The 66,781-nt window shown below is 33.2% G+C and overlaps 2 protein-coding genes, 1 long non-coding RNA gene and 1 other non-coding gene across 5 annotated transcripts; 3 read left to right on the top strand and 1 right to left on the bottom strand.

Annotated features, from left to right (window-relative positions):
- The first annotated feature begins 6,647 nt into the window (after nt 1-6,647).
- LOC121215394 (secreted RxLR effector protein 161-like) lies at nt 6,648-7,346 on the top strand. The gene has a single exon (XM_041089858.1). The coding sequence runs from the start codon at nt 6,648-6,650 to the stop codon at nt 7,344-7,346; it is 699 nt and encodes a 232-aa protein (XP_040945792.1).
- Nucleotides 7,347-11,306: 3,960 nt separating this feature from the next.
- Nucleotides 11,307-19,556, bottom strand: LOC107950662 (protein ROOT HAIR DEFECTIVE 3). 2 transcript variants are annotated; one of them, XM_016885543.2, is made up of 23 exons: nt 19,431-19,556; nt 18,643-18,792; nt 18,166-18,232; nt 17,978-18,080; nt 17,586-17,656; nt 17,420-17,483; nt 17,271-17,336; nt 17,051-17,098; nt 16,877-16,939; nt 16,706-16,762; nt 16,183-16,341; nt 16,038-16,106; nt 15,832-15,923; nt 15,347-15,425; nt 15,100-15,265; nt 14,678-14,802; nt 13,699-13,961; nt 13,514-13,610; nt 13,263-13,427; nt 12,878-12,982; nt 12,514-12,608; nt 12,312-12,408; nt 11,307-11,824 (listed from the first exon to the last, which is right to left on the bottom strand). In XM_016885543.2, exons 1-23 carry the CDS (start codon nt 19,432-19,434, stop codon nt 11,603-11,605), a joined length of 2,427 nt encoding a protein of 808 aa, XP_016741032.1. In that variant the 5' UTR covers nt 19,435-19,556; the 3' UTR covers nt 11,307-11,602. The 2 variants fall into 2 exon arrangements, with proteins under 2 accessions (XP_016741032.1, XP_016741033.1); XM_016885544.2 differs by having other exon boundaries at nt 18,166-18,189.
- A 2,512-nt stretch (nt 19,557-22,068) lies between these two features.
- On the top strand, nt 22,069-24,160 carry LOC107950931 (uncharacterized). Its single transcript, XR_001698270.2, has 3 exons — nt 22,069-22,377; nt 22,455-22,513; nt 23,895-24,160. It is a non-coding gene; the product is annotated as an uncharacterized lncRNA (long non-coding RNA).
- Nucleotides 24,161-57,606: 33,446 nt separating this feature from the next.
- Nucleotides 57,607-57,713, top strand: LOC121215643 (small nucleolar RNA R71). The gene has a single exon (XR_005911619.1). It is a non-coding gene; the product is annotated as a small nucleolar RNA R71 (small nucleolar RNA).
- Nucleotides 57,714-66,781: the final 9,068 nt, after the last annotated feature.

The raw sequence follows: 66,781 nt of genomic DNA, 5'->3' as shown, positions 1-66,781 counted from the left end.
ATTCAAACCTTTGTGATATGATTAACTCGAAGTTGTGACATTTTTGCTTGGATTTAGTTATGAGCTCGGGTAAGGGGTGTTACATTTTTCTTCTTTATTGTTTGACTATTGGCTAAGATTTTTTGACCTATTCTTAGGATCAAGTCTAGTTCATGGTAGTCTTTGAAATCTCTTTAGCATGTAAGTAAAGTTTTGGAGAAAATTTTTAAGTTGTTCATAGCTAATGTAGAGGTTTGGTATTAAATGTTTGCAGTTATTTTCTTATTTTCTTATATCAACTTATTTCTGTGATAGAAATACTAATTGTTGTTGTTGTTGTTGTTGTTTTTAGTTGATGCTACTTTCAAAGTGCATATTTATTGCACTTGTTTTATGCTTGATTCTTTTATATTTTGATGTTTGTTTTTCTAAAAGAAAATTGAACTTCAGCAATTGGGATCCTCATTTTGGCTTTGTTGTATTCAGATAAAGAGGTTTCCCGTTTAACTTTGAAAGATCAAAAGGAAACCCGATTAACTTATTGGCATATAATTAAATCTGTAAAAAGAGTAATGTCCAGTCATCCTTTTACCTTTACATTTTGATTCACCAATATTAAGAAAAAAACGAAACCTATTTTTTCATAGGAATTGTGCCATTGGCTTTTTATTCACAAGCCTCACAATTCCCATTAAAAAAATGACAATCTTGTGAAGCTTGTGAATAAAAAAGTTAATGGTACAATTCCCATAAAAAAATGACACTCTTGTGAGGCTTTTCAATAAAAGTTAAATGGCACAATTTCCAACAATTCCCATGAAAAAATGGCACTCTTGTGAGGCTTGTGAATAAAAAGTTAATGCCATAATTCTCAATAATTCCCATGAAAAATGGCACTATTGTGAGGCTTGTCAATAAAAAGTTAAATGGCACAATTCCCAACAATTCCCATGAGAAAATGACACTTTTGTGAGGCTTGTGAATAAAAAGTTAATGGCACAATTCCTATGAAAAAATGGGTCTCATTTTCATGAATAAAAATGCTTGGAAAAACTTGAAGCTGACTTTGCTTTTATGTTGCTCTCATTAAAATCCTGCTAACACTGTTACTATAACAACCACCAACAGGGTGATTGGCTCGTGCGTTAGGTTGAAACTCAATTGCATGATAAGGTCTTTCTCAGGAGAATTAAGGTTTTTGATGATTTTGGTAATGTTGCTAACTCCAAACAATTATGTGTATTTTGGAATTGTCTTTGACAATCATGAGGAAAATAAGGGGCAAGAATGCAGTCAGGAGTGCACTTCCTGTGTTAGAATCTACAAGCAACGCAAGCTTGGGTAGTGTTGTTACTACCACTTCTTGAAACACTCATAATTTAGTGTCGTTGGTTCCTTTTTTTTTCTTATTGTTAGATGAGATATCGGATGATTTTCCGTCGAGGGTGGTGCAGTTTGTTGTTTCTTTTGTTGGAGAGATGAGATATCGGGTGCATTTCCCCTTATTTTTCTTCATGATCGTCAAAGACAATTCCAAAATGCGCATAAATTGTTTGGAGTTAGTAACATTACCAAAATCATCAAGAACTTTAATCCTCCTGAGAAAGACATTGTCATGCATACAATGGTGTTTCAATCTGACACACAAGCCAATGACTCTGTTAGTGGTTGTTATAGGATTATCCAAGAGCTTCCACACCAAATAAAGTATAGCCAGGCCGAACTTGAATTGGTTCTTCATCAGCTTGCCATATGCCAAACATAGGTTGCTCATCAATAGCAGCAACAACAGGTGATGTCTCATTTGCGAATGCAGGATTTTGGGTGAAATTCAAATTTAGGCTATGAAATGGTGAAACTGGATCTATTGAACTTAAACTACTATTATATTCAAGAACCTCAAGAAAAGCAATTTGTTGTGGATGATCATAGCAACAACAACCAACATCTATTACAGGAAACATATGACCATTGATGGGGCATATAAAAATAAATGAAAGAAATGTCTTTTTTTTTATCAATCTCATTATAGGTTCTGATCATATCTACTCTTTTTTGACACAATACTTAGAACTACCTATATCCCCTTCTCAACTCATAAATAGGAGTGATCCTATAATATGGATTTAGGTACGCTTCCGCACCTAGTTTTGTTCTTGATTTATTCTTAATAGTTTGACATGACCGATCCTGGTTTATGATTTATTAAGTTTTGCATCAAGATTTTAGCAATTCTAACAAGTGACATTCGAGCCTCCTCATGCTGAATCATTGAGAACAAATTGATTCTTTATTATTTTTGAGTTGATTCGTTTTTCTCAAATTTTATGGATTTGATATTTAGATTCAGTATTTTTTTATCATACATGTCAAATCTTTTGGATTTATGTTGATTAGGGTTTTAATTTTTAAATTAATTATTTATATATAAAAAAGTGTGCGATTAGATTCCTATTCACGATTATATATTAATCTGCGCTTGCATTGATGTTTGGTAAATTCTGTTGATTGTACTTTTTTTTTTGCTTAAATTTGCTTATTTCATCAGAATTCTTTGGTGCTTTGATGTACTGTTTATTGATTTGTGTGATTAAGGTTCAGTTATTAATGTTTTTAAAGGCACATGATAAAGTGGCATAAGTTTTTTAAGGTTTGGCTGATATGTATTGTTAACTAATTTTATGGTTTTGTTTTTTCTTCATGATTTGTGTTTTGATTCTTAAGTTTCTGTGTATGTGCAAGTCATGTGCTTATTATTATTATTATTTTAATCCTATATGGCATTTAATTAAAAAAAAGGTTAACAGCATATACGCATGGCTTAGTTGATATATATATACATTTTGATTATATATACATATATAATATATGCATGTTGTTTTGGAAAATTATATAAATACATATATATTTGATTGCAAGATGAGATTAAGAAAAATATTTTGAAACAAAATGCATTCAAAGTAACCTTTTTTTGCATAGATTAGTTTATTTAAAATATTAAGATGATTATATGTTTTTGTGATTCATGTGTTTATTGATTGACCCAAAGGTAAGTTAATTTTTGGCAGAATTTCAACGACACCTGTGGCGATAAATGTGTGACAATTATAAGGTATTTTATGTGAGCAATAAGTTAATCCAAAGATTAATTAATTGTTTGACATAATTTATTGTCAATTTTTTATTGCTACAATAAGAGTATCGCTTACTGTTAACATTGTTGTCCAAAAACCTGATATTGATTTTGTGTTTGGTATCTTGAGATATGATTAGCCATTACCTTAAATTTACTGTTTACTTATGAATATTGATGTGAGCTTATTTTTATTTGTTTTATATTCAACTAGTTCATCTTTTACTGCCATAGTATCTGCTCATATAAATTCTATAACCATGCTTAATGAGACTAATTTTAAGGAATGAAAAAAACAATTACTTATAGTGTTTGGCTGTATGGACATAGACCTTACACTAAGGGAAGAAAAATAGGTACCTTTCGCTGTAGAAAGCACCCCTGATGTTAAGAGGGATTTTAAGAGGTGGGATCGTTCAAATCGCATGAGTCTAATGGTCATGAAACACAACATTCCAAAGCCTTTAGGGGCACAAAATTTTAAGAGATTACTCAGGCCAAGGGTTTCCTTGACGAAATTGAGAAATGTTTTTCTAAAAACGATAAGGTTAAGATGACATCACTTCTGGCTTCTTTGATGTCTATGAAGTATAAGGGTCAAGGAAACGTAGAGGAGTACATTATGGAGATGTTCCATATTACTTCAAGACTTAAGGCACTTAAGATCGAGCTTTCTGAGGAATTGTTTGTTCTTATGGTTTTGGTATCACTTCCTGCACAGTTTAATCAATTTAAAATTAGTAATAACTGTCAAAAAGAGAAATGGAATATAAATGAGCTCAGTTCGCATTGTGTGCAAGAGGAAGAAAGGTTGAAACATGATACGTTTGAAAGTGCTCATTTGGCCAATGCCCCTAAAGATAAGGGCAAGGAAAGAAAATATCAGAATGAAGCTGCTAAGGGTCCAACTCAAAAGAAACAGCAGCAAGCTACAAAGTTGTTTCTTTTGTAACAAGTCTGGACACGTGAAGAAAGATTGTACCAAATATCATGCTTGGCGTGCAAAGAAAAGTATAATTATTAATTTGGTCTATTCTGAGGTTAATTTAGCTTCAGTACCTAAAAACACTTGGTGGATAGATTCTGGTGCTACTACTCACATAAGTGTTTCTATGCAGGGTTGTTTGAGTTACCGAAAGCCAAGTGATGCTGAAAGACACATCTTTGTAAGCGATGAAAAATAGATAGAAGTGGAAGCAATTGGACATTTTAGGTTGTTATTAGGAACTGGTTTTTTATTTGAATTTAAAAGACACTTTTATTGTACTGCCATTTAGACAGAATTTAGTTGTTGTTTCTTCGTTGGACAAATTTGGATATTATTGTTCATTCGAAAATAATCAATTTAGTTTGTCTTTAAATTCAAATATTGTTGGAATTGGTTATTTAAATACTTATGACAACCTTTATTTGCTAGAAACAATTGCATCCTATAATGAAACCTTATATGTGGAATCATGTGGTACTGAACGCAAATTAAATAAGGAAAATTTAGCATCATTTTGGCATAAGCGCTTAGGTCATATCTCAAAGGTTAGAGTTGAATGTCTTATGTCTGATGGTATTTTAGAGTCCTTTGACTTCAAAGACTTTGATGTCTTTGTCGATTGCATTAAGGGAAGACATACCAAAACCAAGAGATTGGGTGCCAATAGATCTTCAGACGTCTTAGAATTAATTCATACATATATTTATGGGTAATTCCCTACAGCATCCTAGAATGGTCAACAATATTTCATAACATTCATAGATGATTACTCACGTTATAGGTGCCGATATCTCATTTATGAGAAATCTCAGTATTTGGACGTGTTCAAAGCTTATACAGCTGAAGTTGAGAATCAACTTAACAAAAGGATTAAAAATGTCAAATCTGATCGTGGTGATGAGTACTACAGTAGATATGATGGCTCAGGTGAACAATGTCCAAGACCATTTGTAAAATTCCTAGAGGAATGCGATATTGTCCCACAGTGCACCATGCTAGGATCACCTAGTATGAATGGTGTAGCTGAAAGACAAAATAGGACTCTTAAGGATATGGTAAGAAGCATGATTGCTCATTCTACAGTACCTAAGTCCCTCTGGGGAGAAGTATTAAAGACAACAACTTACATTTTGAATAGAGTACCTAATAAAGTAGTTGCAAAAACACCTTATGAGCTTTGCAAAGGTCAAAAGCCTAGTCTAAAGCACTTTCACATTTTGGGATGTCCAGCTAAAGCAATGCCTTATAGGCCACATAAAAATAAATTGGACTCCAAAGCAGTGAGCGGCTACTTTATTGGTTATTCTGAGCGATCTATGGGCTATAAGTTATATGATCCCATAACAAGGAATATTTTGAGATAGAAACTGCAACATTTTTTGAGGTTGTTGAGTTTGGGGGAGAAATAAGGTTAGAGACATTAATTTTGAGGAGGAATTAGATTCTAACTCAATTCCTACTATTATTTTTGACGATGTTCAGGTTCTCATACCTATCATTGATCAAGAAGTGAATCCAGAACCTCAACAAGACAATGTTGAACAACTCCTCATTCAAGATGAGGTAATTGTTCCAGAAGAACAAACTCAACAACCTCAAGAATAAGTTCCATTAAGGAGGTCCGCAAGAAAAAGGAGAAATGCTATTCCAGATGATTATATTGTATTTCTCCAAAAACATGAGGATGATAATGGAATGATGGAAGATGATCCAATCAACTTTCATCAGGCCATGAAAAGTTCTAATTCTCAAAAATGGATTTATGCCATGAAAGATGATTATAAGTCTATGCAAGACAATAAAGTTTGAGAACTTGTCCCTTTACCTGAAGGTGCAAAACCAATTGGTTGTAATGTGGAGAGGTATAAAGCGCGTCTTATAGCTAAAGGATACACTTAGAAAGAAGGCATTAATTTTACAGACACTTTCTCTTCAGTTTCGTCGAAAGACTCTTTCAGGATAATCATAGCACTTGTTGCTCATTTTGATCTTGAGTTACATTAGATGGATGTTAAGATTGTGTTTCTTAATGGCGACATTGAAGAAACAATTCATATAGTGCAACCAAAAAACTTTGAGTCGAAAGACTCAAAGAATATGGTTTGCAAATTGACAAAATCCATCTATGGACTCAAACAAGCTTCCCGTCAATGGTACCGTAAGTTTCATCAAGTAATTGTTTCGTTTGGTTAAGAGATGAATATTGTTGATGATTGTGTGTATCACAAATTCAGTGGGAGTAAGTACATATTTCTGGTTCTATATGTTGATGACATTTTGCTTGCCGCTAATGATATAGGCTTATTGCACGAAACCAAGAGGTTTTTATCTAAATATTTTGAAATGAAAGATCTTGGGGACGCCTATTTTTTTTAGGAATTCAGATACATCGAGACCGATCTCGGGGTATTCTTGGATTGTCACAAAAAAGTTATATCGATAAAAAGGTTTGGCATGCAAAGTTGTAGACCAGGTGACACGTCTATCGTTAAAGGAGACAAATTTAGTCTTACTTAATGCCTTAAAAGTAACCTTGAAATTCAAGAAATGCAAAAGATTCCCTATGCATCACCTGCAGGGAGTTTAATGTATGCTCAAGTATGTACACATTCGGATATTGTGTACATTGTTGTAATGTTCAGCATATATTTATGCAACCCTGGTATAGACCATTTGGTAGCAGCCAAACGGGTTATGAGATATCTTCAGAGAATAAAATATTACATGCTTACTTATAAGAGATCAGATCTTTTGGAGGTCGTAGGGTATTCTAATTCTGATTTTGTTGGGTGCCAAGATAGCAAGAAATCTACATCAGGCTATATTTATCTATTAGATGGAGGAGCTATATCCTGGAAAAGTGTTAAACGGACACTTGTAACTTCGTCCATTATGGCAGCAAATTTTGTAGCATGCTATGAGGCATCAAACTATGGAATATGGTTGCGGAACTTTGTCACTAGGTTGCGCATTTTGGAGAATGTAGAAAGACCACTCAAATTCTTTTGTGACAATAAGTTAGCAGTGCTGTATTCCAATAACAACAGGAACTCATCTAAGTCAAAACATATTGACATAACGTTCCTAGTTTTAAAAGAAAGAGTGCAAAATGGTCAAATATCCATAGAGCATATTGGGACAAACTCCATAATAGTGGATTTGCTCACAAAAGGCTTACCACCTAAGGTCTTTCATAAGCAAACTACTCACATGGGTGTTACATTGTTTGAGGATACCATGATTTAGTGGGAGTTTATATTTTATTTGCTTTATGTTTGTTTTCAGACATTTATGTATTTGGTTATTTTCTTATCAGAAATGAAGTATTCAGTTTATTCACTCTGTTTTTTATTTTGATATTGACCTCACTTAAGTTTAAAGAGGACTAGATGGAAATATACATGTTTAGATCATATTGTATGTAATTTCCATGCTACACATCCATACTTGATCTATGTCATTTGGTTGTGTTAATATTCATGATCAGAGATGGATTTAGTTACGATATATGTAACGAAAGTCGTCTCGGTTCTATGTTAGCATAATTAATGGACGAGATTGTTCGGAATACCTTTTGGATATGATAGTAAAATTTTTGAGCTCATAAGGTTATATTATGACATGTAATTATAGAGTAATTAGTATATATATGTGGTTCAAGTGGGAGATTGTTGGAAAATATGGACATCACATATATAATAAGGGTAATTACATGTTATTATTTACTATTATGATAGGTTAGCCCAAATTAAAAGTGATCTAATTTGGTTAAGGTTTATTGGGATTTAATTATTAAATAAAGTATGGGTCAAATATGTGTAGATACTCTAGTAATTAATTTCTAATTAATGATGGGCTAATTAGGAATTAGGGCTAATGTGTCAAAGTTACATATATTAAGGTTATGGTCCCAAATTACATACAAGATAACTTTTCTAATACCCCATCCTTAGGTAAGAAAGAGCAAATATTCTCTGAATTTATTGTGTGTTATTTGAAATATTAAATCCCCAAGACCCGAAAAAACTTCAAGGAATTCATGGATTCAGGTATGCTTTCGCATATAGTTTTGTTTTTGATTTTTTCTTGACGATTTGACATGAAAAATCTTGGTTTATGATTTATTAAGTTTTGTATCAAGATTTTAACGTTTCTAACAAATACATTTCAGCGCACTCGAACTCACATCCTCCTACATTGGAATAATGTCCATACCAATTGAACTAAAACTCAATCGAAAAAGCAATATCTTCTTTGAATATCAAGCAGAGTTTTAACGAATATTGTGATGACCATTATCATGAAGAAGATAAGTTTGATCTTAAGATACCTTAAGAAAGGCATGAGATTAAGTTTGAAAATAAAGGAATAGTTGAAAGGAGGTTTCTTCCATCTATGCAGTTAGTTATCTTAATAATAATTTTTGTTCTTCTCTTGATGATTTATATTAATAATATATTAATGATGATTGAATTATTTCAATTCCAAGATTCACTCGTATTTTTTTTACACAATTTTATCCTAAAATTGTTGTTGTTTTCTAATAAAGAGATAGCATTTAAACCTTTAATATTGACTTGATGAGAGAAACTCACACACATACTTGCATTTTATTTTCAAGTAAGAGGAATTGTTTGGCTTTAGCACTATTAGGCCACGTGTCCATCGAATATTTACAACAATAAAAGTAAATCTTTTATACTCTTGGAATTGGACATATCGATCCATTAAGAGTTTAACTCTTTCTCTTGAACTACTCAAAACTAAATCTTGTTTATCAATATGATGTTCAAGCCATAAGGCACTAAATCTCTCTTCGCATTTTTGCCAAAAAAAGGGGAAGAAGGAGGGGCTGAGCAACATATGTGGTTGATGTTGCTATTGAGGAGCTGTTATGTTGCTGAGGTTTTTGATGTTGACGTTTTACTGTTACAACTTATTACTTTGATTTAGTGATGATTTGTTTGACTGATTGTGAACACCTTTATGTTTTCTGGATGTTGTTCTTAGATATCTGTTTTGACATACTGATGGATGCTTGAGATCTGTTTATCTTCTGTTGATATTGATTTTTGTGTTAAGGAGTTAACGATGCATCTTATTATAGTTTCCATATCTATATGCATAAAGCATGCTGCATGTTTTTGGTAAAAAATAAATAAAGGGGAAGATTGTAGGTTTAACTTGTTGAAACCCAATTGCAACTTATCGTGCAACAAGTTTTTGTTGCCATTGAGTTCATATTTGATTGGAAATTTTTAATATAATCTTGTGCAAATTTGAGTTATTTATTATTAATAATAAATAAACTAGTATATGGATAAATATGAATTATTACAAAAGACTATATTTCCATTTACTGTGAGATATGTGATCAAATTTGATATAATCTTTAGACAATCATATCTCAATCTTCACTATCCATTCTTTAATTAGAAACAATATGGGCGATATTCTGATGATTAAATATGATCTTTTTCAAAATAACTGAGACTTCATTCTCTATATATTGAAGCATTGGTTGCCCAACAAGTTATTCAATTGAACGAGAGCACAATTTTTGTTTATTGTAAGGAACATTTCATGAGTGCAACACTTTGTGATTAAATTGTTCTATCACTTTGTACATAAACCTTTTAAAAAAAAGGCTTAGTTAGAGAGAGTGTTCAATATAAATGTAGAAGAGAGGAGCTGCAACATTGGTAAGATTAGTTGAGCTCAAATATACTTGGAATTTATAGTTTATTTCTCTCAAAACAAGACCCCACAAATATAGGTTGTTGAATTCAACTTCCTAAACAACTTTCTCATGTTCTAAACCTGTTTCTTAAGTTACAATTGAATAAACAACTCAATAACTTGAACCCTTTGTACGCAATGACTGATCACCTTTTGGTCAAAAGTGATGTTTATAGTTATGGTGTGGTTCTACTTGAGCTCTTAACGAGGAAGCCAGCGAACAGTTGCAACCACCAGGTCCACAAAATCTCGTTACATGGGCTAGAACGCTCCTGACAACTGAGGAAGGTTTAGAAATAGTAATTGATCCAGCTATAAAATCTGACATCTCATTTAATAGCATTGCCAAGGTGGCTACAATCGCGTCAATGTGTGTGCAACCCCAAGTATCTCGTCCTCTCTTAATGGGTGAGCTTGCCCAAGCATTAAAGCTAGTTGGCAATGAATTTGATGAGAAAAATGAGGTTGAATCACAAACTTCAGAGACTTATCACCCAGTACTAGGCTAAGGATCCAGTCTGGAGAGTAGCATAGATGCAAAGTCAGCTTCAGGGTTTTCCAAGCATACCGCTGGGACTTGAGGTCCAAAGGCAATCACGTTCTAACCTACAAGGGACCAAAAAGAGAAGGCTTTTCCTGCATACCAATAGGGGTGTGTATAATTCGGGTAAAATCGAAAAAATTCGGTTAACCGACCGAATTCGGTTAATCGGTCGGTTAACCGAATTTTTTCGATTGGAGGTCGGTTAATTTTTTTATGATTTTTTGGTTAATCGAAAAAATTAATAAATAAAATTATCCAACCCAACCCACTTAGCCAACCCAATTACCAACCCAACCCAATTACTCAACCCAATAAAACTAAAACTAAAGTCTACCCAATTACCCAACCCAATAAAACTAAAACTAAAGTCTACCTAATTACCAACCCAATAAAAATATAACTAAAGTCTAACTCTTAAGTATCTACCCAATTACTTTTTTTTTTTTAGGTTTAATGCAAATGGAGATTTTTGGGAGAAGAAATTGATATAAATGGAGAATATTAAAGACTTACATTTCAACTCTGTTAATTTCAAGAATTATGTAATGTTTTTAATTATGTAATGATTTAAAGGCTTATGTAATATTTTTAATTATGTAGTGATTCAATTCGAGTAATTCGGTTAATTCGGTTAATTTTTAACTAAAAATAAAAACCATACAATTTTCAGTTAATTCGGTTAACCAACCTAATTAACCGAAAAATTTCGATTCGGTTAATTTTTTTTTTAAAAAAATTCAATTCAGTTAACGGTTAAAAATTTTAGAAAGTCAATTAATTTGGTTATAGCTATTTCAGATCAGTTAACCGGTCGATTAACCGAATGCACACCCCTACGTACCAAGAGGAAGCAGTTTACCGTCAAATTTTGGCCAGGGTCTCATTAAAATCCTGCTAACACCGTTGCTATAATGGCTTCCATGTGAAATTACAGTTGGTTTACATTAATAAAAACTGGGAAAGTTAATAAGAAACGATCGTAAACGAAAAATAAAAATAAGCCTATTTAAGGGGGCTCTATCACCAGAAAGTGGGTCCCCTTGTATGCGGCACTTGCACAAAAATAAATGCCTTTTCAAGATATGTTACTCTCTTAACATTCTTGGAAGAGTTGTATATGTTATCATAAAATACAACGGCAAACACCCGACCATAAAAGCCAGCACAACACAGGCATCTTCAGAACACAAATAACGTATTTTTTTCCCTAATAAGTTACTCATTCTCCTTTTGTGGTGCTGTTTTCTGAAGCAGTTATTCCGGATGAAGCACTCGATGACATATTGCTTGTGGAGCTTCCATTTTGGAAGCTCTTGGATGCTACCGCTTGGTTTGTCTGAGAACTGTTAGTTGCAGGCATTTGCCCCTCCTCAGCTAACTTTCTGAGAAGGTTCATAACGGTGGGAAGGAACTTGGTAGATAAAGAAAGAAGCCCAGGAAGCTGCAAGCATAAGAAGTCGTAAATTACACGTCGGTCAAAAGAAAAAGATTAATCACAATGAAAATCAAAATAATTTCAGTACTTAATTACGAGCATGAAATGTATTTTACTGAATAATTGCATTCGGTAAGAACATGGAATGCCACGAATGACATTGATAATTGCTTTTTGAAATTCCATCCAAATAACAGGTAACATACACTAACAATGATTTTCCATTTATATTATATCAATTGATGAGCTACAAAATAAGGGTCAGTAGCATGTTTTAAAAAGCAGAAAATCAGAAAAGATCTCACAACTATGTTTAAACTGAATCTTCCTCGGTAATATGCTTATAAATCTAAAGTTTTCATAACCAAAAGTTTCAAATTCTGTTGAAGTGAATAGTGTCAACCATTGTACAGTAAGAGTAGTTGGTTAACCAAATATTTTGAAGCATGCTCAGAAATAAACAAGGGACAGAAAATTTTAGTTTGAAACTCACAGCGCCATTGCGGAATTCACCCGAAATGTCAAGCTGCACCCATAGAGCCTTAATAATTAAGAAACCGACAAAGATGACACCCAGATATAAAGGATTTCTGCAATGAGGATAGTTGCAAGTAAGCACCAACAACAGAGAAGGATAAATAACATCATTGAGTACCCAACCAAAATTAATTCAAAACTACAAGTGCAACAAGCACCTTAGAAGAGTCATAAATTCATTAAATCCCAAGACTATCAAGGCAACAATTGCCCATGGAGGTGGCAGCCAGTTGTTGTTACGCCTGTTTGCTTCCTGAAAGTAGGAAGAAAACTATCAGGCATCAGTAAATTAGGAAAAAGAAAAAGGACTAAGACCAAAATATTAATTCTAAATTCCAGTGAATAAAACTTGATAGTAAATGTATATGCTACAAAGAGGTAGTACATGTGAAAAAATTGGGCAAACACAACAGAATTTCTGCAGCATTAGTTAACATAATGCAGTAACAATTCAAATCAATATTAGATGGGGAAAAGGATAAACCAAAATCTTCAAGAAAATTAGAATTTTAATTATCATGCCTGAGCAGAAATGGCCTGAGTGACAGTGTACTCTGTCTCAACCCTGAATTGCCGCCACAAAGACTTGCACTGAACAGGTGTGATCAATGTCTTAGCTGGTGGAACCTATACCAAAAAATAAATCATAAGAATAAATCACACATAATACATGCTCATAACATGAAGTTACGGCATTAGAAAGACACAAAATGTATCAAGACCCTGGAATCACTTCAGGATCAGATTAACTAGGTGAATGCCACGAATTCATTGTCAGAGAAACCCAGATAACTGTGACTTTCCACTTGAGGCATAAAAATGTCAGCAAATAGTATGCAATGGTGAAGCAATTTGTATAGTCCAACTAAAATCTCATAAAGATCCTCTGGCAAGAACAAGACATTACCTGCTCCCAAGTGCTTGAGGCTAGTGGATCAAATGTTGTAATGCTCCTATCAGTTACAGCAGCATTATTTTTTGTGTCCACCAAGGCAGAAGTTAGTGTGTTCTCAATATTATCAACATTATCATCCAACCGGATTGCAGCCATAACAGATAGCAACTTCAAGGACTGGCAACAAAAAATAAACCAAGTTTAGCAGAAAATAAAATGTAGCATAATTCTTATAACCAACAATTGATAGTACATAAACATACAGCAGAGCGAGCTGTTTTAGTGATGGCTCGGATATCTTCTTTGCCTGTCCAAACCCGTGGCATTGAATCAGAATCGTGACTAAACAACGTCGAAAACCTGTATATAAATTTCAAGTCAATTTTGGTAATATATAGCATTTGACAACTTAAACGCTTCTAACACAAACATTTAAATGCTCTATTACCTGTCCTTCATACGGATCAGTGCCCTTCCAGCTTCTTCTCTAGCTTTTGCTTCAACCACACCTCTTGCATGATCCTCCAAACTTGTTAGCATCTTCTCCTTGGTTTTTTCATCCATGTCAAAACCAGAGAGGGCATCGGAGAGTCCAGAGACAGCTGATACAGTTTCAAGCTGGAGAAGTTTCTTTATTGAGGGCCATGTATCATTATTAGCTCCATCTAAAAGTGCTTCAACAGGTCCTGACAATGCTTCATTTAGCTTTGCCTGCAAATGAACAATAATTATCGGTATGATTCCAAGTGGTGATTTAAACAGTTATAAACACGCATTGTGGATGTCACCATCACAGAAATCAAACAGACAAGATAAGATAATTACATCAATGCCAACAATGACAAGAAGTAACTCTTTGTTTACCATATATAGTACATCAGAAGAAAAGGGAAACACCAAAGGGCCCAAATTCATGTTCAACAAAAGAATAGAACTAGAAAATTGAAGGCCTTTCTCATTCAGATCAAGACAGTAATATGACATCTAAGTTAATTAGGTTTCAATTCTAAAGTAATTCTCATCATACACAGCAATGCAAAAATTTCAACAAGTAGCAACACAGTGAAGTATTAAAAAACCCAACTACAAATGACATCTTAACTAATTGGGCAAAATCAATTTTTAAAGTAACACACATCATATGCAACAAGTTGAATTTTTCAACAACCAGCAAGACCAAGAAAACAAATGTCATAACATCAGGGTATCAACTTCGAAACACCTTGCCTCCTTGCAACCCAACTCAAAAAAATGTGAAAATGATGCACTAACTCCTGCTTTAGAGCATTTTAGGCTACACTATCCCAAGTATCCCAACTCTTCATAATATCGCTTCAATATCAAGTAAACTGGAAATTATAGAACTGTCAATAACCAGGGGGATAATAACCTAAATCAACTAAATGATCAGAAATAACTTGTCATACCTCATATGATGAAGTCAGTTCTGAAAGTTTGGCAGCTCGGACAGAAGCAACATGTGCATCAACATCACGACATAGCTTATCCCTGACTTTCGAGGAATCCCAATTTGCTAATTCAACAACAGCATCTGAAAAAATGATGTTACACTCAACATGTAGTCAGTCAACCTTATCGAGAAAAAATACTCTCATTGACAAGCATCTATGCCACCAAACTTATTAAATGCAACCAAGATAGACAGGCTTTTAAAGTTTCGATTCATAGGATTAGCTTAAAAAACCATTTTCCTAATACTTCATAGCCAAACAAACCTTTTTATAATGGGTTTTTTTGTCTGGTTAATAGCTCTTGAACTTTATGTTTCGTAGTTTTTGATTCTTTGTCAGTTTTCAGCTAAGAGAAAGTTCATGAAGTTCAACCATACCTGCATACCCTTCATCAAACAAAGCCATGCAAGCATCAGTGCAGTTGCGAGCAGCCACAGAAAACCCTTCTCCTCCATTTAAAGCCTTGTCAAATGCTTCCTTAAATTTCTCAAGAGTTCCAGACCTTAAATGTCCTAGCATGGCATGGTGTGCTGGCTGGACAAGCTAAATCAGAAGACAAAAAGCAAGTGAGCTGAGAAAACAAAAACAACAAATATTGGAAAAGAATACAGAGCATGCTATTACTTGAAGCAGTTTTTCTTCTAGCTGCTTCCGCTTTGCAGATCTGACACCTTCATCAAAATATGTGGCTTCTGCATCATACCTAAAATCAAACCAAAGTGAACAAAGAACTTGATATCACTGATATGGAAAAAACAATCACCATGAAATGATCATGAAAACTGTCTCTTATTTGCCCAAGGTATGCATCAATATAATTTTCATCAACCAATTTAAAGAAGCAACACATCATTATCAGCATGACTCACAAGTCATCAGGTTGCCAATCAATTATCACAACATTCCTATTTATATTTATATTTTATCCTCAATACTCTGTACAGTCACTTTTGAAGAATGAATCACTTCTATAATTTCTTTATTGCTCTCAAACGGTCTTTTACCTAACCTAAGCCACTCAGCTCTTTCAAATGTTTATACAGGTAGTAACCTGTTTGAAACTTAGGCACTGGAAAACTGATCTTGTGATCTTATTAAAGCAGTCTTACTCTGTTAGAGAAGTATAGAGAATTGAATTCAGCTTCTTCCCAAAGCCAGCTACTGGACCAGACTGCACAGCTTCTTCTAACAGACACCAGCTCTGTCACGAGGTAGCAGGTTGATTTTAGTTTCTATAAAACATAACCAGCTCCAAAAATGTGTGTTTTCATGCATATATTTATGAATATAAACGCATGTTTAAATGTCCATATACCTCATTTGCAGTGAAACCAGCATACTTCTCATTGGCAATTTCTTCACAGCGTACCGTAGCCACCATGACCTACAGGCAAATGAAACATAGATAACAGAAAATAAACAAGATAAACTTTCACTTAAGTTAATGGTCAAAAGGTTACCTTATGGGCTGGAAGGTCGAGGTCCTTATTCTCTTTAATGACTTTCCAGATCTGTTGTGCGCTAAATGAGAACCCCGAAGCAGGTACCACTCCCCTCCGATCCCCAGCAAGCCCTCCCGGTGCAATAGAGTGGAAGAATCGTTGTCTCAAATTAGCAACCTTCATAATAATGATAGAATCAGACAAACTATCCATTTGAATGTCAGTTAATCTAACATATCAACAGCAGCATCCAACATTCAGATAAAATTACACAATCGGTAGATCTTTTATTTTAGCCATCACTAGAAAAGTAATTAGACAGTACAACCAAGATAAGAGAAAGGAAATGTAACAACACGAATGAGAAAAAGAAGGAAGTCGCCAAACAATCACAATGATGTCGTCATAAACCCAGAAGTAGATATTCAACTTGGTCTTTCTTTCCATTTAAAAGGGAAAAAATTCTCAAAGCCAATAGTGTAAAGTCTGTTTGCTTGCTCCGAATACTGAATGACCTTATGAGTTGGCCTAAAAAAGGTACCTGCTCTTTAAATTGCTCTTCTTTTTCTTCATAACTAGAAAGTGCAACAACCTCCACCTAGCCATTATCGTTAATAGCATGAAATCATCAGAAACAATAGTCATTAGAAAAGTTAAAGAGGGGCAGAAACATTTAAATTTATGTTGCATAACTCACAAACCAACATCATACATTGAAAAATTCACTTAATGGAGTTTCCTTATGTGCCTGCGGCTTAGGAACCGAGTCCCATATCTGCAATTCCAAGAAAAATGGGTCAGAAGAGAACATTACTACAGTTAATTAGAAATGTAAGATGCATAAGCTCTTAGAAATGTAAGAAGCATAAGCTCCATGTATCTGTACCTTCTGAATATCTTCTCTCAGAACAGGTTCTAAATTTTCCAGAGGTGTCTGTAAAAAAGGAACAGTTAAGAAACCATAAACTTCATTGACATCAGAAAATCCTTAGACATGATAACAATATAAAGCTTAAATACTGTAAAAATTTTATGGAAAAACTAAAAAGGTGAACAAAAGAATTAGCCCTCAGGCACAACTTGCTCCATAAAAGAAAGGTACCCACCCTTGTTTTGTCACGGATGACAAACATCAAAGTTGTTTTGCGAGGGCTAAACAATCGCATCATGACCTGCAACCAAATAAAACTAGATAAGAAAAGAACCACTTGAAAGTCAGAGCACTGCTTAGGAAGGGCAGCGAGACTGTGAATACCTGGAATACGGTCTTCAGAAGAGGCTTGTTTGCAGCTTGCTCACGACCAATATCATGACACCACCTAAATGAAAAATTGTTCAAGAAAGCCACTTGCACATACTACTGATTGCAATTAACTAATGTACAAAACGATGTCAAGCACCATATAGGTGCCAAACCTTACATGTTTATGAGTACTATATCTGAAACCGCCAATGCAAAAAGTGCACTTTGTTTCTCAAATGCTGTGTCATCCTGGAATGTGGCAAAGAAATGAAGAAAATATATAAATAATAATGTAAGCTCTCTCCTTCCCCATTTTTCATTAAACACGTGAAGATCAGATAAAAATAAACAAAGCAAATATACACACAGATTATTCACTCCATATTCCGCTATTATAATAGGAATTCCATCTCTTAATATGATCCAGCTTAATCCATAACTCTTAAAACCCAGAGTACGTTACAAAATTTTATTCTTTGCAAGCAAAAGTAGTTGATGATATATAAAATAATGTAGTTTCAATTTTTGGACAACATATGGAAATGATAGAATGCAAGCTAGCAACAGCACCTCCCCTCGTTCTCTTCCATCAGTACCCTCCAAATCCATTACTAGAGTGCAAGGCTCTATACCAGCACATTTTGCCATCCAAATACCTTTAGTGGTTTGAGACCTGAGAAAAAGCACATTCCATTAGTTCTTTCAGCCAATTGAAACAAATCCAATGTGTTACTACTTATTAGAAAAACGTAACTTACCTTCCCTTAAATGCATCCATTTCCCTGAAATTGGTGTAAAACAAATGATTTAACAGTGTGCTTTTACCTGTTGAGATCATGGAAAAAAAAATAAAACTTTAAATGGAACAATCAGAACTTACACAGCTACCATGATAAAACACCAAAACTAAAATCTTTCATGGCATGTGTTAGAATTTAAAAAAAAAAATTTATGCAAGAAAGATATATACAAAACTAACTACAGAAGTTTCCAATAATACCATATGGAACAAGTTCATATCAAAGTGAGATATGAAAACTATGCCTTTGTGCAAAGCTGCAGTGACCAAACTCCAAGTTTATCATACTCTCACATGCAACCCAAGTATTTCTAATTCAGTATCATTAAAGAAAATGAGAACAAATAAGCAGCTCAGTATGACCTAGGAATAGGCACCTAAGGACCAAGAAAAGGACAAGTATAAAGCAAGATGTCATAAAGATATAAAAGCATACCGCTGCTCTGAGGTCCCATGATAGCAACCACAGCATATGACAACCCGCATTCAGCAAGCTTAATTTCCTTGATAAGGCGGTCAGTTCCAACATCATTGAACAATCCATCTCCATCAATAAGTTGAATTGAATGACATTCCTCAGTCGTGGCTGTGAAGCGAAATGTCCGTAGCATGTATAAGTAAAGAGAATGAAGGTTCCATCAGCAACTTTAAGATTAAAATATCCATATCAGTTGATCAAGGAAAATTTAAGAATATCTCAACTAAAAAGAATTAGTATATTCATTAATTCAGACAGATAAATTTGGCAACTTTAATAAATTTGGCAACTTTAATATTAAGGAGCTGATAAGCAAAATCGGATTTTTCACTTTTCTTTTTTAGTTTTCTTCAGTTTCCTCAGCAGCCAAACATGCAGTATACATAAAATCTATCTATAGACCCGATCCAAACAGAAAAATTAACTTCAGACTACAATACTTTAAAGAAACTCTTAAAAAACCTAAAAACCAAGTTTAAATATAAATTTTAACATAAAAGAGATCGCATCGCTCATTAACTAATAGTAAAAGAACAAAATTATTAAGGCGGCGCGGATGCTAAAACGCTCTGGTTCAGTTACATCATAGAAATTAAACAAGAAACCGAATAAAATTAACTAAACAAAGGAAGAAACGGATCACTTAAAACAGCTATAAACAGAGAGAAAATAATAAGGCAAAACAGAAATGGGAAAAGAAAAGAATAAGATGAGACGATGCGATGCGATGCGATGCGAGAACGTACCCATTGAATCTTGTTTGAAAGTGATAGCTCAGAAACTGAGGAGATCGATGTCAATGAAAGACAGAGAAAGAGGAGAAAAATAGAGAGAGGCTTTGAAACTCGTCTTTAGTCTACTGTTTTTTTTTCTTTTCTTTAAAAGTGGGCTGGACTGGGTAATCAAAGACCGCAAAGTAAATAAGTTTAATTTTATATTTAGTCCCTAAATCTGTTAGATTTTCCAAATTTAGTCCTTCCCTTTTTAATTTCAAGAATTTGATAATTACTTATAATTTGAAAATTAGAGTCTAATTAGTAATGTTATTAATTCATTTCTATTAATTTGAGTATGCAGAATTTTAATGTTCAAAAGTATGATTTGAAAATTTAAATCTCAATTATAATAATGTATTTAAATTTAACATAATTCAATTAGCAATGAGATAGGTAGTAAATTTTGAAAAGTAAAAGAGAAAAAATTAGACCCAGTAATTAATACTTCGATAATAATTAGTTTTCCTTTTTTATTAAATTTAAAATTTTAAAAAATCTTAATAGATTTAAAAAAAATCAATACAAATTAAACTCAGATGCATGCATCCTCAAATAAGTCTCCATACACCTCCAATGAAGGTACAGAGATGGAAGCATCTGATTAGTTGTCCAAGACAAAAGGACAAAGTTTTTGGTAGGAATTGTGTTTGGTTGGGGGGTCAGCTGCACGATCACCGATTCTAGCGGGGCCCATCAACCGCCCATATATTTTTCCGAAAAGTGGGCGGTGTGTGATCGGCTGCTTTAACAGCGACTGTACACACGCTCTAATAACCCCATGTTTCAGAGCCGCATGGGTCCAGCATGGCTGCTCCACTGTTCTGTTGTGTGTAGTGTGGAACCCACCAGAAACCAAATTTAAAATGAAAAAATGAGTGTGGTTAAACCTAGACCTGCCCATGGGCAGGACGGTCTGGTCCGGCCCGACGCCCGCCGAAATATGGATTTGGGCAAAAAGTAGGTCAGGCCTCGAGCACCAATTTTATTTTCATAATCTCGCATTTCATTCATAATCTTATATTTTCATAATATTATCACATAACATAATCTAATATTTCACAAAACAAATGTACCCTTGTAGTTAAATTTTATATGATAAATTAATTGTACAAATATTTTATTTTTATTTTTTACAAACATTTATTTTAAAGAAAGGCCACATCTGAATTATGTAATTTTAGCACCTCTTCTAAATACGCATTTAATTTATGTATTGTTTCATCAATTAAAACATTAAGTGTGTTGAATTTAAATTATAAAAATCTATTTGATAAGTAAGTATTGATTAGAAGTATATTTTTTGATGATGTAAATCTTGAATTACGAAAATATTTTATTTACATTTTATCATTAATTTTTAATATTTATTATTATACTTGCAACATCATTATCCGAGGTATCGAGATACCACATTCGTTGTCAAAGCAACTACGATCACTCCAAATCAATTTAATTTTTTTTTTCAAGTTGTTAAGCTTAAAATACAATTAAATGTGATTCAAACACTTATCTAAGCTTGAAACAAGCTTACGAAAGCTCCCGAGGTTATCAAAGGTCATTTAGGGACCAAATTGCAAAGTCCAAACTTTCAGTGCTCGTTGCGACTTCATGGATTCCATGTTACGACCTCACTCACTAACTTGAACTCGTCGCGATTTCATAAGGCCTGACACCACAACCTCAATCTTGCCACCTTAAATCTTAAGAATTTTTTTTCTTCCTAGCATTAATGGCAACATTCATATGGTATATACCAACCAAATTCAACCTTTATAACATTCACACATGCCCCAATAAACCATTCAAATATGCCAATTTGAACCTTAAATATCACCTATTTATACTCAATTCCAAATCATACAAAACCAATTTACAAGATTTACAAAATGAATCAAAAGCACCAAAGCTTTCATTGAAATCAACCAAAACTTTTCCAACATATCCCTAAGTATATGCCAAAGACTTAAGTCCAAAAAATTTAAATTCATACTCTCTTCAAGGCTTGATTTTGTGATGAGATAAGTTGGAGATGATCTTCACCCTAAAGCTTCAAAACGATCTTCACCTACGTTGTAACGACTCAATTTTTAATGGTATCAAAAAATACGGTTTTGGGACCCTTTTTTGTAAACTGAGCCCGTAAATATTAAATAAAAATATTTACAAAGTTATTAGATAGGTAAATTAAATTTTGGATAAGTGATTTAGCCGAAATTACGTTTAATTAGGGCCCAAGGACTAAATTATAAAAGTCCAATTGCTATAGGTTTTTAATTAAAAAATAATTCGAGGACTTAAATTACAATTAACCTAAGTTCTAAAACAACAATTGGAACATGTCAAAAATTTGATAGTGGACGGTTGGATTAACAATGTCATTAGCTTAATTAAATTAAGATTTAATTAATTTAAAACATGTTTAATTAAAACTAAGCATAATTGCATAAAATACCCTCAACCTTATGATGTTTTTAAAAATCAACTTAATTTTAATGGTAAATGTGAGTTGACTCTCAGTCAAACGACAGGTCAATGAAGTAGCCTATATGGCATGCTACATAAGTACAATGTCATTGATGATATCACCAAAACAAAAAAAATTCTTTTTTTTCGATGTTCTTTGTTCTTCTCTCTTTCTCTCTTCCCCTAAAACTGTTGTTACAATAAAAAAAACACCTACCACCATTTTCATCAAAACCCACTCCTGCATTTCACTCTTCCCCAAGTACGCCTCTCACTGCCGCTTTGTCCCAGCCTCGACTTTCTCTCCTTCCTCTCCCTCTGCATCTCCTCCAGTCCCTGAACCAATTTCGTTCAACTTATCAGCACCCCTAGGAATTGAATAAAGTATTTTTTTAAACCCTAAACCTGAAGTTTTTTTTCCTTCTTAAGTCATGAGATTTTGAGTTACGGTTAGGTTTGTGTTATCTGATCTTTGCTATATTTGATTTTAAGCTTTTGCTCCTATTGCTTACCCCTTCACTCTTCCTCTAGTGCCTGTCGCAGGTTGTCTTCTGCCTTCCAAGTTTTCGACAGGTTAGGGATTAAATAAGGTAATTTTTTTAAACCCTAAACCTAACTTGAAGATTCTACTTCAATCATGAAATTTGTCTTTGCCTCTACGTCATTCGTTATATTCAATTTTCGATTTTAGATCCTACTGCTTGTTACTTTGTCTTATCTCGTGCACTATTTGTTAAGAGGGAGAATTTTTTTTAAAGCTATCTACTTAGTGGAAATGGTAAACCGTAATTGCTTCTATTTTCCCTTAATCTGCTATTTACGGTATCAACTCGTTGTTATTGATGTGAAATTTTTTCACGTTGCTATTGAGGTCTTTAGTGGTTATTGGTTGTGCTGCTACTGCAGAATAGTAGTCGTGACAGTTACACCATTGTTATTTTTAACCTTGAATGGTGATTTGATTTGTATTTTTTTAAAATAGATTCAGATGCTCTTTGAAACTTTGATTACCTTTTTATTTGTGTTTCTTTTTGATTAATTAGATTTAGCTGTTATTCAAAATCATGAATATTAATTTGATTTGTATAGAGTGAAATACAGGTGTAGGTTTTGATGAAAATGGTTGTGTGTGTTTTTTTATTGTAATAGTAGTTAGAGGGGAAGAGAGAAAGAGAGAAGAAAAAAAAGATCGAAAAAAATGAAAAAAAATTGTTTTGATGATGTCATCTATGACATCATGTTTATGTGGCATGCCACATAGGCTACTCCGTTGACCTACCTTTTGACTGACTGTCAACTCACGTTTATTGTTAAAATTAGGCTGATTTTTGAAAAAATTATAACGTTAAGGGTGTCAATAAAAAAAAAGAGTTAAAGGGTTCAAACCCAAAAACCCAAAAATGTTAAGGGTACTTTATGTAATTATGCCTTAAAACTATTTATATGTATATATATTAGAGTTAGTGGGGGAAAAGAAGAACTTCTTCTTCTTCCCCAAACACTGAAATTAAGAAAGAAAAAAAAACCTAGGTTAGAGCTTGAAGCTTTTGACCAAGAATTCGTAAGTGCAATTTAGTTATTTTCTTGTAATTTTTATGTTTTTGAGGTCATTAAAGCTTGATTTTACTAGCTCATGTACCAATTTGTAAAATTTTGAAGTTGTGAAAGTTTTCATTTTTGAGTTCTTGAAGTTTTAGGTATTAAATTGATAGATTTTAAACTTAGATGTGAAAAATGACTAAATTATAAATCTAATTGATATTTTCGTGTAATAGGGGCTAAACTGAATAAAATGTAAAATTGAATGTAGAAATAATAAACAAGGGGTTCCTAATGGGCCATAGTGAAATCAAATTTCAATTTGGATTTTTAAATTGAAAGTTATGTTAGTCCTGATTTTAAGAACTAAATTGAATAAATTGCAAAATTGGTATAAATTGAATAATGTTGTATGTTTATGTTAATTTACAGCTAATGTCGACTCGGATTCGTCGAGCGGGAAAGGAAAATCTAAAGCCTTCGACGAGTAGTTCAGAATTTCTGGTTTGTAATTATATGATTCGAGAACCTTTTATTTGCTACATATTTATATCATTTTGTATTATTAACAATCTATTTTTTAATGGTGTCGAAAACAGTGGTTTCGAAATCCCATTTCCGATGTCCAAGTTTGAAAGTATTAATATTTAACATTTACATGGTTAGTATAAAGTTTAAATAAAGTACAATCCCTTAATTTTGTCAAATTGATAGTTAATTAAGGTATAAGGACTAAATTGTAAAATTTATAAAAATTAATCGCTTTAGTTTTTTAATTAATCGAAGGACCAATTGAACAATTAGACCATTTTAAAATGGCTAAACGGTGGTGGATGATATCATTATCCAGTGTATTTGATTTAATTTTGATTAATGTTTATTTAGTTATGGTTTAATTAGATTAATTATAATTAATATAGTTTAATGAAAGTATAAAAGTTAAAATGAAAAGAAGACAAATCCAGTCTTTTTTCCATCTAATTCTCTACTATTTAGAAAGAAAGAAAAATAGGGTTTTGAACTTTCAAACTTTCAGTATCAAATTGATAGGTAATTTAAAGCCCTTTTCTTGTCATTTTTATGTTTTTGAGGTCGTGGGAGCTTAATTTAGCTAGCCCATGTACCAAATTGTAAAATTGTTAAAGTTTATAAAAGTTATCATTGTTGAATGCTTGAAGAAATTGGTATTAAATTTTAGATTTTAAGCTTAGAAGTGAAAAAGGATTAGTTTGTAAAGTTTAATTGTTAGTTTTTTAACATAGGGACTAAAGTGTATAAATTTTGAAATTGATATAAACTTTTCATAATTATAGATAGTAGAGTCTCTTAAAATGATATAATTGAGATCAGTTTCAAAATCAGAACTCAAATTTGAAAGTTATGGCAAATTCAGTTTTAGGGACTAAATTGAATAAAATGCAAAACTTTAGGGCATTCAAAAAATGAAATTGAACTGGTTCATGCATTTTATAGGATTTTATAACGTAGTTTAAATTGATAAATTGAATTGAATTATCGTATAGATCAGGAATTTAACCAAATTGAGGAGAACCGGGGAAAAGGCAAAATTATCATGAGTCTTTACAATTCAACTTGTTTCTTGATTTAACCAGGTAAGTTCATATGGTATGATTTTATTGAAGTTTTTATATATTTGAATTATGAAATTGTGTATGTTTGATAATAATTTGAATTGTTTACAATTCAGTACAAAATGTGAGATATGAACTAAATCATAAAGAAATGATAATTTGGCTGTTAAATTGAATATGATGAATTGTAATTTTCTATATTTAATGAATTGATAGTTGACTATGACAGATGGAATCATAATGGTATGAATTTGATTGATTATCGAGATAGAGAAATTAATTGAAAATAGTATAACTTGGTGAAATTGTGAAATTGGCTTGGAATTGAGACCAATCATGCTATGGTATGTATGAAATGATATCTTGATTGATTATGTAACGACCCAAAGTCAGTGGTGTTAAAAAATACAGTTTTGGGACTCTATTTCTATAAACCGAGCCCAAAAATATTTACGGAGTTATTATATAGGTGAATTGAATTTTTTATAAGTAATTTAGCTGAAATTGTGTTTAATTAAGGCCCAGGGATTAAATTGTAAAGTCCAATCGCTATAGATTTTTAATTGAAAATTAGACTGAGGACTTAAATTGCATTTAATCAAAGGTCTAAAATGAAAATTAAACCATGTTTAATCGAACATTAGTGGATAATAACATTAAGGGTGGATTAATTAAACTAATATTAAATTATTTAACTTAAATGATGATCAATTAATTAATTAAGCTTTAACCTTAGCATAAAAGGCTAATTTTTGGTGGAAGGTGAGAGAATTACACCCCTTCCAAGTGGCCAAGGAAGAAAAGAAGGATAAAAACCTCCATTATCGTATGTTCAAGCTTTATTTCAACAAATTGGTTAGTTCAATTTAGTCATTTTCTTATAATTTTTATGTTTTTGAGATCATGAGAGGTTAATCAAGCTAGCCCATGTATCAAGTCGTAAAACTAACCCATGTCTCAGGCCGTGTGGACATTCGAAGTAGGGAGACACAGTCATGTCCCAGCTCGTGTAACTCTCTAACTTGGGTCATACGGCCAAGTCACACGCCTGTGTGCTAGGCCGTGTAACAGCCTGACTTGCAACCCTTTGAAACCTACAGGGGACACAATGTCGTGTGGACAAGAAATAGGCCATTTTCAAGCCATTTCCTTCACCCAAATTATGCACACTCATATAATCCATTTGCACCTATTTCAAGCATCCAAAATGTACCTAAAATATGTATAATCAAGCTAGCACAATATGGTACCTATTCATACGACCAATATGCCAAAAGACACCTCAGTTTTCATGACATTACATATACTCAAACATAAGCACAACTTAGGCATTTAACAACTCAATAATTGCAACCAATTTCCATACCAAATTCTACCAAAATGACCATACCAAATCACATTCAAATATACCAAAATGGTCACTAAAACATTCATCAACTTGACCATTTCAACATCAAGCACAAAAAGCACCAAAATGCCAAATTATCAACCATCATAAAACCACATATATACAAGTCAACATGACAACTAATTCATTAACCAAAATACCACATTTACAAGCCAAACATAATGGTTATTTCATCGAGCATAAAACACCTATACCTGTCATTATAACCAAGACTCAAAATCTTCAAAATCTATCGATAATGTTGATGGATAGTGTGATAGGTCTTCGACGAACTTCCAACCTGAATGAGCTTTCGATTAACTACAAAACATAGAAAAAAAATGAACACAAGGTAAGCATATAATGCTTAGTAAGTTCGCAAAACATAAACGATGCTTACCAATACATTGCATAAGCTTAAAATAAATATGAATCATTCCAACATAAGCGTGGCACAAGCCTAAGCATCACCAACAACCCAAATTAGTGCTTGATCACATAAATTCAATATCAACACATGATAAACATAACTTTCCACAAATCATGAATACACATGCTTCCTACCTTCCATAGTAACAAGTATCTTACATCAAAAAATCTTATCGAAGCTCACACGAAGTAAAATCACGATTGTTGTCAGCATCCCTTTTCATAATTCGATAGCTGAAGCTATCCCTTTTCATAATTCGATAGCCAAAGCTATCCCTTTTCATAATTTAATGGTCATCACCATCCCTATTCATAGTTGATGGTCGTCACCATCCCTTTTCATAGTTGATGGTCGTCACCATCCCTTTTCATATTTCGATAGCTGAAGCTATCCCTTTTCATAATTCGATGGTCGTCACCATCCCTTTTCATAATTTCATAGCCGAAGCAATCCCTTTTCATAATTCGATAGCCGAAACTATCCATTTTCATAATTTGATAGTCTAAGCTATCCCTTTTCATGATTCGATAGCTGAAGCTATCCCTTTTCATTGGCCAGTGATCGTCAATACGCTGTTGAGTTTTTTCCCCGAGACATAATTTGATAATATATAATAGCATTTAAAACATAATTTAAAATGCTATTTAAATGTATGAACTTACTTTGACGATAAAATGTAGAAACAGAGTCGATTAATCCAAAGCTTTCTCTTTGCCTCGATCTAAAGCCGTATGAGGTCTATCTTGATATGTAAGGATGAACTATGGCCGAGCCTTGAAACTTCATTAATAGCTTTTCCTTAGCTTAATTTTGGTGAAATAAGACAATAACGAAGATGATATCTTTGTCTTCTTTAAATTTTATTAACCTTTATTTAACAATTTACTTATTTAACCTTATTATTAACCTTTAAAATCACTTATAAAGTGTCCATATTTGTCCACTCACATTATGGATGGTTTAATTACAACATAAACCCTTTAACCTTTTAATATCATAGTTATTAGATTCCTTTAGCTTATAGAACTCAAGTTTTGCACCTTTTGTAATTTAGTCCTTTTTACTGAATTAAGCATGCAAATGATAAAATTTCTTAACAAAATTTTTATACAATAATACTAACATGCTGTAGACATTAAAATATTAATAAAATAAATATTCTCACATCGGATTTATGGTTCCAAAACCACTGTTTCAATTTCACTAAAAATGGGCTGTTACATTGGTTATACTAATGAGCGCTGGGTGCGATCTATTTACTTCAGAATTGTCCAATGAGGTACTGGATGCCAAATTGGTGTTTTGGTTGAATCCGCATATTCGTTCAATTCTGAGTCAGGTTTATAGAGACTTAAAATGTAAAATTTGAAAAATGATTTTGAAATGACTGCTATCGAGAAATACAATGTGAAAAGGATTATAAACCAGAAGATCAATATGATTTTAGATGAATCAAACGATTCGATTCAGAATAAGATATGTCAATAAGTATGCTCCTAACTTAACCTTTGAAACATGTTAAATTGAACCATATGGTATAATTAGTTTATTTAGAATATGTTTTACAAATGATAAGATGATATGATTATTGAATATATATTGTCTTAAATTGCATTTGATGTTAGAATTGTAGAAATATTACTAAGTTTATTACTCAATGTATGGTTTGTTTCCATGCATAGGTTAGGTTTTGTTCATGATCTCGAATATCAGTTCAACATCAAATAAAAAATCTCGAACTCAACAAAGTTTGTATCAATTTTATTTTGTGTTAAGAAGAGCATGTACCTAGGTTGAGTCATTTTGGTATAAACTATGTTCATGTGCTTTAATTTATTATAATGATGAGGTATGTATTTGGTCAAATGAAAATAATTTGTAAATAGGCTTGAATGTAGTTTGATATAGTATGAAATATTATATGGTGGTTGAATTTAGTGAACTAGGTGAGTATGCTAAATGACTTGAATGATTGATATTTGGAAAGTTAATTGGATATGTATATATACATATAAGTGTGTGGATGAATTTGGAATGAGATGCATTAGTTGGTTAGGTTATAAATGATAAGGTTATAGTTTAGCTTACTTAAGATGCGTTTTGACATGTTATAGAAGCTTGTAATAGGTAAATGAATGATAAATGTCAAATGGTTTAGTGTGAATGCCATAAAATTTGATTGTATATTGTAATGGATGAATTAATAGCATAGGTTAATATAAGGATGTAGGTGAGTGTATTTAATTAGGTATATGCAAGTAGTATTGAATTAGGATATGAATTGGAAATGCTTAGCTTAAGTATGGTAATAGTTTGGAATGAACTTATGGAATTTGAAAAGGTAATTTTGGGAAGTGAAATAATATGAATCATGCTAGTATGTATTGAGTTTGAATTGTGAAATTGTTATGCTTTGGTGCCAAATTATGGCATATTGGGTTGAATTAAATTTTATGAATTTTAACAGGGGCTTAGGTGATAATTTTCAAAATGTAAAATTTGAAACTATTTCTATGAGGTATCAATACTTTGGGAAGGGTATTGATAGTTTAGTAATTTTTCTTTAATTTTCAAAACATAGAACTGTAAAATGGTATTTATACAGGAGTAAGGTATCAATACTTTGTAAAAAGTACCGATACTTTATAAAAGGTATCGATACTATTGATTTTTGTTTAATTTTTCTAAACATCAAAGCTCAATTTGGTATCCATACCTGGCTAGGGTATCGATACTTGATCTGAAATTTTGAAAACATTGTAACTTGGTCCTTTTTCAATCTCGGTTAACTTTAAAGTGTACGTAGGCTTGTATAAGTCCTAGGAAAGGTTGTATATAATGTTTTTGAACTGAAATGCTTATGTTTTGCATGAATTTTGTTATGATTTAAATGTTTTGTGTTCATAGTTGCTAAGGCAATATGACATATCGTAACTCAGACTTGACGATCGAGTCAAGTATTAGGGTGTTACAGATGAATTGATGATATTGAGATCAATAGAATGGGAATCAAACTTATAATGAAATTGGATTATTGGTTACTGTATTAAATTTTCGGACAGAGTTAGATATAGTTGGCATGCCATAAGATAGATTGAGTACAGGTTACTTTGAATACGTGTTGATGAGTGTTGAGCACAACTTTTACTTTAGTTATATCTATGAGCTTTGGGCACAATTTTGTTACTTCGAACTTTCTAACAATGTATTGGGTGCCAAATTTGGTGTGTTGGTTGGATCTGTGTATCCGTTCGAGTATGAGTCATGTTAATAGGGATATAAAATGTAAAGTTGATAATGGTATATCAATTGAATTGATATTGTGAAATAATGCTTAAAAGAAGAGTTATAATATATGAATTTCGAGAGTATACGAAAGATTATGCAAATTAAATATACCAGTCCAGAGGATAGATATGAGAACATGATGAATCAGTCGATTTGATTCGAAAAAAGGATATGAATCTGATATTGAATTGATTAAATGTTGATTGATTATGTGAATGACATTGAAATGTTGATTATAAGTGAATTGGAATGTTATATATTCAAATTACTATATGATTCAGTTATATATTTAACTCACCTTGTTGATATGTGGTTGCCATGTTTAGGCAAACTTGTCAAGCTAGTAGCTTATCATATTAAATTGTAAATTGAGGTAAGTTGTTGTTTAATGCTCATGAACTTACTAAGCATTTGATATACTTACCCTATTATTTTCCCTTTCCTTGTAGATTACCAACTTGCGGAACGTGTCAAGCGGATTGTCGAGAAGCTCACACTATCCCATTATTAATTAGGTAGTTTTTCAACCATTTTAAAGTCCGGTTATATGGCATGTACATAGGTGTTTATATATGTTAACTTGGAATGTTGACATAGTTTGAACCTTTTTTTAATGTTTAAATTTTGTTAAGGTTAAAGCCTATTTGCACTTGAATGTTTTGGTAAAATTTTGAGCTATGTGTGTAGCACTAGAAATGTCATAGTTAAGTATGAATTAACATGGTTGAAGTGATGATATTGAATGACTATATGCATGTTTGAATGGTTTGTGATTCAATAAGTTGAATTGATATATTTTCTGGATCTGGTGCCCTAAGTGTAGTATTTTCGTCTGTGTACACTTGTAATTTTTTTGAATAGACTGGTTAATAAAATTATTCATGAATTAGATTAATACTTTGTATGTTGTCCTCACCTTGTTTTTGCATGCAAAACAAAATGGGAACAAATGTTACTTAGTGGTTGTCTAATGTTTAACTGATACTAAGTGGTATTACGCGGTTGGATCGTAATACAAAAAGATAACTTGTATTAGTAGACAAACCTAAACATGTCGTTAGTCTAATCAGAAATGAGCAAACCGATTGAAAGACTAATATGCCATCTATCAAGCCCAATAGGGAGATGTTTTGTCTTGGGCATCAGAGAGGATGACTCCCAGAAGATAGAGACACAGATGTGATTGATTGGAAGAATAGATTCTAAATCTGTTTATGGATTTATTCACTTGCGACATTCACAGTGTGTCATACTTAAATCCTGAGTGGATGATAAACTATGTATGCCTGACTCGTATACTTTTATGGAAGTAAAAGTCTATGTTTGAATAGATAAGAAACCAAAAGGTAGTGCATTGGGTATATGACTTCTGCAGTATGTAACGTCATTCACAATGTGGAATTCATAGCCCGAGACATGGGTAGATGATATCCTCTATTGACATTACATGGTTGATGACAAGTAAACATGGCCACAGATCATTCGTCTTTGTGATGAATGACTTGATTACTATTTGATAGTAATTGACTTTTCATGAAAGAAGATGTAATGGCTACCCTGAGATAAAATAAGATCATATTCGGAGAATGTATATTATCTCAAAGAGATCAATGATATCCTATAAGGGTAACTGACCACCGCCAAATATGTGAACGTTTGAGCTAGAAATATTGCAACAAAAAGATATAAAAAAGCAGTGATGTTTGCAAGTACACGTGTCAAATTGTAATATAGTATTGTACAACAGGGTACAGGAAGTACTTCGAGGATCGTACCCAAGGGAGGATGGATTAAATCTAAAATTATTTATACAATAATAGGTCTAAACAACACTTACCAAAAATCGTATTACGATAACTACTAATAATAAAATTAATGTTATGAAATAAAATAAAATAACTAGAAAGAAAATAACAATGAAGAAATCTCAGTTAACAGGTGGAAGATTAACTCGCTCCAGTGGTTGTAATTAACTTTAGAACTCGACATTTTGTAGTGAATTAGTTATTAACTAACCAATATTAACTCTCGTCCTCTACTAACTAATTAATCGACCAGTACTCACTTATCTCTTGACTTCGCTTTCTTGAACGGGATAAATTATGATTTACTTGACAAACTTATCTCTCGACCTCGTTTAACCTAGATTAATTCCTAGAGTCGTCAATCCTAGGGTTTAAGCATACATAATTTAAGCCAACTAGTTCTAACAAAAACCCTCGTTAATTTGTTAATCACTTCCACATCTGCTTGTTAATCTTCCTAAAGGACTTAGCCACTCATAGACCTAGATTCCATTTTCCTAAGAATTTATTTAATCATGCAAGAACACAAAATTAAACTAAAACAATAAGAGAGTAGAAATTGATCTGTTTGGTAAACTAAATGTGCTTAGATCCGTGAAATCCTTTAATAGCTAGTGAGATATCGGTGTTGACAAACAAGAAGTGAAAGAAAAATATTAAAATACTTAATAACGAAGACTTGGACTCAAATTTAATCCAAGTTAAAGAACAAGAAAATAAATTATTTTTAAAATAAAATAAAATAAAATAAAACCTAATTTAGAACGTAATTAAAACTAAATCTACTAACTAAACCTTAAAAATGACCTCCAAAGCCTTCTCCAAGCTTAACCTAAGCTTTTCTATTTATAGGCAAAGTTAGCTGCTCAATTAGGTCTATTACAAGTCTTAATTACACTAAATATGGATTGTGTGGATGAAAACACCCTTTATTAATTTCTACTCTCTATCGGGCTTGTGTCACGACACACAACTTCGAATATTAAATCTAGAGCTTGTTCTACTATGTTACGACTTTGGAAGCTTGTGTTGCAACTCGATCGTTATTCCTAATGCTCTTAGGCATGAAAATGGGTATCCTGTACACTTAACAAAGCTCGTTAAAACTACCTAAGACCTGTATCGGCCTAATAGATCAGCTAATACTAAAAATTGCGTAAAAATGCTTATTTTGCAGTAAGTTGAATCTAAGCTAAAAAAATTGAAAATGCAATAAACAAAGATAAAATGAATTAAAACCAAGCTCATTACATGTCGAAAAGTACTTAATTTGCCACTATGAATTGTGGCAGGTCAAATACCCTCACACTTAAGTCATTACTTGTCCGTAAGCAAACAAGATGAAAATAAAAGAAAGAAAACACGCAATAAAATTAAAGTACTTGAGCATGCTTCATACACGAGATTGGGTCGGAGCGCTGATAATAGGAAGGTTTGCTCAACAAGCAATTCTAGCTAGATGTTTAAACGATTTTTACAATTTTCACATTCAAATATGTTAGTTCAATATGTTACAAAGCAACCAAGTCAAATAAAATTAAACATATGAATCCATCAAAATGTATACACGAGTTTAACATTTATGGTTTAAGAGTAAAGGTAGTTCGAATTCTAATTACTCGGTTTCTTTTATCTGTGGTTTGAACTCGAATACAATATTTACAAGTATAAGCAATTCATGAGTATTTGTGCCAATTTGAGTGAGATTTTCTCAATTTCTCATATTTTGAGATTTATTTCACTATGTTCACTCTTCACTCTCTTGGCTTTTAATCGTTCTATGCTTTTATCACACTCGTTTTACTTTTAACCCTTACAATGCTTTTGGTCGCTCATTAATATTTATCTTTAGACACATACTTGCAAGGATTTTATACTTATTATACTATACCGTTTCAATAACTATGGATTTAATAATTGAGTATTTGAATTTAAACAACCTAGAGTTAAACAAACATAGATGCCTACTTGTATATACCTTTATCATTTGGTATATTTAACTCATTTTCCCTATTCACAGTTTAACAACTTAAACTAATTAGTCTAAATGCAAACAACCTAAAATCGTTTATTCTCAAGCTATATTTACAGTTTAAACAAACAACCTATTTACATGCTCCTAATCAACCACTTGTACTTCTACAAGCTCAAGCACAAACAAAACACAGACAATAAAAGAAATTAACTAAAAAAACTACAATTAAGCATCAATAATAACAAAAAATTATAAAAATTTCCTATGTCACCCCATACTTTATTTGGTACATTGTCCCTAATGTGCTTCAGAAAATAAATAAGGGACGAGATTACCTGGTTTGGCGTTAAAGTACTATGTGAGTTGTTGGGCACTATAACAACTTGTTTTTCAATGGCGTTGGAAATAGTGGTTTCAGAACTACAAATTCGATGTGTCAGTCCATAAATATTAATGATTTAATATTTATGAGGTCATTAATTTTGTATTAAAATTTGATTATAAAATTTTATTGTTTAAATAGTTAATTAATTAAAAGGACTAAATTGTAAAAGAGGTAAAAGTTAGTCGCCATAGATTTTAAATAGTCAAGGGACCAAAATGGTGATTAAACCATGGTAAAAAAGTCCAAGCGATGGTGGACATGATTGACCCAATAGCTTTTGGGTTATTTGCTTATTAAGTCCTAATTAGTTTAGGGTTAAATTGAAATTAAGCTTGTTTTGTTAAATTTGAAATAACTGAAGGACTAATTGTGCAATTAAACCTACCTGAAATGGTAATTATACCCTAGGTAATTATGGTGGACATTAATGGACATGTTTTAGTGAATTATTAAGTTAAAATTTAAAAGGTTAAAATAATAATTAGTAAGTAATAAGTAATAAGTAAAAAAAAAAAAGATGTAAACTATCATCTTTTTTCTTTTCTTCATCTTGCCAAAACTGAAACCACTATTTTTGAGGGGGAACAAGCTTCGACCTAGCTAGGGTTTCCTAATAGGTATGTGTTTGATGCCCGTTTTTAGTAATTTTTATGTTTTTGAGCTTGTATTAGCTTAATCTAGCTAACCCAAGGACTAATTTGTAAAATTTCCAAATGTTTTAAATTATGCCATTGACGAGTTAGAGTTATTTATGATTTTTTATGGAAGATTGTTGAGCTTTGTTGTTAGATATGATTGTTTTGTAAAGTAGTTTTTGATGATTTTAATGTTAAAGGGCTAAATTGTTAAAGTAATAAACTACAAGGATCTGATGTGAAATAATATCAAATAGGAGCTATAGAGAGGCCGTTGTATATTTGTTCAAGCTTGAATGTGAGTAAAATGGTTAATTTGCATGTTTTGGGCTTAGGGATTAAATGGCATAAAAGTAAAATATTGAGGGTAATTTTATAAAATGTCAAAAATGAATTAATTGCATAAAATGAGCTGATTTGGCTATTGGAATTAGTTAATTGAATGAAATTATTATTTTAGATCAAGAACGGGCTAAAAATCACAAAAAAGAGAAAATTACAAAATTTTAAATAAATTTAAATGTATATTAGATTAATTAAATTTCTTTGGTTGAATATTATAATGATGTCATGTACATGAGGATTGAATTAAGGGATCATTATAGCATTGATCATGAAGGAAATGTTCTGAGCCGATGAACGTAGGATAGAGTACGATTGACATGCCAATAAGTTATATTGTGCGCGGTATGGGGTTGATATGAGTAGTGGAGATGATTTCTATAGATTCTCTGTTCACTAGATATGCCGAGGTCTTGCATTTGTTGCGGACTTATGTGGTATCTTACAGTAGTATTTCGTGTGTTGGATGGTTTAGCTCATATGAGCATCTGGTGTGCTGGCTGGTTAACCGTGTACTCACATCCATTTATCGTTCATCGGGTTGTATTTAATGATCTTTGATAGTTATTGAAATGTGGAGCCGATTGTAGTTTTATATTGGGCATTAGTCACCTGTTGTAAGCTGTGATTGACAGGAATTTTATTCTTTAATCTGGTTATTTGAATTGTTATGTTGGCTATCGTTTAATCAACGAACTTACTAAGCTTTACGTAAGCTTACTCATGTCTTGTTCTTTATCTTGTAGATTACATTTTGTGGACAGGAGATTGGATCAACTCGAGGAATCACACTATCCCGAGGACTCTTTTGGTGTATTTTGTAAACAACTTGACTTATATGACATATAATAGGGAAAATGATTAAGTAGTAATGTTTCATGGCTTTGTGTGGTGTTATGGTATGTTTGATGTTGTGAAATGGTAATCTTATAAGTTATGCTTGTTAAACTAAAGTAAGCTCAAGTGTTTGACCATGGAATGGTAAGTGCCGTGTTTAAGCTTGGGGTGATGTGGTTGAAATAGATTAGATTGTGTGTGTATGTTTGTTTGAAGGTAGTAGCCATGGTAATGAATGTATATGTGTCTTATATTGTGTTTAAATGTATGATACATTGGTAAAGTCTTAGGTGTTGGAATTGACATGTTTTGGTTTCTTTTATGTGTGGTTATAGTCTTGTGATCAAGTGTTATGAATTGGTTTAAGTACCCTTGTAATTGGATGAAAAATGAGCATGATTTTGGTCACTTTTGGGTATACATGGCCTGGGATATGGACTGTCACGTGGCCGTGTGTCACACACGGGCAGCCTACACGGGTGTGCGCTCCTAGCATGTTAGATGCAGGGTTCACACAGACTAACAAACGGCCTGCGACACGGCTGTGTGACCCAAGTTAGAGAGTTCCACGACCCACGCACATGGGCGTGTGAGACCACACACGGGCGTGTAGGATGACCACACGATTTGGGCTCTGTCACACAGCTTGGACACACAGCCATGTGACCCCTGTTTTGGAAATTTTTATTTTTTCCCAATTCTCATGTTTTGTTCCGAATTGGTCCCAGATTGTTCCTAAACTATTTTTAAATCCTCGTAGGCTCGATTAAGACCCGTGAATATATGTCTTGCTTCATTCTAAATTATTTATGAATATTGATAATTAAATTGATGAATTGGATGTTATTTATGGAATGTTTCAAATTGTATGATAATACTCCGTAACCTTATTTCGATAGTGGCAACGTGTTATGGTTGTTACAGGCTCTCTCCTTCTTGTCGGTTCAACTCCAAAATGTCGTGTTGTCCAAAGTGAAAAGTTCCTATACAGAAAGAAACATACATTTTTTATAAATAAAATAAAATCTAACTAAGTAGGAATAAAATCATCAAAGTTTAAAAATATACAATCCCCAAAATAATTAAAAAAAGTTCAAAATTAGTTGGATTCTGGATCCGACTACTTAATCCTGGCTTCTTAGGGGGTCTTCCTCTTCTTTGAGGTCCTTTTCTTCTTTGGAATCATCCTCCTCTTCATTTCTATTGCGACCTAGTCTTTAATTTTATTTTATGGATGGAAACTTTAGCATCTTCAAATCGTGTCTCCGTGCATAATCATCATAAATCTGTCCTACTGCTAACATCCATCTAATTATCCATTCTAAGCCAGGAATATTCCTTTCACCTAAATTTTTTTGGGCTTCTAACTTCCTTTTTTTCTTTAGAGACTAAGGACTCTCCCATTGATGCTCTCGTTTTTCATTCCATTCTTTCACTTTTTTTAGTTGAAGCTCCAAAAAGTATTTATATATGGCATTACCAATAGGGTTGTTTATTGGTTTAAGCCATATGCCGGACCTGCCCATAAGCACCTGTGCGTTTTTGCATAGAGTTGCCACAAGAAGTGGAAAGAGCAACCCTACTTTCTTTTCACGAACACAACAAATCATGCTTCTGTATATCCATTCCCCAATACGTATCTTTTCCTTCTACAAAATAACATAAAGAATAGTAGCCTGAAAGGTATCGATGTTAGATACATTCAAAGTAGGATATATCCGAGTACAAATGAGTTGTAACCACATCTTAGCTTCAGGGGACATGCTACTTTGCTTAAATGATAGTATAAGATTTGTACCTAATTGACGTTTCCTAGGAAAAACATTATGTGATCTAGGTGTAAGTATAAATCTAATGCCTATATCTATTTTCAAGAAGCTAGGAATTGAGAAAGCAAGACCTACGATAGTAACGTTGCAATTGGCAGACCGATCTTACGCCCATCCAGAAGGTAAAATTGAAGATGTATTGGTAAGGGTGGATAAATTTATCTTTCCTGCAAATTTTCTTATTTTAGAATGTGAAGCTAACCATGATGTACCAATTATTCTTGTAAGATCGTTTCGTTAAAATGCACGAATGAGAATGAGGAATGCCACACCATTGGCTTGATAAAAGCAGCAGAGGATGAATTCGCAAAATTTGGCTACAACAATTCTGACAGTGAAGATGATTTTATGGAGCAAGGTGACATAGTAAGTTTTGAAGGGTTTGGTGAATTTATGGAAGCCCAACGGATAATGGATAAGCCAAGGAGGAAATTTGAATCCCTGGATTTAACAGAATGATCTTTTAAACCTCCTAAACCATTTGTAGAGGAATCTCTCATTCTAGAGCTAAAGCCTCTGCCACAACATTTGAAATATGCATATTTGGGAAATAACAACACTTTTCCAGTTTTAATTTTTGCTAAGCTAACACATGAGCAAGAGGATAGGTTGTTAGAAGTGTTACAACGATCTAAAAGAGAACTGGGTTGGACCCTTGCCGATAAAGGGAATTAGCCCTACATTTTGTATGCACAGAATTTATTACAAGATTTCCATAGCAAATCCATTGAACAAGAGAGACGATTGAATCCAATTATGAAGGAAGTTGTCAAGAAAGAAATTATCAAGTGGCTTGATGCTGGCATTATTTACCCAATTTCTGACAGCTCGTGGGTAAGTCCTGTGTAATGTGTACCCAAGAAAAGAGGTGTCACGTTAGTAAGTAATGACAATAATTAGCTCATACAGACTCATACTATTACGGGATGGAGAGTGTGTATGGGCTACCACAAGCTTAACAAGGCAACTAGGAAGGATCATTTCCCTTTTTCATTTATCGATCAAATGTTGGATAGATTAGTTGGTAAGGCTTTTTATTGCTTCCTAGATGGTTATTCATGACATAATCATATTTCTATAGCACCTGAAGATCAAGAGAAGACAACTTTCACGTGTTCATATGGAACTTTCGTATTCAGGCTGATGTTGTTCGGGTTATGGAATGCCCTGATAACTTTCTAGCGCTGCATGGTGGCCATATTCTCGGACATGGTGGAAAAATTTCTTGAAGTTTTTATAGAAGAATTCTTTGTGTTCGAAAATGATTTTGAAGATTGCTTAAGAAATTTGGAGATGGTTTTATGTCGTTGTGAAGAAACAAATCTAGTATGAAACTGAGAGAAATGCCATTTCATGGTCCGTGAAGGATTATCCTAAGACATAGGGTGTTAGAATGAGGAATTGAAGTGGGCAGAGCAAAAATAGAAGTGATCGAAAAATTGCCACTTCCTACAAGTGTTAAGGGTATTAGAAGTTTTTTAGGACACACAAGTTTTTATAAAAGATTTATCCAGGATTTTTCGAAAATATCTAAACCTTTGTGTACTTTACTTGAATAGAATAAACCTTTTAATTTTGATGATCAATTTTTGTAGGCTTTGGAGGAACTTAAGAAGTGATTGGTAATAGCACCGATTGTGGTTGTTCTAGAATGGATATTTCCCTTTGAACTTATGTTCGATGCCAGTAATTATGTTCTGGGAGCAGTTTTGGGTCAAAGCAGAAACAAGGTACAACATGTAATATATTACGCTAGTAGGACGTTGACATAGACTCAGCTTAATTATACCACTACGGAGAAGGAATTACTGGTACTGGTCTTTGCATTTGACAAGTTCGGTTCTTATTTAGTAGGAACAAAGGTCACAGTCTACATAGATCACTCGGCTATCAAGTACTTGGTACGAAAAAAAGATGCCAAGCTGAGATTGATTAGGTGGATACTCTTATTACAAGAGTTTGATTTGAAAATTAGAGATCGAAAGGGAACCAAAAATCAAGTGGCTAACCATTTTTCAAGAGTAGAATTAATGAATGAAGATAAAAACAAGAAATATATTAAGGAAGAATTCCCAGATGAACAGTTTCTCAATTCCAAGGCATTACCTTGGTACGCTAGCATAGTTAACTTCTTAATAAGTGGTGTAATGCCACTGGACTTCAATGCTAAAAAAAAAAAGGGAATTTCTTCACGATGCCAAACAGTACTATTGGGATGTACCCTTCCTATTTAAGCATTGTGCAGATTAAATAATTCGGAAGTGTGTCCCCAACGATGAGATGAAAAATGTCTTACAAAATTGTCATTTAGCCCTATATAGAGGAATTTTGGAGGGATAAAAATAGCTGCCAAGGTACTCCAATCAAGATTATATTGGCTAAGTTTAAATATGCTCATGAATTCTATAAGTCGTGGGACTGTTGTCAGAGAACAAGAAATGTGCCTAGGAGACAGGAAATGTCGTTGCAAAATATATTTGAGATTGAACTGTTTGATGTATGGGGAATAGACTTTATGGGCTTGTTTCCACCATTTGTGGGCAAGTTATACATACTTTTGGCAGTAGACTATGTTACTAAGTGGGTAGAAGTAGTAGCCTTATCCTCTAATAATGCTAAAGTGGTATTGAAATTTTTGCATAAGAACATTTTCACATGATTTGGTACACCAAGAGCCATTATTGAGGATGAGGGATCCTATTTTGATTGCAAACTGATGGCCAATGCCTTGCGTAGGTATAAGGTGAAACATAGAATTGCCATGGCATATCACCTTCAGACGAATGGCCAAGCTAAAATCTCTAATAAAGAAATTAAGCAAATTCTGGAAAAAATGGTGAATCCATTTCGAATGGATTGGTCTACTAGATTGGATAAGCTCTATGATCATACCGAACTGTATTTAAAACATCACAAGGGATGTCACCTTTTAAACTTGTTTACGTAAGCCATGTCATTTACCTGTGGAACTTGAGCATAAAGTGTTTTGGGTGATTAAGAAACTGAACATGGATTGGGTTGCTGTTGGCAGCAAGACATTGCTAGGATTGGATAACATGGAGGATTTTTGAACACAAGCATATGAGAATGCTCGTTTGTATAAGAAAAGAACCAAGTGATAACATGATGCCAAAATTCTACCAAGGCAATTTGAACTAGGACAACATATATTATTGTTTAATTTCAGGCTCAAATTATTTCCTAGTAAGTTAAAATCTCGAAGATTATGACCTTTTGAAATAATTCAAGTGTATTCACATGATGTTGTTAAAGGCATAAGAATATGCACTACATTCAAGGTTAATAGACAACGCTTGAAACATTACCGGACTGCTTCTATAGAGTGTGACTAGCAAAGTGTTAGCCTTCGTGATGTTTGAATTTTTGTTAACAAGTAGCTTTTTCGTTTTATTTCCCATTGCTATTTTTATTTTTATTCTATTTATTTTTAATAAAATTTCATTTCTATTATTATTATTATGAATAGAAGTAGAATAAAAGAAGTAGGATTTGTTAGTGTATACAGAGCAGTAGTTTGCCGCAGCATTACAAAGACACGTTATGCCATGACAAATTGAATGATGAGGTGTTAACCAAAGAGTTGACTGGTTAGAAAAATCCAAAGGAAAGATTTTTAGGATGTTGCATTTAGTGAATATTGGGAAACCCAAAGTATAAAGCCCACAATGTAGGGCTCGATTATTTCATTTTTCCCTAAAAGTCCTTTCCGTTTTTTAACTTTTCCTCCACATCATATCCCTTCTCCTTCACGTTTCCCATTCCTTAAAAACTATCATCATTATCCCTTTTTATTTTCTTCAACTGGTTCACGTTTCCCACTTCTCACAAAGTTCACATTTTTACAGTCCTCTCGTCTTCAAACTCTATGTTATTTTTTGTTTACTCCATTATTTTGTTTTTCTGTTTCCCTAACCTTTTGTTCATGGATAGTGTAAGGAGTACTTCTAAAACAACAGAATCTTTGGGCACTGGTGCCCTGCCCAAAAATATTCTTTAATGCTGTTGCAACCACAAGGTATTTAACTAATATTCTAAAATGGCCATTTTGGTTTGAATAGGGATTTTTATTGAAAGATGAACCCCACATGGGGTACGATGAATCAATATCCTCGATTGTAGAAAAGTACAACTGGAGCAGATTTTGTCTACACCCAGGGGATGTTTTGGGTAAAGTGGTAAAAGAGTTTTACGCTCATGTAAATTCCCCAAATTCTCCCTTCATTTATGTGCGGGGTAAATTTTTTTCATTCAACAAAGACCATATTAATGCCCAGTTCGGCATCGAAGAAGTTAGAGATGAGCATTCTGAATTTGCTGAGGATATAACACCGGAGGGGTTGGCAAAAGTATTAGAGGATTTATGCATTGAAGGAACGAAGTGGATTATTTTACGCCAAGTGTGTTACACGGTTGAAAGAGCTACATTAAAACCAATTGGAAAGGTGTGGTACTAGTTTTTAAGGAGTCGTCTTATGCCATCTACACATAACATGACTGTGTCAAAAGAAAGAATGTTGCTATTGCATTCTATTCTACTAGGAAGACAAATAAATGTAGGAAAGATTATCTTCCAAGAGGTCCATAGGTATGCTGATAAGAATGTCGAGATTTTGAATTTTCCTTCCCTTATTTCTGCCTCATGTAAGATGGAAAATGTGCCTTTAGTTGATGCTGAGGACGTTACCCCCAATAAGGGTGGGATAACGCGAGTAATTTTTGCCCAGCTTCCCCTACCACAGGTATTCCCACAACAACATCTCCTGCCTCTCATGACCAGGAAATCTTGATTTTTCTAAAATAGTTAGAACAGAGGTTGTCTTTGTTTGAGGTGCAACAATACCAGATGATGGAAAAGTTGGAACAGAGTAATGAACGCCAGGATCAGTGCTGGTTGTATGTGAAAAATAGAGATTTGGCATTAAGAATATCCCTCCCAAAATTTTTTTCGAAACCTATGCCAGAATTTTCTACTTTCCCAGCTACTTTGTTCTTGTTTAATGAGTGCGGAAAAGATCCAGTTCCACCTGCTACTAGAACTGACCCAGTGACTACAGAAATCATTGCAGATAAATAAAAAAATGTTGAGGAGGAGTTAAAAAAATCAACCTTTGCCAAATGAGAGAAAGAAGTAGAAGAAGGAAAGGAATAAACAAATGTCCCTACCCCTGCACCCGATATTGCCACTGAAAGAGGTAAAAATCTTGAATTAACATCTTCAACCATCTCCATGACTGAACAGGATCAAGCAATCGGTCAACTGATCAATGAACTAATAGAGACCAGAAAAGAAGGTGAGGAAGTTGACCTACAGAAAAGGAAGATGCGATACAAAGTCAGTGCTCGCAAGTCCACGAGAAAGAGTTGAATGAAGTGCGAATGTTATAGTCCAAGGAAGTTATGTTTTGATTTTCTCTCATGCATTGCATACTTTTTTTTCCATTTGTGTGCATATTCATACTTTTATATACTGTTCATGATTTTGCATGCATTGAGGACAATGCATCCCTTAGGCTTGGGTGTGTATTGTGCATCTAGGTTACATTTGTATGTTCATTTTGGTATATAGGATATTTTTCCATGACATAATAACTATTGAAATGCTGCCTTGTCTATAAGAATTATAGTTTTTCTTTATGATGTTCGATGATGAGCTTAATTTTTTTAGACCTAGAATAGGTAATAATGGATTGGGTGAAGTTAGCTTAGGCTAAGTTGCTTGGAAATTGATTTCCAAAAATGGGATGTCCTATACTCTATATATTTTATGGATTTTCGAAATATAGTAAGTATCTTTTTAATGACCTTAGCGGTTTTTGAAACCAAACATTAGTTATATTGTTACGACATTTTGTTTAAATAAATATGCACTCCAATGCTTAGAGTTGCTAAGTAGGTCAGCATCACTTTGTTTGCTCCATCATGCCGTTGATTAGAAAGGAGGACCTAAGTAAGAGTGTGTGGTATAAGTTTAGGGAATTCCACTGTAGCAAAAGGCTGAGTAGCTAAAGAGGTAGTTGTATGCTCCATCCATATTTTTAGTTAAAAGCCTTAGCTTCACGTGTGACTTTTGGTTTAAATTGTGACATGATTGAGTACTTGGCAAGTCGTTGTATGCTCCATCGTGATTGTTAAGTCAAAGAATTTTTTGACATACTAAATCCCCTAATAATAATTTACTTTAAAAAAAGAGAGAATAAATATATGCAAATGTGAATAATATATTTTGATATGAGCTTAAAGCAAACGACTTCTGTTTAGGTAACAAATGAACTAAGTAAATAAAAAGATATTTGCTATAAGATGAAAGAGAGAATGTATGGGTACTTAGGAAATTTCATTTTTAAGGAGAAATTTTTGCACTGCCTTTGTTGAACAAACCTTTGACATTTGAATCAGTTTTAGGAAAAAAGAATATCGCTGAGAATGGAGGTATAAATTGTTTTTTGAATAGCTAGGCAGTACAAGATTTTTTTTACCAAGGGAAGATGAGCGCATTCATGCATTTAGATGTATTTTGCTTGAGGACAAGCAATAACTCAAGTTTGGGGGTGTGATAACTCTTGAAAAGAGTTATAGTTCATGCCTTTAGACCTAGCTAATTGCTTGCACTTAAGTGCATTTTGTTGCATTTTAGGACATTTTAGTTAGCATTTTTAATATTGTATTAGGACTTGGGTTGTGTTGGAATTTGGTGCTTTTAATCGCTTGTGGTGGAGTTTTTTGTGTTGGTGTGGTAGGAACAGGTTTTGGAACGAGGAAATAAAGGAGTGAAGTTTTTCCAGGGAAAAGTGTAGACAGTTTGCCAGCACGGATGCCGTGCCAATGCCAGGAAGACCAAGTCATCATTTTTTGCGCAATAGTCTCAGTTCAAATTCAAATTCAATCTTGTACCAGATAAATCCCCCTAAAAGAGGAGAAGATAATCAAGAGCTAATAGCTAACTCTAGCCTAATCTATCTATAAAACCCGATGAAGGGGACCTCAAAAACAACAAAGAAAGAGTGAGAGAGATCCTTAGGCATGAATAAGGGTTCGACTGCGCAAGGGACAAAAAGTCAAAGGCATTCCTTCTTAGCCATCATAGGACGCTGTGTTGCTAAAGTGTGGACTGGGCAAGCGAAAGTTGCTTCCCGAATTTCTTCCATTATTTCATTAGTATTCCTTCAAAAGATTGAATTAAAGTAGTTGAATGCAATGTTAGATAATTTTGGTTTGGAATTTTATTCCCCAGCCCATGAGCTAAATCTCATAGGGTTGGGATTACTTTCGATGAAACCTTAAACTTTTTTATGGATGCAATATATCTCTAATTTACTTTAATGTTTTAGTTTATTATTCTTATTTCTTAATTAAAATGCAAACGATCTCTAGACATAGAAGACTGTTCGCATATTTATAAACTGATTCTAATTTCGAAAGGGTTAGATTGGTTGGATTAAAATTAAATGAAATGAGCAAGTATTCTATAGACACTTGTAGTCAACTCTAGACATAGAGTCATGATCATACAGAAGAAACCTATGCAAGATATCGAAAAAGCCTATAGACACGGGAAAGGTAACTTAAGGTTTTACTTTCGTGAAAGTCATGCCATTTTAGAACTCTTCTGTGCAATAAAGTAGATACGATTTTGCCAAGGCATTATTGACAGTAAGGGTTGATTCTTAGTATCTTTGCCAAATCAACATCGTATATCCCTTATTCTTTGCATAGTATCTTTGCGAGATCATTATTAGTTACTTATTTGTTCTTTTACATAATATTCTTGTAGTAATTCTCATAATTACCATTAAATTTATACTCTCATTTTGCCACAGCATTTTCAGTTACTCACTAATTCCACGTATTGCTTACATCATTACTCCACTAATTGCCACTACATATTTATCATTGACTTTTCCATAGCATTAATCGCATTTTATTATAATAACTTGACCAAATTTATGCCTCAATCTGATCCTCGTGGGAATGATACTAACTCATCACTTTATTACTTGAACCGATGTGTATACTTGCACAATTCGTATATCATATTCTCTTGTGACACCCTTCCTGACGGGCTCCATCGCTCCTCGATTCATTGGCCATGTAAGATATTATTAGCCCTTTCCTACTCCCCTAGATTTTTATAGATAAACCGTACTGTTTCCTGTATTGTTTGATGGATTCCTTCATGCAACGCCTAATTTCATCTTGACAAGATAGCCCGGATGCTACAGAAAAGGCACTTTCTTTGTGAGCTTGTTAGCCTTGTAAGCGTTTCCTCCATCCATTGTTGGAAATTCCTGCTATCTTCTTCATTAGTTTCCTGAAGTCCTAACACTCTCCAAATTCCTTGAACCGCAGGATAGTCCCTAAAGACATGTTCTAGCGATTCTGAGGCATTTTTCATCGAAACCAGATAGCAGAACTACTCACCCATTTGAAATGTAGATTAGCAAGAGTAGGAATGTAGTTGTTATAGATTTTCCAATTTGTAATTTTTACTTTTCCTGGAAAATTTGTTTTCTATAGATTTTTGTAAAAATTATTTTGTTGTAATCTCTAAATCATCTATAGTTAGGTTTAGAGTCTCCTTTACTAACCTCATATACCCACTTCTCACAGTGTACTCCCTCGTTAGTTCACCACTCCAGACCCTACAATCATCTCGCGCATACCTTGCCAAAGGAATGAGCAGTATTGCTTTAGCCTCTTCCCTTACAAACAAATTGGTAATAGTCCCCTCCTTCCACTGTCTTAGATCTGGACTATCAATTTAGCCACTTTTTCGAAGTTATTATTTTGGACTGACTCTTGAATTTTGTGATTCTTCAAACCAAGATCCCAAGCATCCTACCATATCAAAATGTTGTCCCCTTTGCCAACCCTCCAGACCATCCCCTTCAGTAATATATTTTTCATTGCCCATACACTTCTCCAAGTATACGAAAGGTAATTTCCTAATTTTGATTGCATAAAATTTGTATTCGGGAAATATTTAGCTTTCAAAGTCCTTGCTAACAAAGAATTGGGATGTTCCATTAGTTGCCAGCCTTGTTTTGCCAGAAGGGCTAAATTGAATTTGGCAAAATTCCAAAATTCCATACCACCATCTTCTTTCCCAAAACATAATGTTTTCCAACTACACCAATAGATGCCTTGTTTCCCCTTCTGCGTCTGCCACCAAAACCAACTAAGAATCTATTCCATCTTATTACTTAAAAAAATTGGAAGCAAAAAAAATGACATAGCGTAGGTGGGAACAAATTACAAAACACTCTTAATAAATACTTCATTTCTTCCTTGTGACAGTGTTTCAACACACCAGTTATTCATTTGCTTAGCCACCCTTTCCTTAAAACCTTAAAAATTCTTACACTTCTGCCTACCAACAATGTTTGGTAGGCCCAAATATTTCTCCAGGTTCATTAAAGATCTTATAACGAGGTTTGTGCAAGTGTACACAATCATTTAAGTAATAAATAAGTAAAATGAGTTATCGTCTCCACAGGGACTGTATAAACTTAACCAAATATTTGAAAAATTATAAATTCACAATTTGATGTAAAAACTCAATAATTTGGATGGTGATGATTAAACTAAATAAAATTAACTAGATGCAAAGATTCTATGCAATTCTAATCTAGATGCAATTTACCTACATGTAAGAATGAATGACTTTAGCAACAAAAACAGTCAACATTAAATGGGCTAGGATAATTATATTAATAAATTCTATTTACTTTATCATGCTTAACAATGTTTGAAAATACTTCCACGAAAACTCGATCTTTCATGAGTTTGGAAACCAAATTAAGTCATTTTAGAGTCTTTTACTTAGTTAAATATGTATTTTACTGATCATATTAACTAAGGGTTTCTTAGCATTTATGTAAGGTCACATGGAAATTTACGTTTGCAATAGTTTAATTACATAAATCTAAAAACTATGCAAGGCAATAGAGTTAACTAAAGATATTACGAACCTCAACTTAGTCGGGTTTAAGGATCTAAATTGAGCATTGCACTTTTCAATTATGTGTTTACTAGCCATTGTCTGGTTAGGATCACTCAGCTAATCTGAGTGCACACAATCACGTATGAATCAAATACATCATGATATTAATTGAAAACATGATTGACTGAGACCTAAACATGCTAAACATGAATAAAATAGATCTTATTGAATTAACATAATCATCTTAGCAAATAGGATTCAAAATGTCATTGTTGATGTCAAAAATAGTAAACTTAAAGCAAACATAATTTAAATAGATAACAAGAGGAAAGGGTAAACTCTATTCAATTCAACATCCTTTTGAATCTATTCGGACTGATGTGCTCCTCTGTTCTGCTCAATGCTTCTTTTGCTAAGGAGTTCCTCAGGTGGCCAACCAAAGAATTCTTTTGATAGAGATTTTATGGCTAAAGGATGGGAAGGAGATGGGTGGCTATGCGAGGGAAGGAAAAGGGGAATGAAATGTAGAGAAAATTCTAATGAGAGCAGAGAAATGAGTTGTGAGGTATGATTTGAAATTGATAGGTGCATGGTATTTATAGGTGAAGGTAAGGGTAGAGTTAGCTAAAAATAGATTCAAAATTCCTTCTTTTTCTACCATACATGACTGGCCATATTTCAAGGAAAAAGGGATGACTAAGTCTCTTCAATTTGAATTCAAACCATGGGTATTAATAGACACATGGTGGACGGTTTCAACAACAAGTTGTTAGGTTTATTTCTAATTATATTCCAAATGTAAAGACCTTAATTAAACACCCCAATGCTTGCTTTTGGGTAGCCATCTACTTGTGTCGAAACTGGGCTTTAGTTCCCCCTTGTTGGACAGTTTCTTAGTCCAATAATTTAGCAGACATGTCCATCTTTTAGCACCTTTTTTATTGGTTCAAATTATCAACATTATGACCCAAATTGTATGGTCTTGCCATCCATATTAATTAACTTATGTGTCCATGTTTCATATCTTCAATGGTTCTCTTACATAGTGAAAAATCCATGTCCATGTTTCATACACATTAGTCATATCTTCAATGGTCCTCCTACATAGTGAAAAATCACATATTAAATAAATTAACTTGAAATAATATAAAATATGTACAAAAATCATGTAATTAAGCACAATTTCTCATACTTTACAAATTCATGCTCAATATTACTAATTAAGTATAATTCACTTATTTTAATAACAATTACTCAAGATAAACATATTTATTAAGTAAAAAAGTGGAAAAATAGATAGAAAAACCCTATATAATTTCGAGTTTACACACCCCTAAACTTAAACCATTGCTTGTCTCGAGTAATGTTCATGCACAACACAACTTTTGTTAAGACAGTTTTGCAAAATGATAAAGTAGCATCAATCTTTGCACATAATCATGCATCAATAAAATCATGCTCAAAAATAATTTTTTATTGATAAGTAGCTCAAATGCAAATATTATTTCCAAACTTTATACTTAGCACATCATAATATCAACATGAATCATAGTTTGCATGCATTTTCAAAGTCATACATAACATTCACTAATCAATATGCTTTCTTTATCAACTAAACGTAGCAATCCCAAGGTTTAATTAGTGGTCCTCATAAGTTGAGCTTAGTAATTTCTCTCCACTAATGTAGTCGATATAATCATCCAATCAATAGGTCTTTTATTAGGTTGTAATGGGGCTAGGCTAAAGGTACGGATAAAGATAAGTGAATTTGAGGTTCAATCATTTTAACCTTAACTTGTCTTGGATCTTTCTGTGTCACAACTTTCAAAAATTTGGGTCTTTGGAACATCCCCAAACTTATTTCGAGCTCATACTTCAACCTTTATTATTTTTCATACTTTGAGCAAAATTTGCTCTTTATTTTTGAGAATTTGAGAAATCTTTTATTCTTTTGAACAAAATTGCCTTTGTTCATTCATTTATTTTTTTTTCTTTTTTTTAGATCTTGTGAAGAACATGTACATTTTTTCATATCTTTCCTCAAACTTTGGTCACAAAAACAAATCCAGTTAAGGTAGGTGCAAAATAATAGGATAAAATAAAAAAAAGATGATAATGTGACTTATAATGTAGGTACTTTGTAATAAATAGACCATTAAGCTCAAAAATTAAGTTTCAAAGGTTAATTAATAAGGTCGGCTTAAAAGGCTCAAACGATCCAAAGAAAGTGTGCCTATATCATATTATATTCTTATACCTCCTAGGATTTTGCCTCAAGAAAGTTACTAAGTCAATTCTAAACACTTAAACCCTCATACATGTCGATTTCTAAAGAAAAAAAATTTTCATAGCAAATACTACATAGGACTAAAGATCATACAAGCATTCCATCACTCAAGATAACATACGAATAGTTTAGATAAAATCAGAAGTCATGCTTGCATTTGAACATACTTATGAACGAAAATTCTTTCTAAACATTCATTTATTTCAGCATACTTAAGTAAAAGGATGGAAACATACTTTAAAATTCATGCGAAATGCCTTACCCCCTTTAAAAAGAAGCAATGTCCTCATAGCGTAAACAAAGTAATGAATGAAAACTGAACACCGGGAAGGGTTGCAAGAAGAGAGAGGTGAGTCATAAAGACTACTTAAGTACCAAGCCTTTCTCCACAATCCAATCTTAGACATGTTCATTCCCATTACCACATCACTTTATTTTATTTCTATTGAAGAGGCATTGAACTTATTTATTCATGCTTGCTATTTTATTATGTGAAAGCAAAAATTCTAACTAGGAAATAAAAATAAACACCTAAAAAAAATAAAAACTAAAGATAAGAAATTCCCCCTTTTATTTATTTCACTTATCCTCATCGTCTTCCACCTTTGTTGTTTCATCCTCGCTTGCATTCTTATCTTCCTTATATGACTCGAAGTTATAATCTGGGAACTCAGGAAAAAAATTGTTGGTTATGCATAAATTTCATCATATCCATCATAATTAACAATTCCAATTTCTTCACAGTATTTGAAGAAGTGAGTATAGGAATAGTTAACTCAGGATCAACACTTGGTTCAACTGGCTCATCAGCGTTCAACTCTTCTCTTGGTTTAGAGACTTCTGATTTCTTTATTGGTTCTGGATTGCTCGGTTCTAACTCTGATTCTGCTTCTTCAGTCTTAGTAACTGAGTTAGCTTCCATTTTGGATTCGTTCGATGACTCATTCGTTTCTGGTCTTGTTGGTTCACTTGGTTTAGGTGGGTTTAGTTCATGGACATTCTCCACTAACCTTTCAAGATCATGGGTTGTGATGCAACCTTCAACATACAGTCCCTTCAGGTTTGCTTTTGTTTTAACTTGGGCCCTTAAGCAAAGTGAAGTTATCAATGATGGAAAGTAAGCACTTCCAGTCTTCTTTCTAGCACAATCATGGATTTCCTTAAGAATCATCTTCCCAACATTAATAGACCTTTCTGTCATAATTCCATACAACAAAAGTATTCGCTCCATCGAGATGGTGAAACTGTGTGAGATAGGTATGAAACTATATCGAACAAAGTAAAATCATACCTTAGTTAATGATTTTAGATATTCTATTCGACAAGAATGACTGCCATACTTTCTTATAATCTATTGAGATCCCAAATTTGTCACAATATTAAGCACTTATTGAAGAAAATCCCAATTTATATTTGTCATCATGGAAAAGTACTCATCTTCTTCAACATCAGGTAAGTTAAACAAATCATTAATGGAATTAGAAGTTAAGGCTACATTTTTCTTGCGAACAAGAACTTTCATAGCATTTGTCTTAGTCAAATTAGCATTATACTCTTGAACTAAATCCTCATCGGGTAATGATCGTGCATCGCAAAAATAATTCCAATTAAGGGCAACAATTATCTTTTGAATCAGAAAAGGAACAACCATCTTATCATTGCTTTCCAAGTTGAAACCTTTTTCTGGCATCATAGGTTGATTCTTGAAGGTTGAATCAAACCTTTCTTTTACTTCATCCTCTTGAATCGCAATGGGATTTTTGACAGAGGTTTGGAAGATCTATTTCTTTTGCGAGACATGGTGATTTTTCCCAAAAATAGGCAAAATTCAACAATGGATCAAGTAAGGGATTTTGCGGCAGCGACAGGTTTACGACGGCGATAGGCGTGCGGCATCAACAAGAGTGTGGCGGTGATAAGAATGCGATGACGATGTTGTCGCTCCTACAAAAGAATTGTAAGTACAATAAGCTAGGGTTTTGCAACAATAGGAGGAATTTGGGGAGATTTTTCAGGATTTAGGCCGACGGCTAAGAGGGAAAAAATGAGTGGCTAGGGTTTAAGCTAATTGCTTAAAGGGTTGTGAAAATTAGGGTGGTAGAAAGGGGTTTATATAGTGGTGACTTAGGGAAAATTTATAGCAAAATTTTAGCTACTTTAAGTGACTTGAGCGACAAGTATTGATGGAGAGAAAAAAATGGTAGCAAAATTAGGGTTTTAGGTAACCCTTATGGATGAAAAAAATGGGTAAATTTCTCCTCGTTGTTGTTCAGGCCTTGAGCCCAAACTGTATTTACAAATTAGACTGCTTAAAAATAAATAAATTGATTAGTACTTGGGCCAAATTGATCCTCTTTATTAAATATAAACAAATTAAAATTAAAATAAATTAAAATTAAAGGCAAAGATAAAAATGAAAAATAAAACTAAAACTAAAAATAAAAGTTTAAAATTAATTAGAAGTTTTCTTCTAAAAAAAATACATTAAATTAATTCCTAGGAAATGTTGAAGGGGTTACAACGGTATCGCTTAAGTTCCAATTTCCTTAGACATAATTAATTAAATGTATAATTTAAGAAAATAATTTATAACGTTTTATTAAAAAGTAGGTTTATGAAAAATTAAGGGTCTAATAATTTCAATGAGGTTTTAATTCACCCAACTTTGCCATCCCAATAGTGCTTGAGACATTGACCATTAACTTTAAACGTACCTCCATGGTTGTCGTACAATTTTACAGCTCCATATGGATAAACTTTGTGGATGGTATAAGGTCATTTCCATCGGGACTTGACCTTTCCAGGAAATAACCTTAGCCTCGAATTAAACAACAACACTTTCTGACCTTCTTTGAACTCACTAGGTTGTATACAACTATCATGCCATCTCTTATATATTTCTTTACACATCTTTGCATTCTCATATGAAAATAACCTCAACTCTTCCAACTTATCAAGTTGTAACATCCTTCTCTCACCGGCTTGCTTAAGATCCAAATTCAATTGCTTCAAAGCCCAGTGAGCTTTATTCTCTAATTCAAGCGGCAAATGACATGCCTTTCCAAAAACTAACCGATAAGGAATCATTTCTAACGGTGTCTTAAAAGCTGTTTGATAGGTCCAAAGAGCATCATCGAGCCTTCAAGACCAATCTGTTCTGCTAGGGTGCACCACCCTCTCAAGAATACCTTTCATTTCACGATTCACCCTTTCAACTTGCCTATTTGACTATGGGTGATAGGTAGTAGCAATCTTTTGCTTCACATCATACTTGTCAAGTAACCACTAAAGCCACTTATTTACAAAGTGAGATCCGTCAACGCTAATTATTGCTCTATGAGTCCCAAATCGTGTAAATACATGCTTATGTAGGAATCGCATAACTACCTTAGCGTCATTAATAGGGTATGCCTCGACTTCAACCTACTTGGATACATAGTCCATAGCTACCAAAATATAATTGTTCCCATAGGAAGAAGGAAACGGGCCTAGGAAATCAATGGCCCATACATCGAATAGTTCAACCTCTAAAATGTTTGTCAAGGGAATCTCATTCCTCATTGATATATTTCTGGTTATTTGGCATCGATCGCAGTTTTTCACATATGCATAAGCATCTTTGAACACTATAAGCTAAAAAAATCCAGCTTGTAAAATTTTCACTGCTGTATGGGAACCACCAAAGTGTCCCCCACTCGAAGATGAATGGCAGTGGTACAGAATCTCATCAATTTCACTTTTAGCTACGCACTTCCTAATTATGTTATCTGCACATTATTTAAACAAAACGGATCCTCCCAGAAATAATACTGACTATCATGAAAGAATTTCTTCCTTTGTTGGTACGTCATTTCTCGAGGAATTATTTCACATGCTAAATAATTGGAAAAATCAACAAACCAAGGCGTTTCTTGTATTCGACTTACCTCGAAGATTTGTTCATCAGGAAAATTCTCATTAATTGAAACAAGTGAATAAGTTACCTCATTGTGTTCCAACCTCGACAAATGATTAGCTACTTGATTTTCAACACCTTTTCTGTCTTGGATCTCAAGGTCAAACTCTTGGAATAAAAGTATCAAACGAATTAGCCTCAGTTTAGCATATTTCTTCATGAGTAAGCACTTAATGACAGCATGATCAGTAAACACTGTAACTTTGGTACCTATAAGTTATGAACGAAACTTGTCAAAAGCAAAAATAATATCAATGAGCTCTTTTTCAATTATCGTATAATTAATTTGGGATCTTGTCAAATTTTTACTTGCATAGTAAATAGGAGGAAATACTTTGTTCCTTTTTTGACCCATCACAGCTCCAACAGCAACTCAAAAGGTGAGTTCCAATCAGGTGTAATAATTATTGGGGTTGAAATTAACCAATTTTTGAATTCTTCAAAAGCTTCTAAACATGCTTTGTTAAAATAAAAAACAGTAGTTTTTTCTAAAAGCATATACAAAGGTTTAGAAAATTTTGAAAAATCCTTAATAAATCTACGATAAAAACCAGCATGGCTTACGAAACTTCTAACTCCTTTCACACTAACTGGTGGTGGTAATCTTTCAATTATGTCCACTTTTGCTTTATCCACTTCAATCCCGTTTTTGAAAATCTTATCTCTTAAGACAATTCCCTCATTAACCATAAAGTGACATTTCTCCCAATTAAGGACAAGATTTGTCTCCTTGCATCTTTTTAGTACCTTAGCCAAATTACTCAAATAAACATCGTAAGTGTTACAAAAAACAGAAAAATCAACCATGAAAACCTAAACATAATTTTCAACCATATCAGTGAAAATTGCCATCATACACTGTTGGAATGTGGCAGGTGCATTACATAAGTCAAAAGGCATTCGCCTAAAAGCAAATGTACCGTACGGACAAGTAAAAGTACTTTTATGTTGGTCTTCCAGGGCTACAACTATTTGGTTGTATCCCGAATATCGATCTAAAAAGCAATAAAATTCGTTACCTATCAGTCGATCTAACATTTGATCCATAAAAGGCAACGAAAAAGATCCTTACGAGTGGATTTGTACACTTTTCTGTAGTCAATATAAATTCTCCAACCCGTGAAAGTTCTCGTTGGGAGTAACTCGTTACGTTCATTTTTGACAATCGTGATCCCACCTTTCTTTGGTACACATTATACTAGACTTACCCAAGAACTATCTGAGATGGGGTAGATAATTCCTGCATCTAACTATTTAATCACCTCCTTCTATACTACTTCTTTCATGGTAGGGTTAAGTCTCCTTTGCCCATAAATTTTACCTTTTTCACATTCCTCTAAAATAATTTTATGCATACAGAAAGAAAGAATTATACCTCATATGTCAGCTATGGTCCAACCAATTGCCTTTTTAAATTTCTTTAAAACAGTAATCAATTGCTCCTCTTGATGACCTGTCAAGTCAACTGAAACAATCACAAGTAAAGTAGAACTATTACCAAGATAAACGTATATTAAATGGGACGGAAGTACCTTGAGTTCGAGTTTAGGCGATTCTTCGATTGACAACTTTGGTTGTGTAAATTTCCAAACTCCCAACTCTAGCTGTTCGAACCACAATGGTTGATCATAACTCCTCGGATTGGCTTCCATCAAAGCCATACCTTCATCACCTTTTTCATCTTCGAATGGTATAGACCCTAAAGTGTTCTCCAACGGGTCTTCTTTAGAATTGCTTTCTAAACAAACTAAGGCTTCTAATTCCTCCATTACCGAACAATCCTCCATCGGATCAGGAAATTTCATGGCCTTCAGAATGTTAAACATTAATTTATCGTCTTGAACTCGCATGGTGAGTTCACCTTTTTTGACATCTATCAATGTTCTTCCCTTGGCTAGAAAAGTTCTCCCCAAGATGATCGAAACTTCCTTATCTGCTTCAAATTCCAATATAATAAATTCAGTAGGAAAAATAAATTTATCAACTTTTACCAAAATATCCTCGATCTTTCCCTTGGGATATGCTAACAATCGATCCGCTAGTTGAAGTGTCACAGTAGTGGGTCTTACTTCACCTATTCCCAATAGCTTGAGAATAGATTCAGGTATCATGTTGATGCTTGCTCTAAGGTCGTACACAGCTTTACTTCAGTATGATTCACCAATGTTGCAAGGTATCGTAAAGCTTCTAAAGTCCTTCAGTTTCAGAGGTAGTTTGTTCTATGAGAACGCACTACATTCCTTCATCAAAGCGACAGTCTCATACTCATTAAGTCATTTCTTCTTAGACAAAATATCCTTTATCAACTTCACATAGTTGGGAATTTTCTCTAAAGCCTCCACCAATGGAATGTTGATGTGTAATTGCTTTAAAACATCCAAAAAATTCTTGAATTGTACCTCTTGTTTCTGCTTATTCTGCTGAAGTCTTTGAGGATATGAAACTCTAGGTTGATATGGAAAACTTTTCTGAGAAGGAAAATATGCAAAAGTAGGTGTTAACCTTTCAGAATTCCCTAGTTTAGGGTTTACCTCATCAAAATTTTTAGCACCTACTTTTCTATTATAGGAACTTCAACTGTTGGCTGACTTCCCTTCTTGTCAGTAAGCTTTTTATTAACCATAACTTCCTTAGGTTCTAAAATCTTACCACTTCATAACTCAACCACTTTGCAATGTTCTTTACCCAAATTTCTTAGATTTCGCTCGGCAAGGCTCCTTATGGTCTACTACGAAGCTCAGTAGCAAATAAACCGATCTGGTTCTCTAGATTTTTTAGTGATGCTACTTGACTTTGGATCAATGCGTCAATTTTATCCATGTATGCTTTCAACAAGTCCTCCAAATTATTTGATGACTCAGCTTGAGGTGGTTTTAGGGCATGTTGGTTAAACCCTTGGGTTTGGTTGGGTCTATGCTGCATCTGATTATTGGTCGGTCCATTTCCTTGGTTATTTCAGGAAAAGTGTGGATGATTCTGCCACGAAGGATTGTAGAAGTTGGACTGTGGTCATTGTCCACTTCTATTTTGGTACTGGTTCCTTACATAATAAACAGACTCGGGGTTTGAAGGGCAATTCTCGAAAGAATGACCATCCCCATAGTATACGCAAGAAACAACATCATACTAACTTGGTGATTGAGCTTCAAAATTATTCAAACTAATAGTGGTAAACTATTTTAACTTAGAGGAAATAGAAGATAACCGAGTAGAGAGTGAAGTCAATGCACCCACTTCATACTCTTTGACTTCTTGTCTTCCAAAAACTGCTCGATTTATCAGCCATTGGTAATTTTTGCTTGCGATCCTCTCGATGATCTTGTAAGCCTCGTTATAAGACTTAGAAAAAATTGCACCATTCACAGAAGTATTTACTATTAATCTCGTGTGTACGTTGAGACCGTTATAAAACGCCTCCAACTAGATACAATGAGGAATCCCATGATGAGGACACTTATGAAGTAATTCATTGAATCTTTCCCACGCATCGTATAAGGACTCATCATCCAATTGTTGGAAAGTGGTTATCTCATTTCACAATTTTACATTCTTGCTCGGTGGAAAATATTTTACCAAAAACCTTTCTACTAATTCTTGCCATGTAAATATCAAAATTGGTGGCAATGAATTCAACCATGCTTGTGCTCGATCTCGCAACGAGTACAAAAATAGTTTTAACCTTATTGCGTCTTCAGTCACACTAGCCAACTTAAATGAATCACTCACCTCCATGAATAATCGAAGGTGTAGATGTGGATCTTCCGTGGGTATACCACTGAACTGGCCCACTATTTGGAGCATTTGAAACATCACTGGTTTTAATTTGAATTGGGGTGCTTCGATATCTAGCCTTATAATTCCCGAATTTAACTCATTGAAGAGTGGCACAACGTATTGTCTTATGGCACTATCCCTATCATCATCAATAAGGATTGAGTTGTGCTTGTCTTTGAGCAGATCTCTCACGTCTTCTTTGTTTAAAAGTGCGCTCGATTTCAGGGTCCAAATATAATAGATCAATGATTCGATCTATGCTCATAAAACACTTGATAAATAAATAAAAAAAGAAGGCATAAAGAATAAAAAATAAAGAATAAATTAGTAATGTTAAAAAATTAAATAAATAAAAATAAAAACCAAATTGTCAAAATAATTTCACAGAAAAAAATGATTAAGGCAACAGTCCCCGGCAACGGGGCCAAAAACTTGTAACGGAGTTTGTGCAAGTGTACACAGTCATTCAAGTAATAAGTAAGTAAAATAAGTTATCGTCTCCACAAGGACTGTATAAGCTTAACCAAATATTTTCAAAATTATTAATTTACAATTTGATGTAAAAATTCAATAATTTGGATGGTGATGATTAAACTAAATAAAATTAACTAGATGCAAAGATTGATCCCTATACAATTCTAATCTAGATGCAATTTACCTAAATGTATGAATGAATGACTTTAGCAACAAAAAGAATCAATATTAAAAGGGCTAGGATAATTATATTAATCAATTCTTTTTACCTCATCATGCTTAACAATGTCCAGAAATACTTCCACGACAACTCGATCTTTCATGATTTTGGAAACCAAAGTAAGTCATTTTGGAGTCTTTTACTTAGTTAAATATGCATTTTATTGATCATATTAACTAAGGGTTTCTTAGCACTTATGTAAGGTCATAGGGAAATTTACGTTTGCAACAATTTAATTACAAAAACCTAAAAACTATACAAGGCAATAGAGCTAACTAAAGTTATTACAAACCTCAACTTAGTCGGGTTTAAGGATCTAAGTTGAGCATTGTACTTTTCAATTATGTGTCTACTAGCCGTCGTATGGTTAGGGTCGCTCAGCTAATCTGAGTGCACCCAATCATGTATGAATGAAATACATCATGATATTAATTGAATAAATGATTGATTAAGGCCTAAACATGCCAAACATAAATAAAATAAATCTTCTTGAATTAACATAATCATCCTAGCAAATAGGATTTAAAATATCATTGTTGATGTCAAAAATAATAAACTCAAAGAAAATATAATTAAAATAGATAACAAGAGGAAAGAGTAAACTCTATTCAGTTCAAACTCTATTCAGTTCAGCAGCCTTTCGGAAATATTTTGACTGATTCAGTTCAGTAGGCTTTCGAATCTATTCTGACTGATGTGCTCCTCCGTTCTGCTTGAGGCTTCTTTTGCTAAGGAGTTCCTAAGGTGGCCGACAAAATAATGTTTTTGACAGAGCTTTTGTGGCTAAAGGACATGAAGGAGATGAGTGTTTTTGCAAGGGAAGGAAAAGGGAAATGGAATGTAGACAAAATGCTAATGAGAGAAGAGAAATGAGTTGTGAGGGATGATTTTAGAAGTGATAGGTGCATGGTATTTATAGGTGAAGGTAAGGGTAGAGTTAGCTAAAAATAGATTCAAAATTCCTTCTTTTTCTACCACACATTGCCGACCATATTTCAAGAAAAAAGGGATGACTAAGTCTCCTCAATTTGAATTCAAACCATGGCTATTAATAGCCATAGGGTAGACGGTTTCAACAACAAGTTGTTGGGTTGATTTCTGATTATTTTCCAACTATAAGGACCTTAATTAAACACCCCAAAGCTTGCTTTTAGGAAACCATCTACTTGTGTCGAAAATGGGTTTTAGTTCCCCCTTGTTGGATAGTTTCTCAGTCCAATAATTTAGCAGACACGTACATCTTTTAGCACCTCTTTCATTGGGTCAAATTATCAACCTCATGACCCAAATTGCATGGCCTTGTCATCCACATGAATTAACTTGTGCATGTACATGTTTCATTTACATTAGTCATATCTTCAATAGTCCTCCTACATAGTGAAAAATCCCATATTAAATAAATTAACATGAAATAATATAAAATATGTACAAAAATAATGTAATTAAGAACAATTTCTCATACTTTATAAATTCATGCCCAATATTACTAATTAAGTAAAATTTATTTCTTTTAATAACATTTACTCAAGATAAACATATTTATCAACTAAAAAGGTGGTAAAAATATATAGAAAAACCATATATAATTTCGAGTGTACACATCTCACCCTCAATATTTGCGTAACCAGCTCATTCACTTGTGTCGAGCTATTAGAACTAAAGAATAAAGCAGACTTGTCATAATTAATATTTTGTCCTGACAAGTTTTCATATTGTGCCAAAATACTTTTTAGCTCATTTTCCCCTCTTTTCATTGCTTCCCCAAATAAAATATAATTATCTACAAATAGAATATGAGTAATCATCGGGCCCCTCCTACTCACCGTCACCCCTTTTATTTTATTCTCCCTCTTTGCCACCCTTATCAAAGTCAATAGTCCTTCCCTGCATATCAGAAATAAGTAGGTACTAAGTGGATCTCCTTGTGTAATTCCCCTCATCGGCTTAAAACCGAGTTAATGAAGTTTATTATAAACTCCACCCTTTTTTTTTATCAAAACCCATCTTTAGCATGACCTCATATGAAAAACCACACTCCACCTAATCGTATGCCTTGCTCATGTCAAGCTTAAGTGCGAAAACTCCTTTCTTACCCATTCTCCTATGTTTCAACATATTCAAAATCTCATAGGCCAATAACACATTGTCAATTATCATTTTCTTAGGAACAAAAGCACTTTGTGCTTCATCAATACATTTTTCGAGCGCCTTTTGAAAATGATTTGCTATTGTTTTTGAAATAATCTTATAAAGAATATAACATAAGCTAATGGGTCTAAAATCTTTCAAAACATTTGGTCTAGAGGTCTCTGGAATTAAAACAATAAGGTAGAATTTATACATTCCAATGAGTTTCCTTTATTGAGTACATTGAGGCACTATTCTCTCACTTCGTTGCCTATAATGTGCTAAAATTTTTGAAAGAAAAGTGCCGAAAAAACATCTTCCTAAACTACCTTTAAAGGAGCCATATCCTTCAACACTGTTGGGACTTCTTCAATCTTGTATACTTCCAACAAGTCTCGGTTCATCTCCTCCATTATACATTCATTCACTCCTTCTAAAATTTCCTCCAAGTTCCCGTCCACTCTCACCGTAAACAAATTAGAGAAGTATTCTTTCGTAATTTCAGCCATCTTATATATATTTGTCGTTATTGATCTGTATTCCTTTTTAAACTCCTTAATATGATTAAACCTTCATCTTTGTGAAGTATATCTACGGAAGAAAGTTGTATTTTGATCGCCATTCTTTAACAATTTGCTCTTCCTCTTTGCTCCCAGTATAATTCTTTTTAATTAATTGCCTCTTTCCTTTATGTTCTCAATTTGGAAAATCTTTGATATGTGAAGCTTTTCTTGTATTTTTTATTGTTTAAGTAATAATGTAACTAAAATTTAAGGTGATATTTAATATATTTGGTTATGGAGATTAACTGATAAACATGAGGCACACTTATACTATTCATTCAACGAGTTGGAATTCAGATTTATTATTATTTTATAGTACAAATCTTAAATCTTTATACATGTATCTAGGTTCTAGAAGTCTTTTTTTATATAAAAATAAGAGATAATATATTTTTTTCCCTTAAATTTGGCAATTAGGTTCATTTTGGTGTTTATATTTTTTTATCCACTTTGCTACCAGAACTTAGCTTCATTTTGGTCACTGAACTTAAAAAACATAAAAAGTTTAGTACTTTTATTGTTTTCCACTTGTTTTCTCGATATATATGCACTATACTTTTGTGTATACAATATGGATGTCCATTTCATATTTCACCTAAATTAGATCTTGAAAAAATTCATTGAGTCGCCTAAATATAGATACTAAAATAAACATCAAAGCAAAACATGGTTACTAAAAAGTATATTTAGCTCTCTTTTTTTATTTTGGTCTTTTTATATTTATTACATATCATATAGGGTATTTTATAATTGAAATAGTGAGATGATTATGATGGTAGTAAGGTGAGTTATTATTTGGTTGATGGTGTTTATATTATTTTGTGTTCAAATTCGAGATGTTAAATATCTATGCTTACGAAAATGAATTATCAAAATCCACTAGCAGTATTTGTACTTTAACAAGCTTTCAAATCATGTTACCATAGCCAACCATAAATGTATTTAAAAATTGATTCTATTCTTTTTAAATATATATTAATTGATTTTTTACGATTTTAGGACTTGAGTTTTTATAATAATGGCTAGTTCGAGCACTTCAATACTTGTGGATGATGGGTTTAATGAATATGAAAGTGCTCTTAAACATCAAAAGTCTATTACTTAAAAGGTATGGGATGAAATGACAAAGCTTGAATGTGATAACAAAAACAAGTTGAAGGCACAATGTAATCACTGTAAGATTTCATTTAAGATTTCATCTAAATAGTTGTTTGAAAAAAATTAATAGGGACATCACTTAATACACCATAGCCACTCAATCATCCTTAGGATGTGGTTTATCTATAAAAACCTACAAGTTTGATGATGATGAGTGCCATCAAGTTGTTTCTACTTTTCTTGTGTGTGGTAAGTATTCATTTAGGACAATTGAAGAACCGAGATTTAGATGCATGATGAGTATTACTAGTCTTAATTTTAAGAATATAAGTAGACAAACAACTACTAGGAATGTCCTAATGTATTAAGAAAAAGAGAGAGATTATGTTAAAGAATTGTTGACAAAAGCATATGGTTTAATTTGTCTAACTTCTGATAATTGGAACTCTGAGCATGCTAATGATGAATACATTTGTATTACTGCTCATTGGGTTGACAAAGACTAGAAGCTACAAAAGAGAATCTTAATGTTTAGAGCTTTATCTCCTCCATATGATGGTTTGAACATAGATGATGAACTTATTTTATGTTTATCTCAGTGGGGTATAACCAAGAAAATTTTTAGCATCACTTTGGATAATACTTCTTATAATGATGTTATGGTTTCTTGTCTTAAAAACTGTTTAAGCAAACAGAGCTCTTTTGTGTAATGGTGCTTTTTTTCAATTTAGATGTTGTGCACATATATTGAATCTTATAGTTAAAGCTAGTTTGGAACTTACTGATGATGTTGTTAGTAAGATTCAAAATGGAATTAAATACATAAAATGTCAGTAATTATTTGGAAAAGATTTATGATTTAGCCAAAAAAAACTTTCATTTGAATGTGACCAAAAAGTTGCATCAAGATGTGTGTGTGAGATGGAATTCTACTTATTTGATGCTTGAATCTGGTCTTTAATAAAAAGATGTGTTAGATTATTGGGGCCAACAGTATAAAGATTATCAAATATTTGCACTTTTTGATGAGGAGTGGAGCAATGTTGCTATTCTTTGCAAATTTTTGAAAGTCTTTTATGATGTGACTTGTGTTTTTACTGGTTCTAATTATCCAATGACTAATCTTTATTTAGAGGGGTTTACAAGGTTTACAAGGTCTTAATTGATACAGTTAAAGGTCGTCATTGTTTTTTAACTCCAATGGTTATGCAAATGCAAGAGAAATTTAATAAATATTAGATTAATTATTCTTTGATATTGTCATGTGTTGCAAATTTAGATCCTCGTTACAAGTTAAATTATGTGCGGTATTGCTTTACTACAATCTACGGTATTCATGCTTCAAGCTTTGTGCAAACCATTCTTAGGAATCTTAAACTCTTATTTGATAAGTATGTTAAGAACTCCAAATCCACGTCTTCCTATTTGGCCGAGAGTTTCAATGTTTCAGATAATGATCTTGTTGATTCTAGTTTGTATCAACTCAATGTTAATAGGGCTGATTTAGAAGGAGATTATGATTAGAGTGATGATAATAAATAATACTTAAGTGAATCCAGTACTAAGAGTGAAAAGTCACAGTTGGACATTTATTTGGATGAACTAGAGCTAAAGTTTAATAGCCAAATAGACGTATTGGATTATTGGAGCAAAAGTTGAATTCAATATAGTGACCATTCATTTTTGGTTCGTGATCTTTTGGCAATTCCAATATTGAGTATAGCTTCCAAGTTAGCTTTTAGCATGGGGAAGAAAGTTATCACATCTTTGAGGAGTTCTCTTAAACCAAAAATGGTTCAAGTCACTGTTTGCTTTGATGACTGGATGCGAGCTAAGGGATTTTCAATGGGTAATTATTATTCTCTTTTTATTATTATAATTTTATAACATTTTATCAATTTGATTATCCAACAACTTATTCTTATTTTATATTAGAAATTGATTAAAAGAATCATGAGAGTGATGATAATGATGAGAACCATGAGGAGGAGGATTCTTCAATTCCTTTCTAGGTATATAATTTAGCTTAGAATTTATAGCTTGTTATAAAATCAAATATATTGATTCCTCAATATTTTGATATTTTAATTGGTTGATTACATTTTGCAGGTTATTTTTTGTGCTATTTTGGGTGCTATTTCACTATTGTTCCGCTGTTGTTTTTAATGTTCCTCTTCGCTTTTAATTTTGTTTTGATATTGTAGAACCTTTTTTATTGTTAATTTTGCTACTAATTTGAGACCCACAATGAGATTGTAATATTGGGTTTCATGTCTCTTCCTCAACTTTTTACCATCCAATTATTGGATTTCATGTTTTTCAATGGTGAGACAAAAAATGTATGCTACTATTTCTATTTATGTAATGCCCTCGACCTGACCTGATCTACCGGATCCAAATCTCGAGTGTTACGTCATTCTTACAGATGTAACTAAAAATTTCCTCTTTCTTATTCATGTAAAAGTCTCTATATGAGAGTAAAAGAGCCTCTTATTGGTGTACAATGTATGGTTATATTTACACTTTGCCTATGTATAAACTACTATCTAAGGCCACTACAGAGTTTCTTATCAAAATTCAATGTACGTTATCATTTTGACTCAATAAAATATCAGGCTTCCCTACTTTCTCTCTTAGTCTACTGTAGTACTACTTATTTATTTAGGCATAGACTTTAGCTATGAACATATTAAATTTCTACTTAAGTGATTTATGTGCAAGTTTTGACACACCACTTGTTTTCCTCTGTATACATAGCATCCCAACATACTATTTTCTTGGCGTATTCCTGATATTGTCTTTCAGTGCATTTTCCTTTATATACCTGAAAACAGAAACAACTTTAATAAGTTTGGAAGAACTTAGTGAGCTAAACCTTAAAATAACTTTTCCCATCATTCTACGTTGCACATGTTATATTGCATATTCTTGAGTATTTCTTGACCTTTTTTCCTTCTTTGGCGGGTACATTTATAAGGCTACCGTATTTTTTTCTTTAGAACCACTTTCCTACTCTTGTGCATACTATACTTAACATCTCTTTACCTTTTGTATCCTTTCTTAAATCTTATCGTTACATAATCCTTAACCTTTTCACTTACCTTATTATCATACTTAATAACTTATTCCATACACACTAGTCTGATCATTATCTTCGGGCGGGGTATACTAGGCCCAATACTTATCTTAGAGCTTGCCCATATCTTCCTTACTTTATTGCACTCTCCATTCTTACTCTTAACTCATACCTTTGCCTCGCCATGTACTATAGCGCACACTAGCCTTTCTATTAATTCTTGTAACTATATGGTGTTCGTCTTTCATTCAGTATTCACCCAATGGCATTTTCTTCAGATGGTCATCATGAGATTGATTCTTCAGATTCCACCACGAAGGCATTCTTTTAATAAAATTTTCCACAATGAATTCCTTTAACAGAGATGGCCACAAATGTATCCTTTAACAAAAACAACCACAAAGGCTTCCTTATAACAGAGATCGCCATAAAGGCTTTCTTATAATAGAGATCATTAGAAAGGCTTCCTTATGATAGAGATCACCATAAAGGCTCCTTTATAATAATAATCACTACAAAGGCTTTCTTATAACAGAGATCACCACAAAGGCTTCATTATAACAGAGATCGCCACAAAGGCTTCTTTATAACAGAGATCATCACAAATGCTTTTTTATATGAAAATTGATGTTTTTGACGATAGGGATTTGCCTAAACTCATCGTTGGTACTCACCCAACCGTCCTTTACATATTCTATATGATGCCATGGCCCATCCATGGTTTTACACTATATGGTCTTTAGAGTGCTATGACCATGGACTTGTCCTTATTAGAGATTCATGCTTTTAGTCTCGAGGGACCCCATTAGCCTAAGTTTCGTGTTTTTAGTCCCGATGGACCCCTTTAGACGACTCCAGAGATAGACACATGCTCATAATGTAGACTCATGCTTGACAGGTTGATTCCTTTCAGACTTATTCATAACAGATGCATTCATGCTTCTAGACATGTAACACATTCTTCTTAAACTTCATGCAATAACTTGATCATGACAGGCACTTTCACAACAGACTTGTTCAAACAATGACTAACTCATGACATACATATTCATGCTTTCAGATATATATCCACAAATATCGTTCCTTTCCTTTTCAGAGTAATAGAGTCAAGCTTTACTAGTGGCACTTTCATACTTTAGTCAATTAACATAGAAATACCTAGACTATAACATACATATAAGATTTAGTTTAGAGACTCACCTGACTTACATCTTTAGCAGCTCTAAACACCATATCCAGGTTTCTATCGAGTAGATTTACATCCCCTAATTAATAGAAC

The sequence above is a fragment of the Gossypium hirsutum genome, chromosome D03 (genome assembly GCF_007990345.1).
Source record: "Gossypium hirsutum isolate 1008001.06 chromosome D03, Gossypium_hirsutum_v2.1, whole genome shotgun sequence".
Lineage (NCBI taxonomy): Eukaryota > Viridiplantae > Streptophyta > Magnoliopsida > Malvales > Malvaceae > Gossypium > Gossypium hirsutum.
The sequence above is the reverse complement of the archived record's forward strand: the minus strand, read 5'-3'. Positions and strand labels throughout refer to the sequence as shown.

Bases quoted from the DNA above. Each gene is read 5' to 3' on its own strand.
- LOC107950662 (XM_016885543.2), bottom strand. The intron at 17,484-17,585 runs GTAAGGTTTGGC...TTTTTCATTTAG, and splicing joins GATATAGTACTCATAAACAT to GTGGTGTCATGATATTGGTC. The intron at 16,940-17,050 runs GTACAGATACAT...TTGGAATTGCAG, and splicing joins TGAGAGAAGATATTCAGAAG to ATATGGGACTCGGTTCCTAA.
- LOC121215394 (XM_041089858.1), top strand. From the start codon at position 6,648: ATGCAAAAGATTCCCTATGCATCACCTGCAGGGAGTTTAATGTATGCT.